This window comes from Nycticebus coucang, chromosome 7 (assembly GCF_027406575.1).
Source record: "Nycticebus coucang isolate mNycCou1 chromosome 7, mNycCou1.pri, whole genome shotgun sequence".
Classification (NCBI taxonomy): Eukaryota; Metazoa; Chordata; class Mammalia; order Primates; family Lorisidae; genus Nycticebus; species Nycticebus coucang.
The window spans coordinates 46,618,851-46,690,939 of NC_069786.1; the positions used below are offsets into that span (position 1 = coordinate 46,618,851).

The 72,089-nt window shown below is 39.8% G+C and overlaps 1 pseudogene across 1 annotated transcript; it reads right to left on the reverse strand.

Annotated features, from left to right (window-relative positions):
- Window positions 1-16,419: 16,419 nt before the first annotated feature.
- On the reverse strand, window positions 16,420-57,892 carry LOC128589699 (CAP-Gly domain-containing linker protein 1-like; annotated as a pseudogene). The gene is made up of 2 exons (XR_008381120.1): window positions 57,798-57,892; window positions 16,420-17,566 (listed from the first exon to the last, which is right to left on the reverse strand). The product of XR_008381120.1 is annotated as a CAP-Gly domain-containing linker protein 1-like (transcript).
- Between the last annotated feature and the right edge of the window lie 14,197 nt (window positions 57,893-72,089).

A 72,089-nucleotide genomic window follows, 5' to 3' on the forward strand; every position in this document is an offset into this window, starting at 1 on the left:
GGCAGCATCTGTGACTCAGAGAGTAGGGTGCCGGCCCCATATACCAATGGTGACAGGTTCAAACCCAGCCCCAGCCAAACTGCAACAAAAACATAGCCAAGTGTTGTGGCGGGCACCTGTAGTCCCAGCTACTTGGCAGGCTGAGGCAAGAGAATCACTTAAGCCCAGGCGTCGGAGGTTGCTGTGAGCTGTGATGCCATGGCACACTACTGAGGGCCATAGTTTGAGGCTCTGTCTCAAAAAAAAAAAAAAATGCCTTGCCCTGTCTACATGATTTTTTTTTTTTTTTTTTGGTTTCATATACAATCTGAAATATTCTCATCAAACTGTTCAACGTAGCCTTCATGGCATTTTCTTAGCTATTGTATGTAGACATTTGTATTCTGCATTTAGTAGGTTTCATCTGTATACACTCTAAGATGCACCGTAGGTGTGGCCCCACCCATTCCCCTCCCCTAACCTCCCCCCTCCCTTACCCTCCCTTGGCCCTTTCCCCATATTCTTGTGCTATTATTGGGTTATAGCCTTCATATGAAAGCTATAAATTAGCTTCATAGTAGGGCTGAGTACATTGGATACTTTTTCTTGAGATACTTTGCTAAGAAGAATATGTTCCAGCTCCATCCATGTAAACATGAAAGAAGTAAAGTCTCCATCTTTCTTTAAGGCTGCATATTATTCCATGGTATACATGTACCACAATTTGCTAGTCCATTCGTGGGTCAATGGACACTTGCGCTTCTTCCATGACTTAGCAATTATGAATTGGGCTGCAATAAACATTCTGGTACAGATGTCTTTTTCATATTGTGATTTTTGGTCTTCTGGGTATATACCTAGTAAAGGAATTATAGGATCGAATGACAGGTCTATTTTTAGATCTCTAAGTATTCTCCAAACATCCTTCCAGAAGGAACGTATTAATGTGCATTCCCACCAGCAGTGTAGAAGTGTGCCCTTTTCTCCACATCCGCGCCAACATCTCTGGTTGAAAAAGAAACAAAAGCAACTTTAAATCCACCATGAAGTTTCAGATACTTTTGGAAAAGTGACTTTAAACAACTTCTAAGCAAATTAATGGCTTCTTTTTGAGCCCTTAAGAATACTATAGGATCAGGGGCTGGTTCTGCTTCAATTGACAAATTTTATCTTTAGTCATTCTGGACAGAAGCTTCTAAATTCCAACTGTGAGAAGCATGTTAAGGACGTGTGTTATTGAGCTTTTAGAAGTGAAGCATGCTCTATTCTTTGGTGATACCAATCTTAGTAATACAGAAAAAGTTCAGCTAATGTGCTTGGAAAAGCTAGTGAGATTGGACAAAAAGGATGTTTATTATAAATTAGATGTATTTTCTCCTATAGTTAACAGCTTTAAAAAATAGTCATCCATCCTACTTTCTGACACTCATGTAAAAGTATCAATAAATGTCTCTCTTTATCTCAGCTTGCCTTTTAAGTTTTAAAATTAGTTGAACATCCTCACGGTGCTAACTTATAGGAAAGTGAGAAAGGCACATTATGACTTTCTTTAAAAGATAGTAGCAATCTCTATTCCGGACTGAATTATTTGAGCCTTATTTCAAAGACTAAGTAAATGGTACATAAACACACTGAGAGCCTTATGGCTGTAAATCATTTTCTTTCTCTAGAATCTAAAAAAAGAGGATGATAACAGTTCAGAAGAAAAGCACAAGAATTTGGGGGTGGGTAAAGGGGCAGTGGCAATAAAAATGTATGCCTGTTGAACTATTTTTTTTTTTTAATTGTTGGGGATTCATTGAGGGTACAATAAGCCAGGTTACACTGATTGCAATTGCCTGTTGAACTATTTTTTTTTTTTATTGTTGGGGATTCATTGAGGGTACAATAAGCCAGGTTACACTGATTGCAATTGCCTGTTGAACTATTTTTAAAACTATTTCCAGAAATAACTGGCAAAATAATGGCTTTAAATGTTTAAGCTGAATTAAATTGCTTATAAATGATCAATAAAATATGATTGCCATGGTTTCAGCTACACACAATGTGGTATGTGGACTAAATACTGCCTTGTAGGAAAAATGCCTGTGCATTAAATGTAAGCCACAAAAAAACAAAACCAATTATAGTGTTCTCAGGCATTCAAATTTTTCAAAAATAACAATAATAATGATTCATCATCATTTTTTAAAGTGTCAGCTAATCTTAAAATACCTGTTAACAATTGAAATCAGTGTAACCTGGCTTATTGTACCTTCAATGAATTCCCAACAATAAAAAAAAAAAAAAATACCTGTTAGCGTAATAGCCATCATTTGTCCCTGCTATGGGTCCTCAGACTTATCCCTGCAGTGAAGTCCAAACCCTCCACAAATTTCAGCAGAGAACTGAATGAGCTCTGATAATAATAAGGGAAGTCAGAACCAGCCTCTGATCCTACAGTATTCTTAAAGGCTCAATAAGAAGCCCTTAATTTGCTTAGAAGTTGTTTAAAAGTCACTTTTCCAAAAGTATCTGAAACTTCATGGTGGATTTAAAGTTGCTTTTGTTCCTTTTTTGTTTCATCAAAGAATATCCCTATTTTCTCTTCTTTGACCCCATATTTCTTCTATCCCACTTCAATAAGAAGCTCTTACGAACTTAGTTAGTAAACACTTATGGAGCAGTACTATGTCAGGCACTATTCAGACACTGAGGTTACAGAGATAAATAAGACATAGCCTCTTCCCTCATACAAGAGATTGGTTTGTCAGTCTTATGTTTTAGACCACTAAACAGCTATTTCTAATATACTGTAGTTAAAGCATTGGTAAAAATATGGGCAGGATGTTATGCACAGAAGAGAGAGCACAGGAGAGAGGTAAAAACTTTGGCCCAGGAATCTTCTTAGTTTACCCTTGACTTAGGTGTCCCTCAGTAGTAAGAATTAGCCAAGTATAAGAGCAGCTGGAAAAGATTTTAGTTAGAGGGAAGGCAGAGGTCTTGAGTTAGTGTATTCAGGAATTATGACACCATATGTCACAATGTGGCATAATGTCAGGTGAAAGGTGGCAGGAAATTGGAGAGATGGGCAAAAATGAAATCCATATATTTGTAGAATATTATTCTTCTCCTAGTTCCTTATAGAATCCTAGATTCTACTGTCTCTGTTTCCCTGGAGTACAGAGGAGAGGTTGAAGCTGTTTAGGAATGTGGACTTTATTCTAGAGTGACTGAATATTTGGAATACAAGAGTCATGTGGTCTTATTCATCTTTAAGAAGGATGACTTTGAAGAGCACATTTAAAAGGGGCAAAACCCTACTACATGAGCACAATGTAGGGGTGTATGGTACATCTTTTAGGTGCAGAACATAACTAAAAGAAGAACTCTACCTAACAAATTCAAATATCATGATTTGGTTGTTTGTACCCTCACATTAACCTGAAATTAAAAAAAAAAAAAAAAAAACAGTAAAATGGACAAAAATAAAAACAGAGAAATCACTTAGGAGACCTTCTGTAGTGGTTAGTTTTATATGTGAACTTGGCTGAGCAACAGGGTGCCCAGATAGTTGGTGAAACACTATTCTTGGTGTCTATGAGGGTGTATGGGATGAGATTAATATTTAAATCAGTGAATTTAAGTGAAACAGATTACTTTCCACAATGTGAATGGACCTCATCCAATCAGTTAAAAGCCTAAATAGAAACAAAGAGACTGTGAGAAGGAGAGAGTCCTCCAACTCACAGCCTTCAGATTTAGACTTCTTCTATAACACTGGTTCTCCATGACTGACACCTTCCAATTGGAAGCTCTGCTGTCCCTAGGTCTACTTCACCACTGCCCACCCTATAGTCTCTGTAATCACATAGCTCAACTCTTTATGGTTAATTAATTAATTAATTAATTTCCTATTGATTCTGTTTCTTGGAGAAATCTGACTGATACACTGTTGTTGTGGGCCAAGATATAGATGGTGAGAGCTTAAATTGAAGTAATGAAAATAAAGGTGGGAGTGGATATGATTTAAGAAGGAAAATCAGCAGTGCTAGTGATTAAAAAATAAAGAGGTGAGAGGGCAAGAGTCAAAGACCATCACTTAGCTGAAGTGCTTAGGTGAATCTCTGTACCACCATTTGAGGTAGAAACCCAGGAAGAGACAAGGTCCCATGCAGGGGTAGTCCCAGTCATTAGTTTGAGGCATGTTGAGTTTGGGGTACCCTTGGGGTACCCTGAGCATCAAAACTGAATATATGAGTGAGTCCAGAGCTCAGAGGAGAGGTTGAAGCTGTAAATGCAGATTTGGAGTTCATCCTCTATCATTTTGACTTGCACATGTGAAACTAAATACAATCACCCTGGTAAAGGATGAATGAAAAGAATAGCAATGAGTCAAAGGCAGAACTTTGAGAAACATCCAACCAAGTTCAGTGGGTGAGCAAATAAATTAGACCAAAGAGAGTCATATAACAAAGTGTCATGAACTGTTAAGAGTCAAATTTTACTCAACTTGTAGAAGACACGAGACTCCTGAGTTGGAGACAAAGGAATTTATTACTAACAATAGTAGCAATAGTCAGAACATCAGCATTTTCTTGCATTGATTTCCAAATGCAAATTCCCACAGTGTAGTATTTTACCGTGTCTCTTTCTTCTCTTTTAAAGAAAGTATTCACATTAGGAAGGGGCGTGGTAGACTTGTGAGGAAAAGTTATCACAGACAGTGGCACTAGAAAAAATTGGCCGAAGGGAATAAGGTCACTCCAAGGTGATTTCCCAGCACTTCCCAGCATGGACTAGAGCCACGACATGTACCAAGCAAAATAAATTTACTATGCCTTTTAGTCATTTATGCAGACTACCACTGCACCTAGATACTTGAGAACAAACAAAAATCAAACCATTATGGGAAGACACCCTGGATTTAGTTATAGCAACACCAAAGAATGATGAGGAAAATATTGCCATCATTTACTACAATAGCTCACAGGATCCCCAAGCCACAAGCTCAATAATATATTTTCCTCACAGGGAAACTAAAAACAAACTAACAAAGAATCAAATCTCTGTGTTGAAGAAAGCTAGTCATAAGAGCCTCTAAGCTCAGGGATGCAAATCATTATTGTGTTGAGACCTGGCATGACCTTTCTTAGGCAAGTAATTATCTGGGAAAGCATTTATGAATTTGGGAATTTCAAGCATGTTTTAAGTACCATAAGTACCTTTAATTACTTGAGCATATGTGTTTTATGTATTATAACATCCTTTTATGACTTTGAAGAAAATTAAAAGACCTTACCTCTTTACAAAATATGGTTCCTCTATGGTGACATAAATAGCAGTTTTATTTTGCAAATGAAGAGACCCAAATAACCAAAAAATATATGAAAAAATGCTCAACATCACTAATCATCAGGAAAATGCAAATTAAAACCACAGTGAGACCTAGACCTGTGGCTCACATCTATAATCCTAGCACTCTGAGAGGGTGCGGCAGGAGGGTTGCTTGAGGTCAGGAGTTTAAGACCAGCCTGAGCAAGAGCAAAATCCCATCTCTACCAAACAGAAAAACTAGCTGGGAGTCATGGCTGCAGTCCCAGCTATTTGGGAGGCTGAGGCAAAAGGATCACTTGAGCCAGGTGGCGCCTGTGGCTCAAAGGAGTAGGGCACTAGCCCCATATGCCAGAGGTGGTGGGTTCAAACTCAGCCCCAGCCAAAAACTGCAAAAAAAAAAAAAGGATCACTTGAGCCTAAGAGTTTGAAGTTTGAAGGTGCTATGAGTTATGATGACACCAGGGCACTCAACCCAGGGTGACAGAGTGAGACTCTGTCTCAAAAAAAAAAAAAAAAACTGAATAAGACTGCAGTGAGATACCACCTTACCCATATTAAAATGGCTGGTATTTTAAAAGCTAAAATACAGTAAATGCTGGAACAGATGCAATGAAAAGGAAACACTCATACACTGACAGTGGGAATGTAAATTAGTCCCACATATATGATTTCCCAAAGAACCAAAAGTAGATCTACCATTCAATCCAGCAATCCTACTACTAAGGATCTACCTAACGGCAAAGATGTCATTTTATTAAAAGGACCCCTATACCCATATATTTATTACAGCACAATTCGCAATTGCAAAGATACAGAACCAACCTGAGTGTCCACCAACTGATGAGTGGATAAAGAAAATGTAGTGTATATATATGCCACAGAACACTACTTGGCTGTTAAAAAGGATGAAATGTCTTTTGCAGTAACTTCGATGGACCCATAGGCCATCATCCTAAGGGATGCAACCTAGGAACAAAAAAAAAAATGCCACAGGTTCTCACTTATTACTGGGAGCTAAGCAGTGGATACATATAGTCACACAGAGACATAATGGACACTGAAGACTCAGAGGGGCAGGGTGGAAGGAGGGTGAAAAATTACCTATTGGGTACAATGTACACTATTCATGTGACAAGTATATTAACAGCCTAGACTTCTCCACTATGGAATTCATCCATGTAAATAAAAACATTATGTACTCATAAATATATTAAAATTACATATATATGAAGAATAAATAAATAAAAAGCTTTTATTTATTATTTATTTATTTATTTATTTATTTATTTATTTATTTATTTTTGGTAGTTTTTGGCCGGGGCTGAGTTTGAACCCACCACCTCCGGCATATGGGGCTGGCACCCTACTCAGTTGAGCCACAGGCACCGCCTTGAAATAATTTTTCTTTTTTTTTTGCAGTTTTTTGAACCTGCCACCTCCAGTATATGGGGCCAGCGCCCTACTCCTTTGAGCCACAGGCACCACATAAAATGTTTTTTTTAAATGAGAAAGAGAATCCAGTTGTAAGCAATAAAATGTATATTTTATATGGTTACATATGTGTACATTTTAATTATATGAATTATGTACTTGAATTATTTAAAATCTAAATATGTCCTATTAAATAACACTATAGTCATTAAGACAACAAAATTGAGGGGGGAGGAGGAAGATGGCCAACTGGAGCCAGCTTTCAACAGAAGCTCCTGTTCAGAGGGACAGATAATGGCCAGAAAGAACCCACTAAAGCTGAAGAACAGGAGCTGAGCTGACAGAGAAGATTGATAACTGCACATCATCTTTGTTGAGGCAAGCTGTGACTGCAAGGAAGCAAATTTCAGGTACAAAACCCATCCCAAAGTGGACAAGTGTCCATCCCCTCCCAAGAGAGTGGCTTGCTGTGGGATCTCTACAAGCAAATGATGAACTGAAGACCTCTTGTCTCATCCCATGGGAGAGAGTCACTGGAGGCTGGGACTGCTTTTCCAGAGAGGCCCTGCTATGAGCCTGGGCATTCTCTTGCCCAGCATGAAAGTTGAACAAATATTTCCCCTGCCATTTTGAACTCCAAGTCCACTCTTCCCCCCTCACCTGATGGTCTAGAAGACCAACCTCTGCAGAGACAGAAATGTCCGTGGTTCTTTGCTAGGACTGGGCATTGCATGGGCCGTGGCAACACAGCTGCACTGAAACACTGAATCCAGTAGCAGTGCAGAAAGGCACGGGGGGAGGGTGTCTGGCCTGGCTCTGTGAAAGTGCAAATCAGTGGTGGGCGGAGGTTCAGGTACCTGCACAGAGGCACCTCCCACGCAGCATCAGTGATAGTAGAGTGATTCCCCCAGGGTCAAATTTCAGAAAGAAACCTCAATTCTGTGGACTGCCAGAGGGAGCCTTACGGGGGTACCAGAGGAGCAGTGCAGCTGGGACAGAGGCTCAGTCTCTGAGTGAAAAAAAAACCTTTGCTGTTTTGTTAACCTCTGGTTTGGAACAAACTCAGAAAGAACACTCCCCAGAGATTCCATTGAGCACTCTAGGGAGTCAGGGTTCACGTCCCCCTGCCAGTTGGTGACAGAGTTCAGCAGCCTGGCCAACAAGGCATTGACTCCCCTTTGACTCTGGCAGGCACAAATGCCTGGCACATTTGCTCATTGGTGGGAACTGGACCACAACCCTACAGAGTTACCAGTGTCTGGGTGTGATGCAGGTGCAAGGTCGGGAAGGAGGCATCAGCCCCCCTAGACTAACTCTGGCTGGGTGGGGTGGGCCTTTCTGACTCCATGGAGCACCAGACTGAGTCACACTTGAGCTGCCAGTGGACCTCTGCTCTCTAGTTGCTAGAGACCTTTTGAATTCTCCCACTTGATCTGCATTTGTGCTGACCAGGACAATTGGTTTCAAACTCTTGACCTGGGCTGATCACCCAGGGATCCAAGGTTGTACCTCCAAGACTGTACCCTGGTTGTGTTGTAGTGGGAGGGTCTGATTTTCCTCTTCTAGTACTTGCCCATGGGGGAAGGTTGTCTTACAAATACAAGTTGCTTGTATTTCTCCACAGATTTCAGCCCAAAGCCACTGATACATTAGGATGGACAGAGACTAGCTGAATACAAGACAGAGCCACCTAGCCCCATCACACCAAGCAGGTCCCCACAATCTCAGGCTACAGTACTGAATGGGACCTTTGTAAAGCTGTAGGGGAAAAACTGAAGTCACAGTCCCAGTTCTTTGGTAAAGGGATGGTTAATTACAACTCCAGAAGCCCCCAAATCCAATTTCACCTTACCAGCTTCTCTAGCTAAAAATGGCAAAAAATAATCATGGGGTGGAATCAGTGGAAAAACTCTGGCAACATGAATAATAAGAGTACATCAACTCCCCCAAGGAAAAACAAAGGAGACACAACAGAAAATCCCATTTATAAACAAATGGTTGAGATGTCAGAAATCAAGTTCAAAATTTGGATGGCAAATAAGATTAACAGAATAGAAGTAAAGTTGGAATTAGAAATTCAAGGAGTAATTCAAAAGTTGTCTCAAGAATTCAATGAATCCAAAGACAAAATCTCCAAAGATTTATTCACACTAACAGAAGAAATTTCAGTCCTCAAAGATATGAGAAATACAGTAAAATCCCTCAATAACAGAATGGAACAGACAGAAGAAAGGATCTCTGACATTGAAGACAAACCTTTTGAACATTCCCAAATTCTCAGAGGCAGAGGAGTGGAGAGCAAAAATGGTCATTCCCTGAGAGAGTTGTGGGACCACTCCAAAAGAGCAAACATTCCCCTTACAGGAATTCCTGAAAAGAGTTTATTCCTAAAGGCATGGATGCTCTACTCCAAGATATAATCAAGGAGAACTTCCCAAGCATGGCAAGAGATACTGAAATTCAAATAGCAGACAATTTCAGAACCCCAGAAAGACTCAATCCAAAAAAAGCATCTCCTAGACATGTTGTAATTAACTTCTCCAAAGTTAATATGAAGGAGAAAATTCTGCAAGTAGCCAGACATAAGAAAATCATAACCTACAAAAGGAAGAATGTTAGAATGATGGCAGATCTCTCAGCTGAAATTTTCAAGCCAGAAGAGAATGGTCATTGACCTTTAATCTCCTAAAACAAAACAACTTTCAACCCAGAATCCTGTATCCTACTAAACTGAGTTTCATTTGGGATGGAGAAATCAAATACTTTAATAACATACCATACACATGTTGAAGAAATTTGCCATAACTAAACCAACCCTCCAGGATATTCTCAGACCCATCCTCCACAATGACCAGCACAATGCTCTATCACCAAAGTAAACTCACTCAGAAATTCTTGGCCAAAACCCAACTTCCACAGTGGCAAAGGGATTTAAAACATCCACTGGACTTTTGAAAAACTTGACACACAAAATATTACCAGCCTTATCAATTCTCTCAATTAATGTGAATGGTTTAAATTGTCCTGTAAAGAAACACAGGTTAGCTTACTGGATACATAAACTCAAACCAGAGATCTGCTGCATACAAGAATCTCATCTTACCTTAAAGGATAAAAATAGATTCAGGGTGAAGAGATGGACATTTATAATTCAGGCAAACAGAAATCAGAAAAAAGCAGGGGTTGCAATTTTATTTGCAGATACAATAGACTTTAAACCAACAAAGGAAAGGAAAGACAAGGATGGTCACTTCATATTTGTTAAAGGAAACACTCAACATGAAGAGATTTCAATTATGAACATATATGTGCCCAACCAGAACACTCCTCAATTTATAAGGGAGACCCTAACAGACATGAACAATTTGGTATCTTCTAGCACCATAATAGTCAGAGATTTTAACACCCCTTTGGCAGTGCTGGATACCCTGTTTTCCTGAAAATAAGACATCCTCCAAACATAAGACCTACTTACAGGAAAGATAAGATGTCCCCTGAAAATAAGACCTAGCGCATCTTTGGGAGCACACCTTAAAATAAGACACTGTCTTATTTTGGGGGAAACAGGGTAGATCCTCCAAAAAGAAACTAAGCAAAGACATTTTGGACTTAAACTTGACCCTTCAACAATGAACTTAACAGACATCTACAGAACATTTCATCCTAACAAAACGGAATACACATTCTTCTCATCAGCCCATGGAACATCCTCCAAAATTGATCACATCTTAGGTCACAAGTCTAACCTCAGCAAATTTAAAAGAATAGAAATTATTCCTTGTATTTTCTCAGACCATCATGGAATAAAAGTTGAAATACACAACAGGAATCTTCATACTCATATAAAGACGTGAAAACTAAATAATCTTATGCTGGATGATATCTGGGTCATAGATGAGATTAAGAAGAAAATTGCCAAATTTGGGAACAAAACGATAATGAAGACATGAATTATCAGAACCTGTGGGACAGTGCAAAGGCAGTCCTAAAAGGGAAATTTATAGTATTGCAAGCCTTCCTCAAGAGAACAGAAAGAGAGGAACTCAACAACTTAATGGGACATCTCAAGCAACTGGAAAAAGAAGAGCATTCCAACCCCAAACTCAGCAGAAGAAAAAAAATAACCAAAATTAGAGCAGAATTAAATGAAATTGAAAACAAAAGAATTATTCAAAAGATCAACAAATCAGAAAGTTGTTTTTTTGGAAAGATTAACAAAATTGATAAACCTTTGACTAACCTAACCAGAAACAGAAAAGTAAAAAATTAAAAAACAGAAATGACAAAGGCAAAATAACAACAGATACCTCAAAAATTCAAAAAAATCTTAATGAATACTACAAAAAACTCTATTCTCAGAAATATGAAAATCTAACGGGAATAGACCAATACTAGAAGCACGCCACCTGCCTAGACTCAACCAGAAAGAATTGAAAATGTTGAATAGACCTATATCATGTACTGAAATAGCAGCAACTATACGAAATCTCCTACAAAAGAAAAGTCTGGGACCATATAGCTTCACATCAGAATTCTACCAAACCTTTAAAGAGGAACTGGTACCTATCTTACATAACCTTTTCCAAAACATAGAAAAAGAAGGCATACCTCACAAGACATTCTATGAAGCAAATATCGCCCTGATCCCCAAATCAGGAAAAGACCCAACAAGAAAAGAAAATTATAGACCAATATCTTTAAAGAACATAGATGCAAAAATATTCAATAAGATCCTAGCAAACAGAATCCAGCAACACATCAAACAAGTTATACATCATGACCAACTTGGTTTCATCCTAGGGTCTCAAGGTTGGTTCAATATACGTAAATCTATAAATACAATACATCACATAAACAAAATAAAAAATAAATACCATATGATTCTCTCAATTGATGCAGAAAAAGCTTTTGATAATATACAGCATCTTTCATGATCAGAACACTTAGGGAAATTGCTATAGAAGGGACATTTCTTAAACTGATAGAGGCCATCTACATCAAATCCACAGCCAATATCATATTGAATGGAGTCAAATTGAAAACATGTCCACTCAGATCAGGAACCAGGCAAGGTTGCCCATTGTCTCCACTGCTTTTTAACATTGCAATGGAAGTCTTAGACATCAGAATCAGGCAAGAGAAGGTGATCAAGGGTATCCAAATAGGGTCAGAGGATATCAAACTGTCACTCTTCACTGATGATATGATTTTATACCTGTAAAACCCCAGGGGCTCAACTACAAAACTCTTACAAGTGATCAAGGAATACAGCAGTATTTCAGGATACAAAATCAATACTCACAAATCAGTAGCTTTCATATATATCAACAATAGTCAAGCTGAAAAAAAAAAAAAACAGTGAAGGACTCTATTCCTTTTACAGTAGTGCCAAAGAAAATGAAATATTTGAGAATTTACCTAACAAAGGATGTGAAAGATCTCTATAAAGAGAACTATGAAACTCTGAGAAAAGAAATAGCTGAAGATGTTAACAAATGGAAAAACATACCGTGCTCATGGCTGGGAAGAATCAACATTGTTAAAATGTCCATATTACCCAAAGCAATATATGCATTTAATGCAATCCCTATTAAAGCATCACTGTCACACTTTAAAAGATCTGGAAAAAATAGTACTTCATTTTAGATGGAATCAGAAAAACCCTCAAATAGCTAAGACATTACTCAGAAATAAAAACAAATCAGGAGGAATCATGCTACCAGACTTCAGACTATACTATAAATCTATAGTGATCAAAACAGCATGGTATGGACACAAAAAATAAAGAGGTAGATGTGTGGAACAGAATAGAGAACCAAGAGATGAACCTAGACGCTTATCATCATTTGATCTTTGATAAGCCTACCAAAAACATTCACTGGGGAAAGATTCTGTATTTAACAAATGGTGCTGGGTGAATTGGCTGGTGACTTGTAGAAGATGAAACTGGACCCAGACCTTTCACCATTTACAAAACTTGATTCTCACTGGATAAAAGATTTAAACTTAGGACATGAAACTATAAAGATTCTTGGAGAGAGTGCAGGGGAAACACGTGAAGAAATTGGCCTGGAAGAATACTTTATGAGAAGGACCCCTTGGGCACTTGAAGCAACAACAAATATACATTACTGGGATCTGATCAAACTAAAAAGCTTCTGTACAGCCAAGAACACAGTCTGCTTTAAAGCAAAGCAGACAGCCGTCAGAATGGGAGAAGATACTTACAGGTTATGTTTCTGACAAAGGTTTGATAACCAGAATCCACAGAGAACTCAAACTTTTTTTTGTTTGTTTGTTTGCTCAAATTTTAATACTGTTTTACATGTTTTCTGTTTGTGAAACTCCTATTATGTTTATAACCCAAAATTTCAATTGTTAACACATTAACTTAATATACACTTGTCAAACACAGTTGATAATCTTGAGGGGAAAATACATCAAATGCATATATACAATTATAGAAGTTCTTACTATACATGTAGCATGGAAGATACATTTTATTACTTTTTACATATTCTAAAACACATTCAAATGAAGATAAATAGATTCAAACTGGCTGACAAACTGTTCTGTTGGTTGAGGTCCTTCATTTTATATTTTGTGATAAGAAAATCCAAAATTATTAACATTGAATTTCTCATCATACATTTATCTAAAAACAGTTAAACTTGTAAAGGAAGATTGTAGATTGGTTAATTTAGGTGTTTTATAGTGGCTTATTATTAAATTAATTGACTGCTGGGGATATCTGCTAGAGAAGGAAAAATGTTTTGGAGAAACTTCTTCCAGTTATTAGAATTTGGAAAAGAAACAAAAGGAAAACATAATTGCAAAGCCTTATGATGCTATTTTTTGGACTAGTCTTCTATGTTCAGATGATTGTTTTAAGTGTTTTCTTTTTCATAAAGGTAAATACCTGAAAAGAAAGACACATTGTATATGTTTTTCCCAAAATATAGCTTTTAAAAATATATATACATATAATATCTATAAGCTAAAATTATGCAAAACCAATAAACAAAACACAGTATAGAAAGTGGATGCAGCATATAGATTATAAAATGTCCAGTTTGGGGGCTTCCCCCTCCCTTTACCTCTTTCATGATTTTATAATCACACCTAAGTATTATCAAGCCTGAAATAAAGGCACTACTGATAACAGGTAGTGCAAAAAAGCTCAGATATTTCTTTAAATAAAATAGTTCTAAATGAGTAGATAAAAATGCAAAATGGCACATTTTTTCTTTTTTTAAAATGCCATTATTATATTTTATTCTCATTTTCTTTTAATTTTATGTCATTTTTTTTTTATTGTTGAGGATTCATTGAGGGTACAATAAGCCAGGTTACACTGATTGCAATTGTTAGGTAAAGTCCCTCTTGCAATCATGTCTTACCCCCATAAAGTGTGAAAAACACTAAGGCCCCACCCCCCTCCCTCCATCCCTCTTTCTGCTTTTACTCACCCCCCCATAACCTTAATTGTCATTAATTGTCCTCATATCAAAATTGAGTACATAGGATTCATGCTTCTCCATTCTTGTGATGCTTTACTAAGAATAATGTCTTCCACTTCCATCCAGGTTAATACGAAGGATGTGAAGTCTCCATTTTTTTTTAATGGCTGAATAGTATTCAATGGTATACATATACCACAGCTTGTTCATCCATTCCTGGGTTGGTGGGCATTTAGGCTGTTTCCATATTTTGGCGATTGTAAATTGAGCTGCAATAAACAGTCTAGTACAAGTGTCCTTATGATAAAAGGATTTCTTTCCTTCTGGGTAGATGCCCAGTAATGGGATTGCAGGATCAAATGGGAGGTCTAGCTTGAGTGCTTTGAGGTTTCTCCATACTTCCTTCCAGAAAGGTTGTACTAGTTTGCAGTCCCACCAGCAGTGTAAAAGTGTTCCCTTCTCTCCACATCCACGCCAGCATCTGCAGTTTTGAGATTTGGGGATGTGGGCCATTCTCACTGGGGTTAGATGATATCTCAGGGTTGTTTTGATTTGCATTTCTCTAATATATAGAGATGATGAACATTTTTTCATGTGTTTGTTAGCCATTCCTCTGTCATCTTTAGAGAAAGTTCTATTCATGTCTCTTGCCCATTGATATATGGGATTGTTGGCTTTTTTTATGTGGATTAATTTGAGTTCTCTATAGATCCTAGTTATCAAGCTTTTGTCTGATTGAAAATATGCAAATATCCTTTCCCATTGTGTAGGTTGTCTCTTTGCTTTGGTTATTGTCTCCTTCGCTGTACAGAAGCTTTTCAGTTTAATGAAGTCCCATTTGTTTATTTTTGTTGTTGTTGTTGCAATTGCCATGGCAGTCTTCTTCATGAAGTCTTTCGCCAGGCCAATATCTTCCAGTGTTTTTCCTATGCTTTCTTGGAGGATTTTTATTGTTTCATGCCTTAAATTTAAGTCCTTTATCCATCTTGAGTCAATTTTTGTGAGTGGGGAAAGGTGTGGGTCCAGTTTCAGTCTTTTACATGTAGACATCCAGTTCTCCCAACACCATTTATTGAATAGGGAGTCTTTCCCCCAAGGTATGTTCTTGCTTGGTTTATCAAAGATTAGGTGGTTGTAAGATGTTAGCTTCATTTCTTGGTTTTCAATTCAATTCCAAGTTTCTATGTCTCTGTTTTTGTGCCACTACCATGCTGTCTTGTCCACTATGGCTTTGTAGTACAGACTAAAATCTGGTATGCTGATGCCCCCAGCTTTATTTTTATTACTAAGAACTGCCTTAGCTATACAGGGTTTTTTCTGGTTCCATACAAAATGCAGAATCATTTTTTCCAAATCTTGAAAGTACGATGTTGGTATTTTGATAGGAATGGCATTGAATAGGTAGATTGCTTTGGGAAGTATAGACATTTTAACAATGTTGATTCTTCCCATCCATGAGCATAGTATGTTCTTCCATTTGTTAATATCCTCTGCTATTTCCTTTCTGAGGATTTCATAATTGTATTTTTTGATGAGTTCTAGGAGTCTTGTGGTTGAGTCTTTGGGGTTCTCTAAGTATAAGATCATGTCGTCAGCAAAGAGAGAGAGTTTGACCTCCTCTGCTCCCATTTGGATTCACTTTATTTCCTTATCTTGCCTAATTGTATTGGCTAGAACTTCCAGCACTATGTTGAATAGTAAAGGTGACAGAGGACGACATTTTCTGGTTCCAGTTCTAAGAGGAAAAGCTTTCAGTTTTACTCCATTCAGTAAAATATTAGCTGTGGGTTTGTCATAGATAGCTTCAATCCGTTTTAGAAATGAAAATGGCACATTTTTTCAACTCATTCCAGTGTCAAAGCTTAACCAAAAACCTAAATATACAAATGCAGCCTGGAAACATTTTAGTGCAAATATGAAAAGTAATGGCATAATTTAGTTACTTTAAATAAGGTATTGTATGGGTAGGGATTTTTTATGAGGGACAAAGAATGTAATGGCATCTGGTACAATGTCTTCAAACTTAAGAAAACAAAAGAAGAGTTGAAAACTCACCTACTAATTATTTAATTTATCAATCTAACTTATAAGGGGAGACTAAAGTGTGATTTGTGAAGACCAAAATATTTTCTTAGATTTGTTGATGGCAGCAAAAAATAACATATGAGTTCTCCTGAAGTCTGTACACACAATGCTGGCGTTAAATTGCTTAAATGCTAGCACATCTGAAAAAGCCAAGTTCTTGACTTGAGGCTTCATCAGAAGGTCTCATCGTCATTGCAATTGGCTGCCCAGTGGCCAAACATCTCGCAGATCTCACAGTACGGGCGTTCCTCACTCCGACTGCCATGGTGTGTAGAGTGGGGAGGGTCATCAGACATCTGTGTCTGGGTAGGACAATCCTCTGTGTCATGCAGGTCAAAGCAGTCACATATGTCACAGAAGAGGTGAGGCTTCTTCTTAGACTGTTTCTCCTGGTCATCACTGTCATAATTGTTGAGATCATCCCCATTCCCATTGAGGGCTGCTTCTGACATCATCTCTACCTTCATCTTCAGATCTTGATTCTTCCTTCGAAGGTCCACTATTACTGAATTTAGGAAATCAATCTGATTCTCCTGGGCTCTTTCATCCTCTTCTGCCTGAGTATCAGTATTATCTGAGGAGCTGTTGAGCTGCCTCTTGTTTTTTTGAGTTGAAGCTCCAAGTTCTTTACCTTGAGCTCAAGCTTCACCTTATCAGACTCTAGAGACTGAACAACTGAATGCAAGGACTTGGCAGAGGCGTTTTCTCCCCTGAGCACTGTGACCTCATTTCTCAGTTTTTCCAGCTCTGCATCCTTTTCTGTGAGTAAGGCACTAGTTATACTGATGGATTTTTGCAAGGAGGCTTTTTTTTCTTCATCTGCATCTTTTATGTACTTGGATTCTCTTTTTTTCATTTCTAACAACTGATTACTGAGCACATATCTTTCCTCTTCCAGCTTTCGATGACTTGTGACTTCATCTCTGCTTCTCCCCAGCTCCTCGGCAAGTTTAATGTTCTCTTCTTGCAATGCTGAAAGCTGCTGGGACTTCTGAGCTGCTGCCTGCTTTAGGGTTTCTATTTCTTTCCTGAATTCTTCCATTTTCTGATTCTCTACAGTCAAGAGCTCCTTTGATTTGTTCAGCTCTTCCACATTTTTCAAGTTGTTTTCTTTAAGTGTGTCCAATTCATTCTGTAGTTTTGCATTTCTTTGCTTGGTGTCCTCCAAGGGGGCCAGCGTCTCAGACTTGTCTTTGGTCATCTGTTCCATTATCTGCATGGCATCTTCTGCTGTTTGAGCAGCTTGCTTCACTTGGGCTCTGCCTGTTACTTTTCTGTAAGATGGCTCTCCTAACCTTAGGGCAAGGTGGCAGTAAGTGAGAACTCAAACTTATTAATAAGAAAAGAACAAGTGATCCCATTTCACAGTGGGCAAGAGACTTGAACAGAAGCTTCTCTGAAGAAGACAGGTGCACAGCTTACAGACACATGAAAAAAATGCTCATCATCTTTAATCATCAGAGTGATGCAAATCAAAACCACTTTGAGATATCATCTAACTCCAGTAAGAGTAGCCCACATAAAAAAATCCCAAAACCACAGATGTTGGCATGGATGTGGAGAAAAGGGAACACTTCTACACTACTGGTGGGAACGCAAGTTAATACGTTCCTTTTCATCCTGCAATTCCTCTATTAGGTGTATATCCAAAAGACCAAAAATTGCTTTACAACAAAAATATTTGGAGAGGCAGAGGAAGATGGCGGCCGAGTAACAGCTTCCTTGCATCTGGGCATGGTGAGTCTGGGGAGATAGGACTCCAGGCATCTCTGGCTGCTGGGATCTGCCTAGCATCATCCCTGTGAGGATACAGGGAGTCAGCGAGAGACTTCTGGACCCCAAGAGAAGGACTAAAACAGTGGAAAACCTGCAAGTGGTCGCGTGTATTCAATCCATCTAAACCCGCCCGCAACTGTAAGTTCAGTAGCAGCGAGACTGCAAACCAGAAAGGCCTTACCTGTGAACAGTTTTGGTGTCTTTGGACTTGGCACTCAGTTGAACTGCCTTGGGGAGAGCCTGAGCGGGAGTGCAGAGAACTTTGGCCGTTGTCTGGGGCCCCAGTCTGAGCCGCTGAGCCAGACGGAGATAATAGTGTTTGGCTGTGGGGCACAGGGAGCCATCGTGAGCGATCTGCCCCAGCAAGCTCCGCCCTCAGGGTTGCAGAGCTACAATCAGGTGGGAGATGATAACCCAGTGACCAAGTAGCCTAAGGGTGGGATCTGAGCTGCCTTGCAGACCTAACCCCCAGGAGTAGAGTGAGACTGGTTTTGGCACACTAGGTAAGTGGATAGCCACTTCATCAGTGATTCCAGTGACAAGCATTTTACTGGGAAAGCTTCTGCTCAGCAAGTTTACAAGTTCAAAGGGCCTTTTAAGTGGGCTGAAGAGAGAATTAGGGTGTCTACCTGCTGGGGTTTGAGAAATTAGCAGAACTGTGATTAACATCTCATACCCCAGAAGACCACGTGTTGCCCAAACAATATTCAATGACATATACATACTGCTTTGTTTTTGGTTGTGTTTTTTTTCTTTTTTGGTTTGGTTGTTTTTTTTTTGTTTATTTTGATGTTGTTGATGTTGTTTTGTTTTTTAATTTCAAACTTTTCCATACAGATCTGTTTTCTTTCTAAATTTTTCTAGTTTAATTATACTTTCCCATTACTGCCTTTTTCAATAACTAGGACTTCATTTTTGCTAGTGTTTCTACCACTATTATTTGGTTTTTCACCCAATTTTATCCCGTAAAGTTTTCTGTTTGCTTGTTTTGGTTTAATTTATAGCATTTTTGTCCTTCCTCTCTACTTGGTGGAGGTGGGGTACTGTGTCTGATCAGGTTAGCAAAGAGCTGCTGACCTCAAGGGAACCACCCAATTGGGCACCCCCAGAAGGTGGGGTTATTTTAAGGTTGTGTCAAAGTACCCTACTGTACACCTATATTGCTCTGTCTCCCTCTTTCTGTGCCTCTCTTCCTTTTGTCAATATTCCTTTTACCCACCCCCTCTCCTTTCTCTATTTTTCTTTTTTTTTCTTATCACTTGGTCCTCCTTTCTTTCATCCCTTTTTTGCTCTTCATCCTTCTCACCCTTCTGGTCCTGTAACCCTTAGTCCACAGGCACGAGAACTTAAAGAGCAAGAGGAAGTGAAAGGAAAATTAGGGCAAGGAAACAGATAAAAGAAATCACCCATGAGGAAGAATCAGCAGAAAACTCCAGGCAACATGAAGAACCAGTCCAGAACAACCCCGCCAAGGGACCATGAGGTAGCTACTGCAGAGGATTCCACCTATACAGAAATGTTAGGAATGACAGAAAGGGAAATTAGAATACACATGTTGAAAACAATGAAAGAAATGATGGAAACAATGAAGGAAACTGCTAATAAAGTGGAAAATAACCAAAAGGAAATCCAAAAACAGAATCAAATCAGAGATGAACGATATGAAGGATATAAAAAGGATATAGCAGAGCTGAAGGAACTGAAACAGTCAATTAGGGAACTTAAAGATGCAATGGAAAGTATCAGCAACAGGTTAGACCATGCAGAAGAAAGAATTTCAGAGGTAGAAGACAAAGTTTTTGAGATAACTCAGATAGTAAAAGAGGCAGAAAAGAAGAGAGAGAAAGCAGAACGTTCACTGTCAGAATTATGGGACTTTATAAAGCGTTCCAACATACGAGTTATAGGAATTCCAGAAGGGGAAGAAGAATGCCCCAGAGGAATGGAAGCCATACTAGAGAATAGTGTAAAAGAAAATTTCCCAAATATCACCAAAGATTCTGACACACTGCTTTCAGAGGGATATCGGACCCCAGGTCACCTCAACTCTAACCGAGCTTCTCCAAGACACATTGTGATGAACCTATCCAAAGTCAAGACAAAAGAAAAGATTCTGCAAGCTGCCAGGAATAAGCGCCAGTTGACCTACAGGGGAAAATCCATCAGAGTGACCGCAGACTTCTCTAATGAAACTTTCCAAGCAAGAAGACAATGGTCATCTACCTTTAATCTACTTAAACAGAACAATTTCCAGCCCAGAATTCTGTACCTTGCTAAGCTAAGCTTAAAAATTGATGGAGAATTCAAGTCATTTACGGATATACAAACATTGAGGAAATTTGCCACAACAAGACCAGCTCTACAGGAAATACTTCAACCTGTTCTGCACACTGACCACCACAATGGATCAGCAGCAAAGTAAGAACTCAGAAATTAAAGGACAGTTGGTCTTTTGAAATAATAAATAAAACAGATAAACCATTGGCCAGACTAACAAGGAATAGAAAACTAAAATCTCTAGTAACCTCAATCAGAAATGATAAAGGGGAAATAACAACTGATCCCACAGAGATACAAGAGATCATCTCTGAATACTACCAGAAACTCTACGCCCAGATATTTGACAATGTGAAAGAAATGGATCAATATTTGGAATCACACCCTCTCCCTAGACTCAACCAGGAAGAAATAGAGCTCCTGAACAGACCAATTTCAAGCACTGAGATCAAAGAAACAATAAAAAATCTTCCAACCAAAAAATGCCCTGGTCCAGATGGCTTCACACCAGAATTCTATCAAAACTTCAAGGAAGAGCTTATTCCTGTACTGCAGAAATTATTCCAAAAAATTGAGGAAGAAGGAATCTTCCCCCAACACATTCTATGAAGCAAACATCAACCTGATACCAAAACCAGGAAAAGACCCAAACAAAAAGGAGAATTTCAGACTAATCTCGCTCATGAATATAAATGCAAAAATTCTCAACAAAATCCTAGCCAATAGATTACAGCTTATTATCAAAAAAGTCATTCATCATGATCAAGTAGGCTTCAACCCAGGGGTGCAAGGCTGGTTTAACATATGCAAGTCCATAAACGTTATCCACCATATTAACAGAGGCAAAAATAAAGATCACATGATCCTCTCAATAGATGCAGAAAAAGCATTTGATAAAATCCAGCATCCTCTTCTAATTAGAACACTGAAGAGTATAGGCATAGTTGGCACATTTCTAAAACTGATCGAAGCTATCTATGACAAACCCACAGCCAATATTTTACTGAATGGAGTAAAACTGAAAGCTTTTCCTCTTAGAACTGGAACCAGACAAGGTTGTCCTCTGTCACCTTTACTATTCAACATAGTGCTGGAAGTTCTAGCCAATACAATTAGGCAACACAAGGAAATAAAGGGAATCCAAATGGGAGCAGAGGAGGTCAAACTCTCCCTCTTTGCTGATGACATGATCTTATACTTAGAGAACCCCAAAGACTCAACCACAAGACTCCTAGAACTCATCAAAAAATACAGTAATGTTTTAGGATATAAAATCAATGTCCACAAGTCAATAGCCTTTGTATACACCAATAACAGTCAAGATGAGAACTTAATTAAGGACACAACTCCCTTCACCATAGTTTCAAAGAAAATTAAATACCTAGGAATATACCTAATAAAGGAGGTGAAGGACCTCTATAAAGAAAACTATGAAATCCTCAGAAAGGAAATAGCAGAGGATATTAACAAATGGAAGAACATACCATGCTCATGGATGGGAAGAATCAACATTGTTAAAATGTCTATACTTCCCAAAGCAATCTACCTATTCAATGCCATTCCTATCAAAATACCAACATTGTACTTTCAAGATTTGGAAAAAATGATTCTGCGTTTTGTATGGAACCAGAAAAAATCCCGTATAGCTAAGGCAGTTCTTAGTAATAAAAATAAAGCTGGGGGCATCAGCATACCAGATTTTAGTCTGTACTACAAAACCATAGTGGTCAAGACAGCATGGTACTGGCACAAAACAGACATAGAAACTTGGAATCGAATTGAAAACCAAGAAATGAAGCTAACATCTTACAACCACCTAATCTTCGATAAACCAAACAAGAACATACCTTGGAGGAAAGACTCCCTATTCAATAAATGGTGTTGGGAAAACTGGATGTCTACATGTAAAAGACGGAAACTGGACCCACACCTTTCTCCACTCACAAAAATTGACTCAAGATGGATAAAGGACTTAAATTTAAGGCATGAAACAATAAAAATCCTCCAAGAAAGCATAGGAAAAACACTGGAAGATATTGGCCTGGCGAAAGACTTCATGAAGAAGACTGCCATGGCAATTGCAACAACAACAACAAAAATAAACAAATGGGACTTCATTAAACTGAAAAGCTTCTGTACAGCGAAGGAGACAATAACCAAAGCAAAGAGACAACCTACACAATGGGAAAGGATATTTGCATATTTTCAATCAGACAAAAGCTTGATAACTAGGATCTATAGAGAACTCAAATTAATCCACATAAAAAAAGCCAACAATCCCATATATCAATGGGCAAGAGACATGAATAGAACTTTCTCTAAAGATGACAGAGGAATGGCTAACAAACATATGAAAAAATGTTCATCATCTCTATATATTAGAGAAATGCAAATCAAAACAACCCTGAGATATCATCTAACCCCAGTGAGAATGGCCCACATCCCCAAATCTCAAAACTGCAGATGCTGGCGTGGATGTGGAGAGAAGGGAACACTTTTACACTGCTGGTGGGACTGCAAACTAGTACAACCTTTCTGGAAGGAAGTATAGAGAAACCTCAAAGCACTCAAGCTAGACCTCCCATTTGATCCTGCAATCCCATTACTGGGCATCTACCCAGAAGGAAAGAAATCCTTTTATCATAAGGACACTTGTACTAGACTGTTTATTGCAGCTCAATTCACAATCGCCAAAATGTGGAAACAGCCTAAATGCCCACCAACCCAGGAATGGATGAACAAGCTGTGGTATATGTATACCATGGAATACTATTCAGCCATTAAAAAAAATGGAGACTTTACATCCTTCTTATTAACCTGGATGGAAGCGGAATACATTATTCTTAGTAAAGCATCACAGGAATGGAGAAGCATGAATCCTATGTACTCAATTTTGATATGAGGACAATTAATGACAATTAAGGTTATGGGGGGGAAGCAGAAAGAGGGAAGGAGGGAGGTGGGTGGGGCCTTGGTGTTTTTCACACTTTATGGGGGCAAGACATGATTGCACGAGGGACTTTACCTAACAATTGCAATCAGTGTAACCTGGCTTATTGTACCCTCAATGAATCCCCAACAATAAAAAAATAAAATAAAGTAAAATAATTGCACCAGATTGTTTATTACAACTCAATTTATAATTGCCAAGTCATGCAAGAAGCCCAAGTGCCCATCGACCCATGAATGGATTGATAAATTGTGGAAAATGTACACCATGGAGTATTATGCAGCCTTAAAAAAAAGATGGAGAAGTTACCTCTTTTATGTTTACATGGATGGAGCTGGAACATATTCTTCATAGTAAAGTATCTCAAGAATGGAAGAAAAAGTATCCAATGTACTCTGTACTATTATGAAACCAATTTATGATCACCCACACTTTCATATGAAAGATATGACACAACTATAGCCCAGGATGAAGAAGGGCAGAGGACAGAAATGGGAGGGGAGCAAGGAGGTTGGATGGAGGGAGCATAAACAAAGGGACCACACTATGGAACATATTACAAGGGTACATTTCAAATCTATTAAATATAGAGTTTAAATGCCTTAACACAATAATTAAGTAAGTGAGGTGAAGGCTATGTTAACAAGTTTCATGTTAGCATTCCCAATTGTATATAAAATAAGCATGTTGTGCCCCATAAGCACATTAATGTATACATGATTTGTGTATTTATGACTTAATAAAAAAAGAAAACAAAATCACTTGAATGCTATCTATATCCTTTGTGTCCGTTTTTTATACAAATGTGTGGTATATAAGAGCTTATAGGGTGGTACCTATGGCTCAGTAGGTAGGGCACTGGCCCCATATACCGAGGGTGGCAGGTTCTAACCTAGCCCCACACAAACTGCAACAACAACAAAAGTAGCCGGGTGTTGTGGTGTCCACCTGTAGTCCCAGCTACTCAGGAGGCTGAGGCAAGAGAATTGCTTAAGCCCAAGAGCTGGAGGTTGCTATGAGCTGTCATGCCACAGCACTCTACCGAGAGCAACAAGGTAAGACTCTGTCTCTGGAAAAAAAAAAAAAAAAAAAGAGCTCATCCATGGCTTCATACCTCCTTTGAAAAACTTAACCAGCCATACAAATCAACTGTAACTGCAGTTTCTCTCACCTCACACTTAAATTATGGGATGTTTTTTTCTTTCTTTTTTTTTTTTTTTTATTGTTCAGGATTCATTGAAGGTATAATAAGCCAGGTTACACTGATTGCAACTGTTAGGCAAAGTCCCTCTTGCAATCATGTCTTGCCCCCATAAAGTTTGACACACACCGAGGCCCCACCCCCCTCCCTCTGTCCCTCTTTCTACTTTTCCTCCCCCCAAATTATGGGATTTTTTAAAACTCATATGAGTCTTTTGTGATCCTTCTAGCCCCATGCTTCATAATGGAGTTTGTCTCTCAAAACTCCGATCAGACTGGATTTGCCCTAATGTCACACCCAGTTCACCACTCCCCCATAATAGAGCGTGTCATTCTCCCCAGGTTTGATCCTGCATCTGTCTATTATTGTTCTTACACTACTGGATGGTAATTTATCACTCAATCATTTGCCTCCCCAGCAGACTTCCTAGAGGGCTGGGCTTCTGTCTTGTATATCTTAGAAAGGGATGGGAGAACTAGTGTAGAATCATTTCCAAGCCTAATAAGGCGAGTAAAGAAATCCCAGTGAAAAAGAGCTCTGCCATCTCGAAGTAAACTTTTAATGAGATGTTTTCTCCAACAGTCGTCAGCTGCCTCTGGCCCTGCCTCCTTCAAAATCTGGGAGTTTTTGCTGTTGTTAGTTTGTTTGGAATTGAATCTCTCCTAAAGCAAGCAAACATTAGATACTATAACTACATCCCAAGAGAAAGAGATTAGAAATTCAGGAATATAACTAGACACTTTGAAAATATAGTGAGACTATCACTTGACTCAGTGGCACTGGTGGCTTAGACTTCTGGGCCACAGAATTAGACAGTCCAGACCTTCCAGAATCAGGGAGGGAAGCCTTCTATGTGCATCTCAATGCAATTTTAGAGGCTTTGTTAAAACACTGTAAAATGAACAATCCCCATAAATCACAGCTGGAAAGCTTCTCATAGTCTGGAGGGAGGGGCAAAAAAAACTTAGAAGTCATTTAGGCATTTGCTAATCAATCAATAAAGAAAGAGACATTCATTGAATCCTTACTATACACCTAGCATTCAGTTAGATTCTCCTGGAGATTTTTTTTTCCATTAAAGTTAAAATGAAGATGCTTCTTTACAAGTAACTGAGAGTTATAATGTGGAACAAAGGCCAAACATGATGGTTCATGCCTGTAATCCTAGCATTCTGAGAGACTGAGGTGGGAGGAGCCCTTGAGCTCAGGAGTTCGAGACCAGCGTAAGTAAGAGCAAGACTGAGTCTCTACAAAAAATAGAAAAGTTAGCCAGGATGGTTTCACATGCCTGTAGTCCCAGTTATTAGGAAGGCTGAGTCAGGAGTTTGAGGTTTCTATGAGCTATGGGTGACACCACCACACTCTAACCCAGGTTACAAAGCAAAACCCTATCTCAAAAACAAATAAAAAATAGAAAACAATGTGGAACAAAACATGAACTCACAGAATAACAATACCAGGCAGTACACCATCAATGGTACAATTGAATGGATGAGTACACCCTATAGGATATCCATATATCACAATTTATCCAGGATTGTTCTAGTTTATGCCTTTATCCCTGTTTAGATAACATAGTATACAGAACAGTGTTATTCAGAAGAAAGACTTTCCTCCTTTGGAGTAATGGCATGCATTGTTAAACCTTTACTAGGACAGAGGCTATTTTCTGCCCTTAGAAATGATATCTAGAAATCAGACATTATGGGAATTTTCCTGGGTTTGAGTTTGAATCCCTAAAGCTCAGAAGTTCAAGACCAACCAGCTCTACCAAAAATATTAAAAATTAGCTGGGCATCGTGACGTGGTCTGTAGTCCCAGCTAGCTGGGATGCTGAGGCAGGAGAATCACTTGAGCCCAGGAGTCTGAAGTTGCTACTCTGACACCAGGGCACTCTAGCCTGGAGCAAAAGAATGAGTCTCTATCCCAAAAAAGAGAAGGAAAGGGGGAGGGGAAAGAGAAAAGAAAGAAGAAAGGGAAGTGAAAAGAGACAGACAGCTCTCTTAGAGCAAAAGTGGAGATGAAGAACAGAATTTTACTTCTGTTCTTCATCTCCACTGAACAGAATACTGTAATATGTTAATTTTTTCTGTGTGAATGTATTATCTTTTGCATGATGGTATGATTCAAATGTATGATTTTTATTGTGACTTTATTGTCTTTGTAATAAAAAAATACTTGAAAAGCAAAAACAGAATGAAGAATATAATCCATACAAATGTTGACTTTCTGTTGACATTCCTTCTACATTCAACACAAAACAAAGAAAAGTCTGTAAGAAGGCCTGAAAAGCCTGACACACTTGGTACGTGTGTGTTAAGACTTTCAAAGGCCCTGACAAGCCTGCAGTCACAGCACGCACCATGCAACATGTGTTGCTACAGAGAAAATGTTTTTATAGACTCTGTTTGTTTTATTTTACATTGACTTTTAAAAGCTAAGGAAAGCAGTGGGGGTTTCGGGGAGATTAAAGGTTTGTAATAAATTATATAAGCCTAGGCAATGAAGAAAAACTCTGGAGTGTTATGAGGTGTTAAATAAATTGAATTGACTAAACTTTCTGCCCCGTTGTCATGATGGTCTTGACAGGTCTCACAATGTGGAGGCAATTAGCTGTTAGCCTGGTTTAGAAAGATAAATTTCAACTTCCAGACAAGAGCATTGATGTAGGATAGTTCATGTGAGCTACAGAACTCTTGTCTAGTCAATTCCGGCTTTAATATTTGCAAAACAAAGTGCGTATGAGGAAGGAGAAAGATAACAGAAAAATGATGGTAAAACTTATTCAAAGTGCAAATATTTTCATTTTCTCCCTCATAAGTCAAGTTTTTCTGCAGGCATAGTCATAAAAGGACTCTAGAGGCAGAATAGAATTGGTACAGCTATTTTAAAATATTACTGAGAAGCCAGTTTTCAATAGCATTTTAGGCGCAGACTCAAAACAGATACACAATTTTAGTGCAAACTCATTTATTTATTTTGTTATACAAATTGCTTTTGCAAAGGGGCTTCTTTTCTGTCCATTATGTAATGTTCTTATCTCTTCATCATATCATGCCTTAGGGAGAGGTCTACAGCAGTAACCAAACAGCAATTATTTTTTATTCATGGGATCATTTCGATTCTATCCAAGTCAGCTTGTTAAAGACAAAACACCATTGACATTTTCATGGGATACAGCCTAAGACCTTTGAAAATCTGAAAATCTGTGGATACCACGTGAGAATAAAGTTTCTTATCTCCTAAACAAGAAAAAAATACAAAAACTTAAGCAAGCCAAAACTTCTATTGGGGTAAGAAGAACTTGTTTCAGTTTCCCTTTCCACAGTGTTTCTAGCCAATTTTTTTTTCTACAAAGAATTACATTTTTTAAATGATTATTTGGCATTACTTTGTTTATTTTATTTAAAAAATAGAAATCAATAAACCAATCATGTAAACATAAAACTGAATATTAGACAAGACCAATAAAATGGGCAAACTTTGGTAAGTCTGATTAAAGAAAACACAAATAATGTCAGAATGAGATTAAGAAAGAAAATATAATGATATATACAAATTGTTGTTTTCAATTTTCAGATAATATGGTATATATAACTTTATACCAGTAAATTTGAAAATCTAAATAAAATGGAAAATATAAGTTAACAAAATGGACTCAAGAAGACTTAAAAAACCCAAATGGATCTATAAATATAGAAGACAGAAATAATAAAAAATAGTAAGAAAAAGAAAAGTTGTCCCATAGCAGAGATACTAGCTCAAGATGGTTTTGCAAGGAACAAATCATTCTCAAGGAAAAATTCATTTCTATGCCATGAACCACATAGTCTTTTTCCCAGTAATATGAGAATAGTCAATATTAGGAAATCTACCAATACAAATGACTACATTAAGAGATTTAAAGAAGAAAAAATATGAGTTTATTTCAAAGTATTTGATAAATTTAACAGTAATTTCCAATTTTTAAAGATCCTGTTAAGCAAGGAATAGAAGAAAATGGCTTAAATTCTAAATGGTTTCTACCAATCACCTACAGAAAACTTCATACTTAATGATGAAATTTAAGAAGGATTCACGTTCAAATTAGGAATAACACAAGTACCTCTATGAGCAATCCTCTTCTACATTGTTTCTGTTTCACTTGCCCAAGGTTAAGGATTAGTTATGAGCCTTTGTTTTATGTACTTAGTAATTTACGCAATGGAAAATATCCAGTCTAGGCTCAGCACCCATAGCACAGTGGTTACAGTACTGGCCACATGCACCAAGGGTGAGGGGTTCAAACCCAGCCTGGGCCAGCTAAAAAACAATGATAACTGCAACAAAAATATAGCCAGGTGTTGTGGTGGGTGCCTGTAGTCCCAGCTACTTGGGAGGCTGAGGCAAGAGAATCACTTAAGCCCAAGGGTTTGAGGTTGCTGTGAGCCATGATGCCATGGCACTCTACCAAGGATGACATAGTGAGACTCTGTCTCAAAAAAAAAAAAGAAAGAGGAGGGAGACAAGATGGCGGACTGAACCCAGCTTTCAACAGAGGCTCCCGTCCAGAAGGAGAGTTAAGCAACAGGAATTTAGTAAGTATCCTGGTGGACTTGAGCCTCACCAAGAGAGAAGGTTGAAGAACGCACATCAACACCGCTGAAGCAAGCTGTGATCACAAGGACGCAAACAAAAGATACAAAATCCACCACCAAGCGGACGGGAGTCCCCCTCCCCCATGGGACCGGCTCAAGAGCCCCACAATTAAACAAGCAGGCAGAAATTAAAGGCCCTCCCACTACACTCCATGGGAGAGACCTTCTAAAAACTGGACCTACCTCCCCTACTGGGGTGCCATGGCGTTCTCCTGCCAGGCATAAAACTGAATAAAACTTTAAAAATTGTTTGCCGGCAACCCTGAATCCCCAACAATCCCCTCCCGCCCACTGAGGTCTGGAGGCCTGTCCCCGAGGAGTTCGGATCCTTGAGTGATTTCTCAAGGGGAGTGGACAGTCCCCGAGTTGCGACTCGTCAGCATTGACTCTGAGGCACGCGAGTGAGGAGAGGGCACTGGGCTGAGGGGGAGTCATGCCTCGGCGGCACATCCCTGTGGTGCAGTGCAGCAGCCCTCCCCGTGCATCAATACAGCCAGACATAAAACTGAATGAAACTCTAGCTTCCCCCCCACTCTCACTTGGGGTCTGGGGACCTGTCCCCCAGGAGTTCGGATCCTTGGGTGATTTCTCAAGGGGAGCGCACAGTGCCCGAGACGCGACTGGTCAGCGCTGACTCTGAGACACGCGGGCGAGGAGAAAGCACTCTACTGAGGGGGAGTCATGCCTCGGTGGCACTTCCCTGCGGATTAGGTGCAGCAGCCCTCCCCGGGCAACATTACAGGGCCGGGCACAAAACTGAATAAACCTCTAGCTTCCCCGCTGAGAGCTGAGAGCCCCTACTCTCACTCGGGGTCTGGAGGCCTATCCCCCAGGAGTTCGGATCCTTGGGTGATTTCTCGAGGGGAGTGCAAGTGCCCGAGCTGCGTCAGGTCAGCACTGACTCTGAGACACGAGAGCAAGGAGAGGGCACTCTGCTGAGGGGAAATCAAGACTTGGCGGCACTTCCCTGTGGTGCAGTGCAACAGCCTCCCTGGGCAGGCGTAAAATTGAATGAAACTCTAGCTTCCCCCCCACTCCCAATCGGGGTCTAGGGGCCTATCCCCCAAGAGTTTGGATTCTTGGGGGATCTCTTGAGGGGTGTGGACCCAGCATAAACTGCGGCCACTCAGTGCTGACTCTGGGGCACGAGACAGAGGAGAAAAGGGTCGGCTTAGTGCCCACACCAGAGCAGCAGTTCCCTGGAGGTAGATCAACAGCCATTTTCCTTTAACGGAAGAATGCTCACTTCTGGATATTCTGAGGCCACACCCCCTGTCTCCCTGGGCAACCAGAGGAGGCCACCGGTGACCGGGGGATTTCCTGACACTGCTCACAAATCCGGGAAGCTTCCAGGGCAGGGCCGACCCAGAGAGGTGATCGGACGCAAACCTCCAGTAGCAAAGAGGACACAAACCTCCAGCAGCAAAGACGTTTGAACTCAGAACAGCCCGTCTTCTGTAGGTGATTTCGGCAGGAACAGAGACAGAACCCCACAAAGTTGTCTGTTCTGTTCTGTTCTGTTCTGTTAGCAGCATCCATCAGGGACGGGGCTAAGCCTGAGTGAACACCTCCTTCCCATCACCTGCATCAAACACTCAAAGATGTCAGGCCCCATCTCCTCCTGCTAGATAGCGGCAGTCTGCGGGGGCCTGGCAGACTTCCTTGGGATTCAGGCAGATGCAAACCCCTGGAGTGTCTGTTCACTGCAGGCAACTGGGTTAGCCATCTGCAGAGATACCAGTGACTGGGTCCGACGGAGGGGCAAAGTGGGGAAGGAGACGTCAACTTTCCGAGACTGCTCTGTTTGCTGCGTGGCTCCTCCTGACTCCACGCTGCACTGGGGTGAGCCATGTCAGAGGAGTCACCAGGCTCCTGTGATCCAGTTCCCAGAGACCTCTTGAACTCTCCCACCAGAGACAGGTGCCGATTGAGACACTTGATTTGGACCTTTTGAACTGGGCTAATAGACAGAGGACTTTTCAGGCGGTGCCCTGGGTGTGCGGTTGTAGGAAGGTTTGATTCTCCTTTTCCAACTGTGGCCAGAGGTGGGCAGGCAGGGTGACTTAATTGCTGATTTTTCCACACAGCTGAGACTTCAAGCCAGAGTAGAAGTTGCAATAGGATTGAACAGAAACCAGCTGAAAACAAGACAGAACCACTTTGCTCCACCACACCAGACAGGGCCCCAGTTTCTCAGGCCACAACACTGTAAGGCCCCTCGATAAAGCTCCAGGGGAAAAACCAAAGGGAGTAAAATAACCATGGGGCGGAATCAGCGGAAAAACGCTGGTAACATGAATAACCAGAATAGATCAACCCCCCCAAGAAAAGATACGGCAGGTGTGATTGAAGATCCCATTCATAAACAACTGGCTGAGATGTCAGAAATCGAATTCAGAATTTGGATTGCAGACAAGATTAATAAAATGGAATTAGGAATTTGAGGAGAAATTCAAAAGTTGTCTCAAGAATTTAACGAATTTAAAGACAAAACCACCAAAGACTTAGACACACTGAAGCAAGAATTTACAGCCCTCAAAGATATGAAAAATACAGTAGAATCCCTCAGCAACAGAATGGAGCAAGCAGAAGAAAGGATTTCTGACATTGAAGATAAAGTCTTCGAACGCTCCCAATCTTTCAAAGAGGAAGAGAAATGGAGAGCAAAATGGATCACTCACTCAAGGAGCTCTCAGATAATTCGAAAAAAAGCAATATAAGAATTATAGGGATCTCTGAGAACGATGAAGTGGCCTCCAAGGGCACAGAGGCCCTTCTGCATGAAATTATGAAAGAAAATTTTCCAGACATGCCTAGAGAATCTGAAATTCAGATAGCAGACAGCTTCAGAAACCCAGCACGATTCAACCCCAATAAGTCATCCCCCAGACATATCATAATTAGCTTCACTAAAGTTAACATGAAAGAGAAGATTCTCAAAGCAATTCGGTGAAAGAAAACTATTACGTACAAAGGTAAGAATATTAGAATAACTGCAGATCTCGCTGCTGAAACTTTTCAAGCCAGAAGAGGGTGGTCATCAACTTTTAATCTCCTAAAGCAAAATAACTTTCAACCCAGGATCTTGTATCCAGCCAAACTGAGTTTCATCTATGATGGAGAAATTAAATACTTCAATGACATTCATATGTTGAAAAAATTTGCCATAAGTAAACCAGCTCTTCAGGATATTCTCAGACCTATCCTCCACAATGACCAACCCAATCCTATACCACAAAAGTAAACTCACTCAGAAACTTCGGATCAAACTCCAACTCCCACACTGATGAAAGGATTAAAAGTGTCCACTGGACCTTTGAAAAACTCGATACCCAAAATTCCACCAGACTTATCAATACTCTCCATCAATGTGAATGGCTTAAACTGTCCTCTAAAGAGGCATAGGTTAGCTGACTGGATACAAAAACTCAAGCCAGATATTTGTTGCATACAAGAGTCACATCTCAACTTAAAAGACAAATACAGATTCAGGGTGAAAGGATGGTCATCCATATTTCAGGCAAATGGTAATCAGAAAAAAGCAGGTGTTGCAATTTTATTTGCAGATACAGTAGGCTTTAAATCATCAAAAGTGAGGAAGGACAAGAATGGTCACTTCATATTTGTTAAGGGCAATACTCAATATGATGAGATCTCAATTATTAATATCATTCACCCAACCAGAATGCACCTCAATTTATAAGAGAAACTCTAACAGACATGAGTAGCTTGATTTCCTCCAGCTCCATAATTGACGGAGATTTCAACACTACTTTGGCAGTGTTGGATCGATCCTCCAGCAAGAAGTTGAGCAAAGAAATCTTAGATTTAAACCTAACCATCCAATATTTAGATTTAGCAGACATCTACAGAACATTTCATCCCAACAAAACTGAATACACATACTTCTCACCAGCCCATGGAACTTACTCCAAAATTGACCACATTTTAGGTCACAAGTCTAACCTCAGTAAATTTAAAGGGATAGAAATTATTCCATGCATCTTCTCGGACCATCATGGAATAAAACGTGAATTGAGTAACAACAGGAATCTGCATACCCATACAAAAACATGGAAGTTAAATAACCTTATGCTGAATGATAGCTGGGTCAGAGATGAGATTAAGAAAGAAATCGCCAATTTTTTGGAACAAAACGACAATGAAGACACAAACTATCAGAACCTCTGGGACAGCGCAATCTTCCCAGTTCTAAGAGGGAAATTTATAGCACTGCAAGCCTTCCTCAAGAGAACGGAAAGAGAGGAAGTTAACAACTTAATGGGACATCTCACGCAACTGGAAAAGGAAGAACATTCCAACCCTAAACCCAGTAGAAGAAAAGAAATAACCAAAATTAGAGCAGAATTAAATGAAATTGAAAACAAAAGAATAATACAACAGATCAATAAATCAAAAAGCTGGTTTTTTGAAAAGGTCAATAAAATAGATAAACCTCTGGCCAACCTAATCAGGAAAAAAAGAGTAAAATCTCTAATGTCATCAATCAGAAACAACAAAGACGAAATAACAACAGACTCATCAGAAATCCAAAAAATCCTTAATGAATATTACAAGAAACTTTATTCTCAGAAATATGAAAATCTGAAGGAAATTGACCGATACTTGGAAGCACGCCACCTTCCAAGACTTAACCAGAATCAAGTGGAAATGTTGAACAGACCCATATCAAGTTCAGAAATAGCATCAACTATACAAAACCTCCCTAAAAAGAAAAGCCCGGGACCAGATGGTTTCATGTCAGAATTCTACCAAACCTTTAAAGAGGAATTAGTACCTATATTACTCAACCTGTTCCAAAATGTAGAAAAAGAAGGAAGACTACCCAACACGTTCTATGAAGCAAACATCACCCTGATCCCCAAATCAGGAAAAGACCCAACAAGAAAAGAAAATTATAGACCGATATCACTAATGAATATAGATGCAAAAATATTCAACAAGATTCTAACAAACAGAATCCAGCAACACATCAAACAAATTATACATCATGACCAGGTTGGTTTTATCCCAGGGTCTCAAGGCTGGTTCAATATACGTAAATCTATAAATGTAATTCAGCGCATAAACAAATTAAAAAACAAAGACCATATGATTCTCTCAATTGATGCAGAAAAAGCTTTTGATAATATCCAGCATCCCTTCATGATCAGAACACTCAAGAAAATTGGTCTAGAAGGGACTTTCCTTAAACTGATAGAGGCCATCTACAGCAAACCCACAGCCAATATCATATTGAATGGAGTTAAATTGGAATCATTTCCACTCAGATCAGGAACCAGACAAGGCTGCCCATTGTCTCCATTGCTTTTCAACATTGTAATGGAAGTTTTAGCCACCGCAATTAGGGAAGAAAAGGCGATCAAGGGTATCCATATAGGATCAGAAGAGATCAAACTTTCGCTCTTCACAGATGATATGATTGTGTATCTGGAAAACACTAGGGACTCTACTACAAAACTCCTAGAAGTGATCAAGGAATACAGCAGCGTCTCAGGTTACAAAATCAACATCCATAAATCGGTAGCCTTTATATACACCAACAACAGTCAAGTTGAAAAAGCAGTTAAGGACTCTATCCCATTCACAGTAGTGCCAAAGAAGATGAAATATTTGGGAATTTACCTAACAAAGGACGTGAAAGATCTCTATAAAGAGAACTATGAAACTCTAAGAAAAGAAATAGCTGAAAATGTTAACAAATGGAAAAACATACCATGCTCATGGCTGGGAAGAATCAACATTATCAAAATGTCCATACTACCCAAAGCAATATATAATTTCAATGCACTCCCTATTAAAGCTCCACTGTCATATTTTAAAGATCTTGAAAAAACATTACTTCGTTTTATATTGAATCAGAAAAAACTCAAATAGCCAAGACATTACTCAGAAATAAAAACAAAACAGGAGGAATCACACTACCAGACCTCAGACTTTACTACAAATTGATAGTGATCAAAACAGCATGGTATTGGCGCAAAAACAGAGAAGTAGATATCTGGAACAGAATAGAGAACCAAGAGATGAATCCAGCTACTTACCGTTATTTGATTTTTGACAAGCCAATTAAAAACATCCAGTGGGGAAAAGATTCCCTATTTAACAAATGGTGCTGGGTGAACTGGCTGGCAACCTGTAGAAGACTGAAATTGGACCCACACCTTTCACCATTAACTAAGATAGACTCTCACTGGATTAAAGATTTAAACTTAAAACGTGAAACTATAAAAATACTAGAGGAGAATGCCGGGAAAACCCTTGAAGAAATTGGTCTGGGTGAGTACTTCATGAGGAGAACCCCCCAGGCAATTGAAGCAGCTTCAAAAATACACTACTGGGACTTGATCAAACTAAAAAGCTTCTGCACAGCTAAGAACACAGTAAGCAAAGCAAGCAGACAGCCCGCAGAATGGGAGAAGATATTTGCAGGGTATATCTCTGACAAAGGTTTAATAACCAGAATCCACAGAGAACTCAAAACGCATTAGCAAGAAAAAAACAAGGGATCCCATTGCAGGCTGGGCAAGGGATTTGAAGAGAAACTTCTCTGAAGAAGACAGGCGCACGGCCTTCAGACATATGAAAAAATGCTCATCATCTTTAATCATCAGAGAAATGCAAATCAAAACTACTTTGAGATATCATCTAACTCCAATGAGACTAGCCTATATCACAAAATCTCAAGACCAGAGATGTTGGCGTGGATGCGGAGAAAAGGGAACACTTCTGCACTGCTAGTGGGAATGCAAATTAATACATTCCTTTTGGAAAGATATATGAACACTCAGAGATCTAAAAATAGATCTGCCATTCAATCCTGTAATTCCTCTGCTGGGCATACACCCAGAAGACCAAAAATCACACCATAACAAAGATATTTGTACCAGAATGTTTATTGCAGCCCAATTCATAATAGCTAAGTCATGGAAAAAGCCCAAGTGCCCATCGATCCATGAATGGATTAACAAATTGTGGTATATGTATACCATGGAATACTATGCAGCCTTAAAGAAAGATGGAGACTTTACCTCTTTCATGTTTACATGGATGGTTCTGGAACATATTCTTCTTAGTAAAGTATCTCAAGAATGGAAGAAAAAGTACCCAATGTACTCAGCCCTACTACGAAACTAATTTGGAGCTCTCACATGAAAGCTATAACCCAGTTACAACTTAACAATAGGGGGAAGTGGGAAAGGGGGGTGGGTAGAGGAAGGGGGATTGGTGGGTTCACACCTGTGGTGCATCTTACAGGGGTATTTGCGAAACTTGGTAGATGTAGAATGTAAAGGTTTTGGCACAGTAACTGAGATAACGCCGGAAAGGCTATGTTAACCACTGTGATAAAAATGTGTCAAATGGTCTATGAAGCGAGTGTATGATGCCCCATGATCATATCAATGTATACAGTTATGATTTAATAAAAAAAAAAAAAGAAAGAAAAAGAAGAAAATATACAGTCTACATTATGAGGGTCACAGATGGATGGAGAATTAGTTAGAAAGTGCAAATAGCAAATTTATTTTTAAAGAAATACTCAAAATTTAACATCTAAACATTTTGAGGATTGTTTTCATTTTTATAAGTCTGCTCAAGAAGCTCTGTCTACTCACAATATAATTTTTGTCTGTAAAGTCATTTAAAAATTAAATAAAGTATATTTCGTTACACATACTGCTTGGCAGGAATATGAGTCTAATGACAATGAGTACAGTAAGAAACATTTTAATGCCTCAGGTTCCATAGTGGCTCTGTTAACTACAACAGAAATTCATCTCTAAGACCCCATTTGGGAAAAATGTCATTATAGTAAGCGAACAGATCGTAAGCTCCACAGGCCCTGTGCTTTCCATGTAATGGATTTCAGTGCTAACAGAGAAGGCTGACTGCATTTATTTTAATAAAAGTCTCTGGCTTGTGTACAAGTAGAAGAGCATTTTATCACTACATTAATTTTATGTGTTTTAGGATCTAGACTAAAGGCTATAAATTGGAAGAAAGACAACCAGAATATTCAGGGTCTTTGGTACACAGCACCTCTGAAGTAAGTTTTATAAAAATCAAGCACAAAAAAATAAATATAGTAATATTGGATTATAAGAAGTCAATGCTGGTTTAAATAAATGATTGAATGAATAAATAAATAAATAAATAGACAGAAAAAAATCTACCATGCAGAAGAATTCCACCCTCTTTGAGGCTTAGTATAACTCCCCCCCTTTAAGTGTGGGCACACATAGTGACTTCCTTTCAATGAGCATAGTGAATAAAAGGGTGGAAGGAGTAATCCAATGGTGGAGAAACCTGATAAGCATTACCTCAGCCAAGGAGTCAAGGTAAACATCAGCCTAGAGAAGTCATGTGGCTAGCATGTACCCTCGATACAATGTGATGAGACCCCTCCCCAAAAAATTCATAACCCTTGTCTAATCATGAGGAAAACATCAGACAAGTCCTGCTTGAGAGACAGTCTATAAAATGTCTGACCAGTACTCCTCAAAACCGTCAAGTTCATCACAAAAAGAAAAGTTTGTGAAACCGTCAGAGCCAAGAAGAAACTAAGGAGATGAGATGACTAAGTGTACAGCTGTCTCCTGGATAGAATCCTGAAACAGGAAAAGGACTTTAGGTAAAACTAAGGAAATCTGAATAAAGTCTAGACTATAGTTAATAATAATGTACAGTGTTGGCAGGGAATGGGAATGGATAACTATTCAGTGGGTATAGAGTTTTAGTTTTGCAAGATAAAAAAGTTCTAGAGATTTGTTGCACAACGTTGAACAGTCTTAAATACTCATTGTTGCTGAACTCCACACATAAAAAATAGTTACAATGGGAAAATTTATATTATGTGTTTGTCACCACAATTTTAAAAATTTAAGTTTTTTTTAAAGGTGATTAGAAGGGCTAAAGCCCAAAGATGGGGCTTGTTCACCATGAGTTTCAATTCCAAGTGGTGAGGCAAACTATTGCTAAAGAATCCCTCATGTTAATGCCACTAGATCTTTCCTTTTGGAAAGCCCTGGGCTCCTCGGAATCCCCAGAGAATGATCATCTGAAGTCCTCTCCTGCAGGGTACGGGCCTGCAGCCAGATTTCTGGGAGGTGGGGAGAAGATAGTCTGCGATTTCAGACCTCAGTGACTGTAACTCACTCCTCTTACTTTCGGTAACACTCCCTGTCCTTAACTATGCTTGGGATCCTCTGATAACTTTCTACATTACCCTTTCCACTTTACATTGTCAGAATATACCTTCAATCTTCTTCCAAGATGAGGGAGCAGCAAGCCAGCGTATAACTCTGTGGAGACAGCTCGTGGATTGCCAAACCTAACTGCAGACTGCTTTCCTTGCACTCACAGAGGTATCTGCTCTTACTGAGCCTTGGGGGTTCAGTTGCATAAATCACTTTTCCACTGCTAGCTGGGAATTCAGTTATCTCTGGCCTGCTTAGTTCATTCCCACTTTTCCATCTACTTCTCAATTTCCCAATTTTTTTTATTCATTTCCCCTTCCATTCTCCTGTCCTCAAGTGTTTATGCCTTTAAAAAAAAAATCACTGAAAAAAAAAAAAAAGCACTGAGAGGGAGGAGACAAGATGGCTGAATGAAGCCAGCTTTCCACAGAGGCTCCCGTCCAGAAGGAGACTTAAAGGACAGAAATTTAGCAAGTAACCTGGTGGATTTGAGCTGCACTAAGAGAGAAGGTTGAAGAACACATGTCTGCACTAAGAGAGAAGGTTGAAGAACCACTGAGGTAAGCTGCGACCACAAGGATACAAACAAAAGGTACAAAATCCATCACCAAGCGGACGGGAGTCCCCTCCCCCATGAGAACAGCTCACAGTGCCCCACAATCAGGCAGAGTTCAAAGGTCCTCCCACTACACTCCACGGGAGAGACCCTCTAAAAACTGGACCTACCTCCCCTACTAGGGTGCCACGGCATTCTCCTGCCAGGCATAAAACTGTATATAGGCTCTACCTGGAATTCTGAGCTCCCAGCACTCCCCTCCACTCACACTGAGGTCTGGAGGCCAGTCCCCCAGGAGTTTAGAGTCTTGGGTGATTTCTCGAGGGGTGCAGACGGTGCCTGGACTGCAGCTGGTCAGCACCGGCTCTGTGGCATGGGAACGAGGAGAGGATGGTCAGCTGAGAGGGGACCGCACCAGAGCAGCGGTTCCCTGAGGCACAGTGTGACAGCCATCTTTTGGCGACAATACGGCCAGGCATAAAACTGTGTGTGTTCTCTGCCCCCAACCCTGGGCTCCCAGTGCTCCCCTCCGCTCTTGCTCTGAGATCTGGAGGCCTGTCCCCCAGGAGTCCAGACTCTTGGGCGATTGCTCGAGGGGTGTGGACAGTGCTGGGGCTGCAGCTGGTCCGTGCAGACTCTGGGAGCGGGAGTGGAGAGAGGACAGTTGGCTGGAAGCAGCGGTTCCCTGAGGCATAAAACAGCAGCCCTCTTTTGGTAGCAATATGGCTCACTACCGAATATTCTGTAGCCACACCCCCTGTCTCCCTGGGCAACCAGAGACTGTGAGTATAGGATTTGCCTGAGGCAACACCAACTTGCAAATCAGGGAAACTCCCAGGGTGGGGCTAAACCAGAGGTCCGCTTTACTGAGCCTAAGACGCACCTGGCCCTCAGGGGATCATCAGCCTACAGACAATACAAGAGCAAAGACAAGCTGATTTGGAACTCAATTCAGCTTCTCTTCTGCAGGGTAACCGCAAAGCTGTTCTGTTCTGTTCTGTCAGTAACATTAATCAGGGGTGAGAATGGACCTGAGTGAAAACCCCCCAACCTTCATCAAGCACCTGAGGTTGTCAGGCCTCACCTCTTCCTGCTAGAGAGAGGCAGAGCGCAGTGGCCTGACAGACTTCCTTATGATTCAGGCAGGTGCAAACTCCTGGAGTATCGGTTCACTACAGGCAACTGGGTCAGCCAACTGCAGGGCTATCAGTGACTGGGTGTGACAGTGGTGCAAGGTGGGTAAGGAGGCAGCAACCTTCCCAGACTGATCTACTGGCTGGGTAGCTCCTCCTGACTCCACGCAGCACTGGAGCAAGCCACACCAGAGTAGTCACCAGACCCCTGTGATCCAGTTCCCAGAGACCTCTTAAACTCTCTCACCTGAGACACGTGCAGACTGAGACAAGTGATTTGGACCTTTTAAACTGAACCAATCACCTGAGGACAAATCAGGTGGTTCCCTGGGTGCACGGTGGAAAGAAGGTTTGATTTTCCTTTTCCAATTGTTTGCCTGTATGGGGCTGGGTGACTTAATTGCTGATATTTCTTCACAGCTGAGACTTCAATCCAGAGTATCTGTTTCACTAGGGTGGAACAGAAACCAGCTGAAAACAAGACAGAACCACTTAGCCCCACCACACCAGACAGGGCCGCAGTTTCTCAGGCCAGAACACTGTACAGGCCCTCGACAAAGCCCCAGGGGAAAAAATCAAACGGAGTAAAACAACCATGGGGTAGAATCAGCGGAAAAACTCTGGTAACGTGAATAACCAGAATAGATCAACCCTCCCAAGGAAAGATATGGCAGATGTAATTGAAGATCCTATTCATAAACAACTGGCTGAGATGTCAGAAATCAAATTCAGAATTTGGATTGCAGACAATATTAACAAAGTGGAATTAGGAATTTGAGGAGAAATTCAAAAGTTGTCTCAAGAATTTAACGAATTTAAAGACAAAACCACCAAAGACTTAGACACAGCAAAGCAAGAATTTGCAGCCCTCAAGGATATGAAAAATACATTATAATCCCTCAGCAACAGAATGGAGCAAGCAGAAGAAAGGATTTCTGACATTGAAGATAAAGCCTTTGAATGCTCCCAAACTCTCAAAGAGGAAGAGAAATGGAGAGCAAAAATGGATCATTCTCTCAGAAAGCTCTGGGATAATTTGAAGAAGGTCAATATCTGAATCACTGGAGTTCCTGAAACCAATGAAGTGGCCTCGCTGGGCACAGAGGCCCTTATGCATGAAATTATAAAAGAGACTTTTCCAGACACGCTATTTCAGAGATTCTGAAATTCAGATAGCAGACAGTTTCAGAACCTCAGCATGACTCAATCTCAATAAGACATGCCCCAGGCATATCATAATTAACTTCATTGAAGTTAATATGGAGAAAATTCTCAAAGCTGCCAGGAGAAAGAAAACCATTAACTTCAAAGGGAAGAATATTAGAATGACTGCAAATCTCTCTGCTGAAACTTTTCAAGCCAGAAGAGGATGGTCATCGACTTTTAATCCCCTAAAGAAAAATAACTTTCAACCCAGGATCTTGAATCCAGCTAAACTGAGTTTCATTTATGATGGAGAAATTAAATATTTTAATGACATTCATATGTTGAAGAAATTTGCCATAACCAAACCAGCTCCTCAGGATATTCCCAGACCTATCCTCCCTAATGACCAACCCAATCGTATACCACCAAAGTAAACTCACTCAGAAACTTCGGATCAAACTCCAATTTCCACACTGGCAAAAGGATTAAAAATGTCCACTGGACTTTTGAAAAACTTGATACCCAAAATTTTACCAGACTTATCAATATTCTCCATTAATGTGAACAGCTTAAACTGTCCTCTAAAGAGGCACAGGTTAGCTGACTGGATACAAAAACTCAGGCCACATATTTGCTGAATACAAGAGTCACATCTTAAATTAAAAGACAAATACAGACTCAGGGTGAAAGGATATTCATCCATATTTCAGGCAACTGGTAATCAGAAAAAAGCAGGTGTTGCAATCCTATTTGCACACACAATAGGCTTTAAACCAACAAAAGTAAGGAAGGATAAGAATGGTCACTTCATATTTGTTAAGGGTAATACTTAATATGATGAGATTTCAATTATTAATATCTATGCACCCAACCAGAATGCACCTCAATTTATAAGAGAAACTCTAACAGACATGAGCAACTTGATTTCCTCCAGCTCCGTAATAGTCAGAGATTTCAACACTCCTTTGGCAGTGTTGGATTGATCCTCCAACAAGAAGCTGAGCAAAGAAATTTTAGATTTAAACCTAACCATCCAACATTTGGATTTAGCAGAAATCTACAGAACATTTCATCCCAACAAAATTGAATACACATAATTCTCATCAGCCCACGGAACTTACTCCAAAATTGATCACATCTTAGGTCACAAGTCTAACCTCAGTAAATTTAAAGGAATAGAAATTATTCCTTGCATCTTCTCGGACCACCATGGAATAAAACTTGAGCTGAGTAACAACAGGAATCTGCATACTCGTACAAAAACATGGAAGTTAAATAACCTTATGCTGAATGATAGCTGGGTCACAGATGAGATTAAGAAAGAAATTGCCAATTTTTTGGAACAAATTGACAATGAAGGCACAAACTATCAGAACCTCTGAGACACTGCAAAGGCAGTTCTAAGAGGGAAATTTATAGCACTGCAAGCCTTCCTCAAGAGAATGGAAAGAGAGGAAGTTAACAACTTAATGGGACATCTCAAGCAACTGGAAAAGGAATAACATTGCAACCTCAAACCCAGTAGAAGAAAAGAAATAACCAAAATTAGAGCAGAATTAAATGAAATTGAAAACAAAAGAATAATACAACAGATCAATAAATAAAAAAGCTGGTTTTTTGAAAAGGTCAATAAAATAGATAAACCTTTGGCAAACCTAATCAGGAAAAAAAGAGTAAAATCTCTAATCTCATCAATCAGAAATGACAAAGATGAAATAACAACAGACTCCTCAGAAATCCAAAAATTCCTTAATGAATATTACAAGAAACTTTATTCCCGGAGAGGCGGAGCCAGATGGCAGCCGAGTAACAGCTTCCTTGCATCTGGGCACCGTGAGTCCGGGGAGATAGGACTCCAGGCATCCCTGGCTGGTGGGATCTGCCTATCATCACCGCTGAGAGAATACAGGGAGTCAGCGAGAGACTTCTGGACCCCAAGAGGAGGACTAAAACAGTGGAAAACCAGCAAGTGGTCGCGTGTGTTCAATCGGTCTAAACTCGCCTGCAACTGTAAGTTCAGTAGCAGCGAGACTGCAAACCAGAAAGGCCTTACCTGTGAACTGTTTTGGTGTCTTTGGACTTGGTGCTCAGCTGAATTGCCTTAGGGAGAACCTGAGCGGGAGTGCGGAGAATTTTGGCCTTTCTCTAGGGCCCCAATCTGAGCCGCTGAGCCAGACGGAGCTAATAGTGTTTGGCTCTGGGTCACAGGCAGCCATTGTGAGTGATCTGTCACAGCAAGCTCCACCCTCACGGTCGCAGAGCTAGAAATGGTGGGAGCTGGCAACCCAGCGACCGAGTAGCCTAAGGGCAGGGTCTGAGCCGCCTTGCAGCCCTAGCCCATGGGGGCAGAGGGAGACCAGTTTTGGCACACAGGGTAAGTGGATAGCCACTTCAGCAGTCATTCCAGCGACAAGCACTTCCCTGGGAAAGCTTCTGCTCAGCAAGTGAACAAGTTCAAAGTGCCTTTTAAGTGGGCTGAAGAGAGATTTAGGGTGTCTACCTGCTGGGGTTTGAGAAACTAGCAGCCTCCAGTCGTATCAGAACTGTGATTAACATCTCATACCCCAGAAGACCACGTCTTGCCCAGACAATATTCAATAACATGTACATACAGCTTTGATTTTGGTTGTGGTTTTTTTTGTTTGCTTGGTTGTTTTTTTGTTTATTTTGATGTTGTTGATTGTTGTTTTGTTTTTTAAGTTCAACCTTTTCAATACAGATCCTTTTTCTTTCTCAATTTTTCTAGTTTAATTATAATTTCCCATTGCTGCCTATTTCAATAATTAGAACTTCATTTTTGTTAGTGTTTCTACCGCTATTATTTGGTTTTTCCAGCCAATTCTATCCCATGAAGTTTTCTGTTTGCTTGTTTTGGTTTGATTTATAGCATTTTTGTCTTTCCTCTCTACTTGGTGGAGGTGGGGTACTGTGTCTGATCAGGTTAGCAAAGAGCTGCTGACCTCAAGGGAACCACCCAACTGGGCACCCCCAGAAGGTCGTTTTTTTTAAGGTTGTATCAAAGTACCCTACTGTACACCTATATTGCTCTGTCTCCCTCTTTCTGTGCCTCTCTTCTTTTTGTCAATATTCCTTTTACCCACCTCCTCTCCTTTCCCTATTTTTCTTTTTTTTTCTTATCACTCGGTCCTCCTTTCTTTCATCCCTTTTTTGCTCTTCAACCTTCTCACCCTTCTGGTCCTGTAACCCTTAGTCCACAGGCACGAGAACTTAAAGAGCAAGAGGAAGTGAAAGGAAAATTAGGGCAAGGAAACAGATAAAAGAAATCACCCATGAGGAAGAATCAGCAGAAAACTCCAGGCAACATGAAGAACCAGTCCAGAACAACCCCGCCAAGGGACCATGAGGTAGCTACTGCAGAGGATTCCACCTATACAGAAATGTTAGGAATGACAGAAAGGGAAATTAGAATACACATGTTGAAAACAATGAAAGAAATGATGGAAACAATGAAGGAAACTGCTAATAAAGTGGAAAATAACCAAAAGGAAATTCAAAAACAGAATCAAATAAGAGATGAACGATATGAAGGATATAAAAAGGATATAGCAGAGCTGAAGGAACTGAAACAGTCAATTAGGGAACTTAAAGATGCAATGGAAAGTATCAGCAACAGGTTAGACCGTGCAGAAGAAAGAATTTCAGAGGTAGAAGACAAAGTTTTTGAGATAACTCAGATAGTAAAAGAGGCAGAAAAGAAGAGAGAGAAAGCAGAACGTTCACTGTCAGAATTATGGGACTTTATAAAGCGTTCCAACATACGAGTTATAGGAATTCCAGAAGGGGAAGAAGAATGCCCCAGAGGAATGGAAGCCATACTAGAGAATATTATAAAAGCAAATTTCCCAAATATCACCAAAGATTCTGACACACTGCTTCCAGAGGGATATCGGACCCCAGGTTGCCTCAACTCTAACCGAGCTTCTCCAAGACACATTGTGATGAACCTGTCCAAAGTCAAGACAAAAGAAAAGATTCTGCAAGCTGCCAGGAGTAAGCGCCAGTTGACCTACAGGGGCAAATCCATCAGAGTGACCACACACTTCTCTAATGAAACTTTCCAAGCAAGAAGACAATGGTCATCTACCTTTAATCTACTTAAACAGAACAATTTCCAGCCCAGAATTCTGTACCCTGCTAAGCTAAGCTTCAAAATTGATGGAGAAATCAAATCATTTACGGATATACAAACATTGAGGAAATTTGCCACAACAAGACCAGCTCTACAGGAAATACTTCAACCTGTTCTGCACACTGACCACCACAATAGATCAGCAGCAAAGTAAGAACTCAGAAATTAAAGGACAGAACCTAACCTCCACACTGATGCAAAAGATAAAAGTAAGCAATGGACTCTCACCAAATAAGACGAATAGAATACTACCACACTTATCAATTATCTCCATAAATGTTAATGGCTTGAATTCCCCACTGAAGAGACATAGATTGGTTGACTGGATTAAAAAACACAAGCCATCCATTTGCTGTCTGCAAGAAACACACCTGGCTTCAAAAGACAAATTAAAGCTCCGAGTCAAGGGTTGAAGACAATTTTTCAGGCAAATGGAATTCAGAAGAAAAGAGGAGTTGCAATCTTATTTTCAGATACATGTGGATTTAAAGCAACTAAAGTCAAAAAAGACAAAGATGGTCACTTTATATTGGTCAAGGGAAAAATACAACAAGAAGACATTTCAATTCTAAATATTTATGCACCCAATTTAAATGCTCCCAGATTCTTGAAGCAGACCTTACTCAGTCTGAGCAATATGATATCTTATAATACCATAATAACAGGGGACCTTAACACTCCTCTTACAGAGCTGGACTGATCCTATAAACAGAAATTAAACAAGGATATAAGAGATTTAAATGAGACCCTAGAACAACTGTGCTTGATAGACGCATATAGAACACTCCATCCCAAAGATAAAGAATATACATTCTTCTCATCACCCCATGGAACATTCTCCAAAATTGATCATATCCTGGGACACAAAACAAATATCAACAGAATCAAAAGAATTGAAATTTTACCTTGTATCTTCTCAGACCATAAGGCACTAAAGGTGGAACTCAACTCTAACAAAAATGCTCGACCCCACCCAAAGGCATGGAAACTAAACAATCTTCTGTTGAATAACAGATGGGTGAAGGAAGAAATAAAACAGGAAATCATTAACTTCCTTGAGCATAACAACAATGAAGACACAAGCTACCAAAACCTGTGGGTTTTGGAAAAGCAAAAGCAGTTTGGAGAGGAAAAGTCATCGCTTTAGATGCCTACATTCGAAAAACAGAAAGAGAGCACATCAACAGTCTCACAAGAGATCTTATGGAATTGGAAAAAGAAGAACAATCTAAGCCTAAACTCAGTAGAAGAAAAGAAATATCCAAAATCAAATTAGAGATCAATGAAATTGAAAACAAAAGAATCATTCAGAAAATTAATGGTAAATGTAGAATGTAAATGTTTTGGCACAGTAACTGAGATAACGCCGGAAAGGCTATGTTAACCACTGTGATAAAAATGTGTCAAATGGTTTATGAAGCGAGTGTATGTTACCCCATGATCATATCAATGTATACAGTTATGATTTAATAAAAAAAAAGAAAAAAAAAGAAAATTAATGAAACAAGGAGTTGGTTTTTTGAAAAAATAAATAAAATAGATAAACCACTGGCCAGACTAACAAGGAATAGAAAACTAAAATCTCTAGTAACCTCAATCAGAAATGATAAAGGGGAAATAACAACTGATCCCACAGAGATACAAGAAATCATCTCTGAATACTACCAGAAACTCTATGCCCAGAAATTTGACAATGTGAAAGAAATGGATCAATATTTGGACTCACACCCTCACCCTAGACTCAGCCAGGAAGAAATAGAGCTCCCGAACAGACCAATTTCAAGCACTGAGATCAAAGAAACAATAAAAAACCTTCCAACCCAAAAATGCCCTGGTCCAGATGGCTTCACTCCAGAATTCTATCAAACCTTCAAGGAAGAGCTTATTCCTGTACTGCAGAAATTATTCCAAAAAATTGAGGAAGAAGGAATCTTCCCCAACACATTCTATGAAGCAAACATCACCCTGATACCAAAACCAGGAAAAGACCCAAACAAAAAGGAGAATTTCAGACCAATCTCACTCATGAACATAGACGCAAAAATTCTCAACAAAATCCTAGCCAATAGATTACAGCTTATCATCAAAAAAGTCATTCATCATGATCAAGTAGGCTTCATCCCAGGGATGCAAGGCTGGTTTAACATACGCAAGTCTATAAACGTTAAACACCATATTAACAGAGGCAAAAATAAAGATCACATGATCCTCTCAATAGATGCAGAAAAAGCATTTGATAAAATCCAGCATCCTTTTCTAATTAGAACACTGAAGAGTATAGGCATAGGTGGCACATTTCTAAAACTGATTGAAGCTATCTATGACAAACCCACAGCCAATATTCTACTGAATGGAGTAAAACTGAAAGCTTTTCCTCTTAGAACTGGAACCAGACAAGGTTGTCCTCTGTCACCTTTACTATTCAACGTAGTGCTGGAAGTTCTAGCCAATACAATTAGGCAACACAAGAAAATAAAGGGAATCCAAATGGGAGCAGAGGAGGTCAAACTCTTCCCTCTTTGCTGACGACATGATCTTATACTTAGAGAACCCCAAAGACTCAACCACAAGACTCCTAGAACTCATCAAAAAATATAGTAATGTTTCAGGATATAAAAATCAATGTCCACAAGTCAGTAGCCTTTGTGTACACCAATAACAGTCAAGATGAGAAGCTAATTAAGGACACAACTCCCTTCACCATAGTCTCAAAGAAAATGAAATACCTAGGAATATACCTAACGAAGGAGGTGAAGGACCTCTATAAAGAAAACTATGAAATCCTCAGAAAGGAAATAGCAGAGGATATTAACAAATGGAAGAACATACCATGCTCATGGATGGGAAGAATCAACATTGTTAAAATGTCTATACTTCCCAAAGCAATCTACCTATTCAATGCCATTCCTATCAAAATACCAACATCGTACTTTCAAGATTTGGAAAAAATGATTCTGTGTTTTGTATGGAACCGGAAAAAAACCCCGTATAGCTAAGGCAGTTCTCTGTAACAAAAATAAAGCTGGGGGCATCAGCATACCAGATTTTAGTCTGTACTACAAAGCCATAGTGCTCAAGACAGCATGGTACTGGCACAAAAACAGAGACATAGACACTTGGAATCGAATTGAACACCAAGAAATGAAACTAACATTTCACAACCACCTAATCTTTGATAAACCAAACAAGAACATACCTTAGGGGAAAGACTCCCTATTCAATAAATGGTGTTGGGAGAACTGGATGTCTACATGTAAAAGACTGAAACTGGACCCACACCTTTCCCCACTCACAAAAATTGATTCAAGATGGATAAAGGACTTAAATTTAAGGCATGAAACAATAAAAATCCTCCAAGAAAGCATAGGAAAAACACTGGAAGATATTGGCCTGGGGAAAGACTTTGTGAAGAAGACTGCCACGGCAATTGCAACAACAACAAAAATAAACAAATGGGACTTCATTAAACTGAAAAGCTTCTGTACAGCTAAGGAGACAATAACCAAAGCAAAGAGACAACCTACACAATGGGAAAGGATATTTGCATATTTTCAATCAGACAAAAGCTTGATAACTAGGATTTATAGAGAACTCAAATTAATCCACATGAAAAAAGCCAACAATCCCTTATAACAATGGGCAAGAGACATGAATAGAACTTTCTCTAAAGACGACAGACGAATGGCTAACAAACACATGAAAAAATGTTCATCATCTCTATATATTAGAGAAATGCAAATCAAAACAACCCTGAGATATCATCTAACCCCAGTGAGAATGGCCCACATCACAAAATCTCAAAACTGCAGATGCTGGCATGGATGTGGAGAGAAGGGAACACTTTTACACTGCTGGTGGGACTGCAAACTAGTACAACCTTTCTGGAAGGAAGTATGGAGAAACCTCAAAGCACTCAAGCTAGACCTCCCATTTGATCCTGCAATCCCATTACTGGGCATCTACCCAGAAGGAAAGAAATCCTTTTATCATAAGGACACTTGTACTAGACTGTTTATTGCAGCTCAATTTACAATTACCAAAATGTGGAAACAGCCTAAATGCCCACCAACCCAGGAATGGATTAACAAGCTGTGTTATGGGCGGCTCCTGTGGCTCAGCGGGTAGGGCGCCGGTCCCATATGCCGGAGGTGGCGGGTTCAAACCCAGCCCCGGCCAAAAAAAAAAAAAAAAAAAAACAAGCTGTGTTATATGTATACCATGGAATACTATTCAGCCATTAAAAAAAATGGAGACTTTACATCCTTCGTATTAACCTGGATGGACGTGGAAGACATTATTCTTAGTGAAGCATCACAAGAATGGAGAAGCATGAATCCTATGTACTCAATTTTGATATGAGGACAATTATGGTTATGGGGGGAACAGAAAGAGGGAAGGAGGGAGGTGGGTGGGGCCTTGGTGTGTGTCACACTTTATGGGGGCAAGACATGATTGCAAGAGGGACTTTACCTAACAATTGCAATCAGTGTAACCTGGCTTATTGTACCCTCAATGAATCCCCAACAATAAAAAAAAAAAAAAATGAAAAAAAATAAATTAATTAATTAATTAAAAAGAAAAAAAAATGAAATGGTCTTTGGTTAGATATCAAGATCTGGAAGATCATATAAAACTTTAACCAATCTGAGCCCAGAGTTTAGCTCATTTCCTTGGAGGTGGAGAGCAGCTGGTTACCATCCTCCATGTAATTACATTTCCTCCAACTCACATGGTGACAACACACCAAACCAGCTGCAGCAAAAACATGCCAAGGTTTTACTGAACTGAGCACTAAGAGTTGTGCCATATAGACAATCAAAAGATCAAAAATTGGTGGCTAAAAACTTTATAAATTAAATTCACACACATTTCTTGAGTGTCTACTACATTTCAGGAATTTTCCTAGGTGTCTAGAACACATGCTCAAAGAAACAAGGTTTGGGTTTGTTTGTTTGTTTTGGGGGGGGTGGTCTTTTTAAGAAATGAACAATTTAGGGCCGGGCACAGTGACTAACACATATAATCCTAGCACTGTTGGAGGCCGAGGCATGTGGATTGCCTGAGCTCATGGGTTTGAGACCAGCCTGAGCAAGAGCCAGACCCTATCTCTAAAAAAAACCCAGGCATTGTGGACAGTGCCTATACTCCCAGCTACCTGGGAGGCTGAGGCAAGAGAATCACTTAAACTCAAGAGTTTTAGGTTTCTGTGATTTATGATGCTACAGCACTCTACTGAGGGTGACAAAATGAAACTCTGTCTCAAAAAAAAAAAAAGAAAGAAAGAAAAGAAAAGAAATGAACAAGTTCTTCTAGTGACATGGGCCAAAAGGAAGGAGCTTGTCTTCTATGCTTTCAGAATCAATGTTTCTTTCTTTTTTTTTTTTTGGTGAGGGTGCAAACTAGGTTATGATACTTGCAAATGTTAGGTAGAGTCTCCCTTGAAGTTGTGTGAGGCACCCAAAAGGTGTACCAATATCGTTACATTGTGTCCACTAAATGGGAGCACACCAATCACCTCCCCACTTTCTGATTCCCCCTCCACAACTTGGATTGAATTGAGTTTTTCTCTTATGTGGCCATGTGTTAGATCTACTGGCTTCATATTAGTATTGAATACATTGGATATTTGCTTTTCCATTCTTGTGATACTTTACCAAGAAGAATGTGAAATAAACATTTAAATAAAGAGTCTTTGCCTTCATAAAGCTTATATTCTAGAGAACTGGGTAAGCGATAAAAACAAGTAAATTATAAAGTGGTTTTTTTGTTTGTTTAAATTGAGCAAAGAAAGGAGGATCAGAACTGATGGAAGAGGTATTACAATTTAAATAGATTGGACATTTCTTCTTCTTTTTTTTGAGACAGTCACTCTGTTGTCCAGGCTAAAGTGCCATGGCATCAGCTTAGCTCATAGTAACTCAAATTACTGGGTTCAAGAGATCCTCTGGCTTCAGCCTCCTGGGCTGGACTGAGTATCTGGGACTATGGGCGCCTGCCACCACATTGAGCTAATTTTTCTATGTTTTAGTAGAGAAATTCCTGAGCACAAGGAATCCTCACCCCTGGGCCTCTAAGAGTGCTAGGATTACAGCCATTGCACCTGGCCTAGACATTTCTTTCTACTCTGCAGATTACCATTGAATAAGTGATGGTTACTAATTATAAGCAACAACAACAAAAAAAAAAATCCAAACAGAAGATAAGTGTATGTGTATTAGGCAGATATCAGGGAGCATGTAGAATTGACATGAAGACTAGACAAACAAGCTAGAAAAAGGTCAAGAATCAGGGTAGCTCCAAAACAAGTAGAATTAATCCACATTCTCAACATGCACCATCCCTGAAATGGATGGTTTCCTATCGTCTTGTACGCTTTCTGCATTGTTCCAATAATGATTGGAAGTTCCAGGAAAATCTGATTATTCAAGCTGGAGTCCCTGCCTACTTAGGGGGTAATCTCCAAAAAGTAGAAAATTTCCGCAAAGAGAATTAAGTCTTCAAAAGGAAATTGATGTGTTTGTGCCCAAGTAGGAGAAATGGCGGATGGATAATGAAAACCCAAGACATATTTGCTGTCACCATGCCAGAATACCTACAAACTCATAGGAGGGGTTCAGAGGTGACCATCTGATTGAAAGGAGCCAATAGGGTACTTTTCTTAATGCTGTGTTCCCATAGAAATAACACTATTTTGACTTAAATTGTTTCTTTATTTGAATAGTTTTGAAGAGTTGCTTAAGATTATTGGCTAGAGTACAGCTCTCCAGATCATGCCTTGGTCCCTCTGCTGACCACACCCCAGAGACAGACCCTGACTGCTATTGCAGTTTGATGGACCTTATTCCTGAATCGCCAATAGGATTAGCCTGGAGATACCACCACATAGATTCATTTTCCTTCAATAGCCTTCAGTAACAAACCACAAAGCACATCCAAGACCAAACTAAGTAGTGACCTGCCAGTTAGGCTACTTTTTGTACATCTTTAATTATCTATGATTTCAGAACTTTCCAAAAGGGGGATTTGTAGTCAGCATGTGCTGCTAGGAGAGCAGCAGCATGGATTTAAATCTCCCCAAATCTTCCTATGAAAACCAAAAAAGAAAAGGTATAGACACAGACAGTATTTACAACTGTCAGTTTTTTCTGTAATCATATTGGAAATGTTTTAATATTATTGCTATTCTAAGGTGATTCTCTACGTAAAAGAAAATAAAGCAAATTAGTAATAATAGAATAGTCTGATTTTCTTATCTCTCATGCCCTTAACATGATTTCCAATATTAAAGAACACACAGATTTAATATATAACAACATAACTAAAAATCTTATGTTTTCTAAGCTGAGCATGGTGGCTCTTGCCAGTACTTTGGGAAGCCGAGGTAGGAGTATTGCTTGAAGTCAGGAGTTCAAAACTAGCCTGGGTAACATAGTGAAGCCCCATCTCTACAAAAAGGTTTTTAAAAAATTAGCTAGGATGGGCGGCGCCTGTGGCTCAAGGAGTAGGGCGCCGGTCCCATATGCCGGAGGTGGCGGGTTCAAACCCAGCCCTGGCCAAAAACCACAAAAAAAAAAAAAAAAGAAAGAAAAAGAAAAATTAGCTAGGCATGGTAATGTGTGTGCCTGTAATCCCAGCTACTTGGGAGGCTGAGGCAGAAGATCACTTGAACCCAGGCTATAGTGAGCCACTGCACTCCAGCCTGAGCAATAGAGTAAGAATTTATCTCTTTAAAAAAAAAAAAAGTTTTAGAATTTGAATTGCAATGTCCTTATGAAGTCATGGGGTCTTTCTTTCTCTCTTTCTCCATATATAACATACACACACACGTTTAACTATATGTAATATATATACACTTTATATGTATTTAAATATATGTATGTGTTTGCATGTGTCTGCATATGTATAGATACATATATACATATAAAATATGCATTTAATTTTTTAGCTCTATTAAAAGTCTAGAAACAATCACCAACCCAGAAGCAAAGACCACTCCTAATACAGAGATTGTGACCTGGAAATTCCATTTCCCAGAAGAGAAATCACAAGTTCTTGAGAAAATGATTAATTATATGTTAAAAGCAAGAAATGTACCAGATGAGTCAGGAAAATTTTGTCATACCAATATTAAGTTGTCAATAACTAGTAGGATCATGTCAAAGGAACCTGGAAGACAATTTAAAGACGCCACCACTAAGAAAAAAGAGAGAGCTTAATAATTATTACGTCTCTATATTAACGTGGGATATGTTCCTGGACCTTCCAAAGGTCTAGCTATCTCTGCACTAATAGTACCTGTTTTAATTACTGTACACTTTTACATTTTTAATTACTATATTTAATAGTATATGTAAAGTAAACAACTCTTCTTTTTTTTTTGTAGAGACAGAGTCTCACTTTACCGCCTTTAGTAGAGTGCCATGATGTCACAGGACTCACAGCAACCGCTAGCTCTTGGGCTTATGCGATTCTCCTGCCTCAGCCTCCCGAGCAGCTGGGACTACAGGCGCCCGCCACAACACCCAGCTATTTTTTGGTTGCAGTTCAGCGGGGGCTGGGTTTGAACCCACCACCCTTGGCATATGGGGCCAGCGCCCTACTCACTGAGCCACAGGCGCCACCCAAAACAACTCTTCTTGATACTTGGTAGCAGGACTACTACCCTTGTTCTTAGAATTTTTCTTATCTAAGAATCTCAAGTTTAATTTTTAAAAAACCCGATTGATGGGGCGGCGCCTGTGGCTCAGTGAATAGGGCGCCAGCTCCATATGCCGAGGGTGGTGGGTTCAAACCCAGCCCCGGCCAAACTGCAACAAAAAAATAGCCGGGCTTTGTGGCGGGAGCCTGTAGTCCCAGCTGCTCGGGAGGCCGAGGCAAGAGAATCGTGTAAGCCCAGGAGTTAGAGGTTGCTGTGAGCTGTGTGACGCCACGGCACTCTACCCGAGGGCGGTACAGTGAGACTCTGTCTCTCCAAAAAAAAAAAAAAAAAAAACCCTATTGATAGGTTTTTCATAATTCCATTGTTTATAAATTAATTTATGGACAGTTGCTATATGGTATAGGTTAACCTCACTCATAAACAGAGTACTTCTCATTTATTTAGACTAAAAGATCTTCATTTATATTTCTTAATAAAGTCGTATAATTTCAGAAATAAGGTCTTGCAGATCTTATTTTTTTATTCCTAGCCTCCTTATAATTTTTCTTGCAATTGTAAGCAAAATCTCTAGTCTATTATAACTACCTTTTCTAGTTGCTTTTTGTCTCTAAATAAAATGTCATTATCTGCTTTGTAATTATACTGTATCTAGTAACTTACTGGATTTTCTTATTAGTTCCAATTCTCTTGGATTGTCTACATAACCATATCATCTATGAATACAAGCCATTTTGTTTCTTGATTTCGATCCTTGTGCCTTTTTTATTTTTCTTATAGCATACAATAGCAGCAGCTTCAGTATAATATTTTTATAGTAGTCATTGTTATCATAGGACAATTTAATGGCAATGTCTCTATCACGAATGTTTCCAGTGACTTTGTGTTTTATTTACATATGGGTAAGATCTTGTACGAAATGTATGTACAATTAGATTTAGGAAGAGTTTAAACTGGAACTCAAGCAGTCTGTCTTTGTCTAAATGTCAAAACCAAACATCTACCACTGATATCTGGAAGTGCTTGAATGAACTGCTTGACACATAAGAATAAACTATGTGTAGCTCATAGATTTTCTGACATGAACTGCACTTTATCACTCAGCATAAAAGTTTTCAAATACAAAGTTCTTTGAGATACAAAAAAGAACATTCACCAGTCATTCTAAATAAAACCCAAACAGACAACATGTCTACCGAGCAAGTGCACTGTTTTCTTTACAAATGTTTTACCACTAAGTGTTAAGTTTGCTGTGGATTTAACAGATAACCCCTTTTCAGCTTAAGGAGGAATTCCTGGTTTGCAAATACATTTACATTTGACTAGTGTTATTGTCTTTTACTCTAGTGTAAAATCAACTTAGACATGAAGCACTTGATCATGATAAGCAGATGAAAATTTCATTGGTGGCACCTGTGGTTTAGTGGGTGGGGCACCAGCCTCATATACTGAGAGTGGCAGGTTCAAACCTGGCCCCGGCCAAAGTGCAACATAAAAATAGCTGGGCATTGTGGCAGACTCCTGTAGTCCCAGCTACTCAGGAGGCTGAAGCAAGAGAATTGCTTGAGCCCAGAAATTGGAGGTTGCTGCGAGCTGTGTGATGCCACGGCACTTTACCAAGGACAATAGAGTGAGACAGAGTCTCTACAAAAAAAAAAAAAAGAAAGAAAATTTTGTTTGCTGATTTTTATTTAGTCAATGTGTTCATAATTTCTTGTATAGTCCTTTATACATTTTGTTGTTTATGAAATTATATAGCATCATTAAATGAGTGTGGGAATAGAAAATTCTTTTTTTAGGCCAGGCATAGTGGCTCATGTCTATAATCGTCGCACTCTGGGAGGCTGAAGCAGGAGGACCACTTGAGCTCAGGAGTCTGAGGCTGCTATGATCTAGGCTGAGACTAAGGCCCAGTGACAGAGTAACACTCTGTCTCAAAAAAAAAGAAAGAAAGAAAAAGAAAATTCTTTTTCATTCAATAAAATAAGTTATATACAGTCACCCCTCTAGTATCCAGGTCCACAGATTCAACCAACCTCTAATAGAAAATATTTCAGATGTCAAAACATATTACAAAACTATGGAAATTAAAGTACTGTTACTGGCACAGGAATAGACAAATAGATCAATGGGGAAAAACAGAGTCCATGTAGTCCCAGCTACTTGGAAGGCTGATGAAACAGTATGGCTTGAGCCCAGGAGTTTGAGGTTGCTGTGAGCTGTGATGCCATTGACACTCTACCAAAGGCAAGAAAGTTGAGAGTCTGTCTCAAAAACAAACAACAACAACAACAAAAAAAAAAAACAGGAGCCACCAAGTAAAAGTAACAAAGTTACACTGTACAACTAATACAGAATTAGTTGTAATACAGCTGCTTCTCATGTGAGCAACCCTATGTATTATGCTGCAAGATGATTAACAGCAGGGATTTATTTATTTGATGATGATTAAAGATGTTCCCTAGTTGAGTTAGTTACTAGTACTAACTAGTAAGACAAATTTAAGATAAGCATTTTGTATTACTGTACTTTTTCTTTTTTTTCTTTTTTGAGATAGAGCCTCAAGCTGTCGCCCTGAGTAGAGTGTGGTGGTATCACAGCTCACAGCAACCTCCAACTTCTGAGCTCAAGCGATTCTCCTGCCTCAGCCTCCCAAGTAGCTGGAACTACAGGCACCCACAGCGCCCAGCTATTTTTTGGTTCTAGTTGTCACTGTTGTTTGGCAGGCCCGGGCTGGATTCAAACACGCCAGCTCTGGTGTATGTGGCTGGCACCTTAGCCACTTGAGCTACAGGCACTAAGCCTACTATACTTTTTCTAAAATGTAATTCTTTATGGCTCTAACCTTCCATAATTTATAGTGATGCAGATGGTTGTATCATATTTTGTTCACAGATCATAAAATCAGACATCAGTAGTTACCCCCAAGAGACCAACTCTTCCATTTTGCTATTGAAGTGTTTTACAAATTTTCCTAAAAATGATAACTTAATATGAATAGCTCTGGTTTAAACTAATTATCATTTAATATCTATAAAAATTAATATGAATGTAAAAACAACAGTAACATTTCATTATAGCCAATATTTATATTCTTTGAAGGCTTGGGTTTTTCTGGCTAAAGAAATATAATATGGAAACAGTTCCATAATTTGATACATCAAGATAGAGAAAAATGAAATGGTTGAAATGAATCAAAATGGCTTTATAAAATATCTGTGTGCATGTGCATGTAGTCAGGAATCAAATGCTATGCAAACAACTATGCCCCACAGGCCAACACCTCCTATGCCCTTGTGATCTCATGGTCAATAATGGCCTCTTACCTTGGGATATTTGGGCACTAAAATCCCTTTCAGGTAAAATTCCACTCCTAAGTGTGCTTTAGAGGAAATCAATAAGTTCCTTCCTACTTATATCTTCTCTTCCATAGCAACAGGAGCAAGAAACAAAATAGGCCTACATGTGCAAAATTATGTGCCTGGCTTCTAAATGCTACTAATGCAAAGAAATCATTTTTATTTCAGCTCTTTCAATTCTTTTAACATTTTCTTGCCCTATTTTACATGGCAGTTTATATTCTTCATATGTGAGGATTTTGCCTATTATCTAGAGTGTATATAACAGAACTCAATTGCTTAGCATAAAGATAAAGAGCAAATACTTTCAAATGTCTTTGATAGCTTGGATTCAAATCCTCATCACTAAACAGGTATTCAGTTTTATGTGCCTTAGTATAGCCAGCTAAGTACATTAGATATGCACATAAAATAAAGGCAATAATAACAGTAAGACCTTTCTCCTGGGCACATTATTGTAAACTGACCTCAGTTCAATTGGCCATTCAGCAATTGTCAGGTTCTTTTCGTAAATATCAAAAGCCTCCCTGGTAGACTCACAGTCAGAAGTAGGTGGGGGCATCTTTCCCAACTCCACAATTTCCTTCTTGGTGGCATATTGTAATGAAAACAAGTCTTAGACAAAATTTGACCAAATGCACAAATAATTAATAGCAAGCAAGCACACAGAAAAGCCACATGGTGGGCTTATAGATCAGGGATTTAAAAAAAAAAGCCACATGGTCCCTTCTTGTAAGCTTGAGAAAGGCCCTCACTATTCAGGCCATCCAAAACTCAGTTTGCATGAAAGGCTCCTCACAAAGGCTTTTCTTTTTTTAATGGATTTTCAATTTGCTTTTTTTTATTATTATTATTAAATCATAGCTGTGTACATCATTAATACAATCATGGGGTACAATGTGCTGGTTTTATATAACATTTAAAATACTTTCATCAAACTGGTTAACATAGCCTTCATGGTATTTTCTTAGTTATTGTGTTAAGACACTTATATTCTACACTTAGTGAATTTCCCATGTACTTTTGTAAGATGCACCATAGATGTGGTCCCACCAATTACCCTCCCTGCACCCATCCTCCTCCCTCCCCTCCCCTCCCTCTTCCCTTTCGCTTCTTCTTTGGCTATAATTGGGTCATAGCTATAAATTGGTTTCATAGTAGGGCTGAGTATATTGGATACTTTTTCTCCCATTCTTGAGATACTTTGCTAAGGAGAATATGTTCCAGCTCCATCCATGTAAACATGTAAGAGGTAAAGTCTCCATCTTTCTTTTTTTTTTTTTTTACAAAGGTCTTCTTTTTAAGTACCTAGTCATGCGAAGGCCTGGCTGGAGAGGTCCCTGTGGAAGGTATCAGTGAGTATATTCTTTGACTTATCCACCCATTTGCATGGGTCATGGAAGAGACTTTAAGCAGGTGACCTAAAAATTTAAGTCCTAAATTAGAAAATGAGAGAATTTAATTTGTCTTTACCAGATACTGTGCCATAGTCAGAAAAGAGCCAAAATGTTAGATTCAAAAAACTAAGAATGGAACGGATTTTCTTTTCTTTTTTTTTTATTTGTTCATCATTTCTTCTTCGTTTAAAGTACTCTTTTTTGTTGTTGTTGTTCATTTTCTTTCTTCTTTTTTTCAATGCTTCCTCTGGCGATGCTCTGTCCCGTTGCCTCCCCAGTAGCTGGGATTATAGACGCCCACCATAACGTCTGTTTTTGATGTTAGTAGAGATGGGGTCTTACTCTGGCTCACTGCTGGTCATACTAGTCTCGAACCTCTGAGCTCAGTCAATCCACCCGCCTCAGCCTCCCACAGCACTGGGACTACAGGTGTGAGCCACCACACCCGGCCTGGAACAGATTTTCATAGCTAAACCCAATTCAGAAAGACACCACAGCATACACAAAATTCTGACTTCTTTTGAGATAGTGGGCATGTTTGCAATTATCTTAATATATGATGTATCAGATAATAATCTGTTTTTCAGATCACCATAACTACCAAACGTAGAAAAAAACACAGAAATTCATAGTATCAGAGAGAATTGGGGATGTTGCTTTTGGTTATATCTACTAGACTGGTAGTCTTAGCTATCACACTCAATTTGTAATAGATTTTAATGTTACGAATAGCATGCCAAATCTCTCCTCCTCTCTGACCCCAAACCTACCTGGAAAGAGGCTGAAATCTAAGTTTTAAAAGGATGAGAATATTCAGCACCCTCTAGAGAATACTGGAATTTGCTGGAGTATAGTCGGTTGTTTGAAGGGCAAGACAACTGAGTGATCTAGAACTCAAAGAACTGATCTCACTGACCCCCAGGCTGTGACATGTCAAGCCTTGGGTCAAAGTGAATGCAGTCCAGAAGAAAGTCTATTGTTGCTAAGCTGTGACGTGACATCTCAAGAAGAATCGCTGGGTGTAGAATGGAACATTTTTATGCTCCTTTACTTAACCCATACCTACTCCCTGACCTATTACCAAGCATATTGACATGATTAAATGAGATGTTACATGTAAAACACTTAGCACAGTGGTTGATACAGAGTAAGTGCTCAATAAGCAATAGCAATGCTGAATTTTGTGATAATGATGATGAGTATTGCCATGAAGATAAAAGTTCATGACTAGGCCTTGAATAAATTAGACTTCCCCCCGATAACCTACCCCCAGCAAGAATGAACTAAACCTAGCATGAAACTTCCATGATGGCTATTGGTCCCTGAAACCGAACTGAGCTCAGTGGAGACAATAGGGTTCATCATAAGTTGGAAAGGACATAGGACCAAACTAAGTGCCAGATCTCAAAGAGAAGTCACTTGGGATAATGAATGCGCTAGATGTGAGTCAGCTCTGATCACAATGCTGAGAAAGTTTGGCTATGAAGATTGTCAACCTGAGATTTTAAAATGCAAATGAAGAATAGGTTTGCAGTGGATTATAGAACAGCTATGTGAAGAATCCCCATTCTAATGAAGAATCTTCATTAGATGGCAAGTCGGGCTCTGTTTTCTTACACCCTATGTGAAAGTCTCTGAAAACCATGTACCTCCCCAGACAGGGGCCAAAGGAGTCACTGAGCAAATAGTTTGACATTATCATGTGCTTGGCATCATGTTAAGCGTGATTCAAAATGCAAAAGAAATGTGCCATTTTTTTCTACTTTCCAAGAGTCCATAATCAAAATGAGGATGCAAAGACACAACAGTGAAATAATAACAAAAGGCCAATATTTCATGTAAATACATAAGTATAATACATCTTGTAAAAAAAAAAAAAGCCCATTGGCTCAGCACCTGTGGCTCAGTCAGCTAGGGCGCCAGCCACATACACCAGAGCTGGCAGGTTCAAATCCAGCCCAGGCCTGCCAAACAACAATGACAACTACAACAACAACAAAAAATAAAAATAAAAAAAATAGCCGGGCATTGTGGTCGGCGCCTGTAGTCCCAGCTACTTGGGAGGCAGAGGCCAGAGAATCGCTTAAGCCCAAGAGTCTGAGGTTGCTGTGAGCTGTAACACCACAGCACTTTACCAAGGGTGACATAGTAAGACTCTGTCTCAAAAAAAAAGCCCATGAATGCATTAGAGCAGCGGTTCTCAACCTGTGGGTTGCGACCCACAGGAACTGTATTAAAGGGCCGCAGCATTAGGAAGGTTGAGAACCACTGCACTAGAGGATTATGAAGAGAGAAACCAAAGCAGGAAGAGCTTTCAGGGGAAGTCTCAGCTCAGAGGCAAGATTTGAGCATGAACTTTGAATTATGAATAGGATTCACATGGATGGAAGAGTGGGCTCCGTGGGCTAGACCCAACACAAAAAAGGCACAGAAGTTTAACTAAGTACACAAAGACTAGTCTATCATGACAGAGGTTAAATGCAAGAAAGAAGTGAGGGCTAAAATTCAAAAAAAAAGGGGGAGTGGGTTGATTCCACATATAAAAGCTTTTTTTTTTTTTTTAGAGAGAGAGGGAGAGACTCACTATGTCGCTCTCGGTAGAGGGCCGTGGTGTTGTAGCTCACAAGAACCTCAAACTCTTGGGCTCAAGCAATTATCTTGCCTCAGCCTCCCAAGTAGCTGGGACTACAGGTGCCCACCACATCACCTGGCTATTTTTTTTTATTGTTGAGAATTCATTGAGGGTACAAGAAACCAGATTACACTGATTGCATTTGTTAGGTAAAGTCCCTCGTACAATCGTGTCTTGCCCCAAAAAGGTATGGCACACACCAAGATCCCCCTCCCTCCTTCCCTCTCTCTGCTCTCCCCTTCCCCCAACCCCACTGCATCCTTAATTGTCATCAATTGTCCTCATATCAAAATTGAGTACATAGGATTCATGCTTCTCCATTCCTGTGATGCTTTACTAAGAATAATGTCTTCCACTTCCATCCAGGTTAATACAAAGGCTGTAAAGTCTCCATGTTTTTTAATAGCTGAATAGTATTCCATGGTATACATATACCACAGCTTGTTAATCCATTCCTGGCTTGGTGGGCATTTAGGCTGTTTCCACATTTTGGCGATTGTAAATTGAGCTGCAATAAACAGTCTAGTGTAAATGTCTTTATGATAAAAGGATTTTTTTCCTTCTGGGTAGATGCCCAGTAAAGGGATTGCAGGATCAAATGGGAGGTCTAGCTTGAGTGCTTTGAGGTTTCTCCATACTTCCTTCCAGAAAGGTTGTATTAGTTTTCAGTCCCACCAGCAGAGTAAAAGTGTTCCCTTCTCTCCACATCCACGCCAGCATCTGCAGTTTTGAGATTTTGCGATGTGGGCCATTCTTGCTGGGCTTAGATGGTATTTCAAGGTGGTTTTAATTTGCATTTCTCTAATATATAGGGATGATGAGCATTTTTTTATATGTTTGTTAGCCATTTGTCTGTCTTCTTAAGAGAAGGTTCTATTCATGTCTCTTGCCCATTGATATATGAGATTGTTGGCTTTTTTTCATGTGGATTAATTTGAGTTCTCTATAGATCCTGGTTATCAAGCTTTTGTCTGATTCAAAATATGCAAATATCCTTTCCCATTGTGTAGGTTGTCTATTTACTTTGGTCGTTGTTTCCTTAGCTGTACAGAAGCTTTTCAGTTTAATGAAGTCCCATTTGTTTATTGTTGTTGTTGTTGCAATTGCCACAGCAGTCTTATTCATAAAGTCTTTCCCCAGGCCAATATCTTCCAGTGTTCGCCTGGTTATTTTTTAGAGATGGGGTCCGGCTCTTACTTAGGCTGATCTTGAACCCATGAGCTCAGACAATCCACCTGCCTCAGCCTCCCAGAGTGCTGGGATTACAGGCATGAGCCAAGGCATCTAGCCATATAAAAACATTTCTTAAGCATTAAAATAAATATGGACTTGATGGGAGCGCCACTGAAGATGTCTATAAGAAGCAAATTTAGTTGGGAAGCACAACATGAATGGGTATGTGGCAATCTTAAAAACAGCTCACTAAAGAAGTCTGTGTCCCAGCCCCTGAAACTTGTGAATATGTTACCTCTCTTTGCTACCAAAAGAGCAAAATATGTGTGATTATGTTAAGGATCTGCATGTGTGATTATATTAAGGCTCCCGAGATGGTGGAGTTTTCCTGGATTATCCAGGAGTGTCCTTACATGAGGGAAACAAGAGTGAGAATCAGAGAAAGAGATGTGACAAAAGAAGCAGAGGTCAGAGTGATGTGCAGCCCTGGGCCAAGGAATGCTGCAGCCTACAGTAGCTGAAGATGCCAGGGCCTGAGTTCTCTCCTAGACTTTCTTAAAGGAACCAGTCCTATCAACACTTTAGCCCCATAAGCCGCATTTTGAGTTTCTGACCTCCAGAACTATAATACATCTGTGTTACTTTAAGCCACTATGCTTGTGGCAGTTACAAAAAGAAATAGAAAACTGTCCAAATGAAGTGGCTCACGCCTATAATCCTAGCATTCTGGCAGGCCAGGGTGGGTGGATTTTGCTTGAGCTCAGGAGTTTCAGACCAGCCTGAGCAAGAGTGAGACCCCGTCTCTACTGAAAATAGAAAAACTAACTAGGAGTGGTGTCACACGCCTGTAGTCTCAGCTACTCAGGAGGCTGAGGTATGAGGATTGCTTGAGCCCAAAATTTAAGGTTGCTGAGAGCTACAATGATGCTAAGGCACTTTCCCCAGGAAGACAGTGAGACTCTGTCTAAAAAAAGAAAAAAAGAAAAAATTAGCTGGGCATGCTGGCGGGTACCTAGAGTTGCAGCTACTTGGGAGGCTGAGGCAAGAGGATCACTTCAGCCCAGGAGTCTGAGGTTGCTATGTACTAGGCTGATGCCATGGTACCCTACCTGGGCAACAGAGTGAAATTATTCCCCCACTCCCAAAAAAATATATACAGGCAAGAAACAGACTGATAAGAAAAGGAACAGAAACAGACTGATAAAACTACCCATCTGCAAATACATGCAATGCTCCATGAAGAAGGAAAGACGACTCCAAGGAGAGCCTCAGGCCAGAGGGCAGAGCTGCAAAGCACAGAGGATTATCCCCAAGCCTTGTAACCTAATGCTATTTTCCCAGCTGCATTTCAGATTTTCCTGGGGCTGGTAACTCCTTGATTCCCTCCATTTTCTCCCCTTTTGAACTAGGATATCTGTATCTGTTATCTACCACCGTATTTAGGGAGCAGACAACTTTCCTCTTAAGTTTCCCAGGTTCGCAGATGGAGATAAATTGTGTGAGGCTATGCCCAGAGCCTCACCCAAAACAGATGATACGTGGGACCATTGAGCTGGTGAAATTCATAGATTTGGGACTTTGAGTTGACACTGCACTGCATGGAGATTTTCAGAGATGGGACAGGGTGAATATATTTTATATCTGTGTAAAAGTAAAGCTTTGAGGGACAGAGGTAGATCTTAGCAGGTAGAATAACAGTCCCTAAAGATGTCCATAACCTAATCCCCAACACCTGTGAATATGTTAGCTTATACACATATGGCAAAGTGACTCTGCAGACTTGCTTATGTTAGGGATTATTTGCATTATTTCTCAGTGGACCCAATGTAATAGGGCTCTAGAAGTAACAGGAAACTAATACAGGTGCCCATCAAGGACACTTTTGGTTTTTTGCAGTTTTTGGCCGGGGCTGGGTTTGAACCCACCACCTCCAGCATATGGAGCCGGCACCCTACCCCTTTGAGCCACAGGTACCACCCCCCACCAAGAACACTTTTTAAAAATATTACAGTCTGAGAGGTTTGTGTTAAATAGCGTTATGACATCAATTGATTTCTCAAAAAGTGTCACTTTTTTTTCACAGAACCTACTTTAAGCACTAAAGCATTAAAACCTAATGTAACACAAGGGTACGTGTGAAACTTAGTAAATGTAGAATATAAATGTCTTAACACAATAACTAAGAAAATGCCAGGAAGACTATGTTAACCAGTGTGATGAAAATATGTCAAATGGTCTATAAAACCAGTGTATGGTGCCCCATGATCGCATTAATGTACACAGCTATGATTTAATAATAAAAATAATAATAATAATAAAGAACCACACACTTTGCAAACTAAAAAAAAAAAACCTAATGTAACACTCTGGGTGCATAAGATTAATTAATAGATTGCATCTGGATAGGAAGCCTGCAGAGCTCTGAGACTACAGTTATGTGCTCCAAACCAATTCTTGGTAACTTACCAGCACCACACTGCTTCTAGAAGGAGGCTAATTACAAGGCTGGACATTTCTACCCAGGTGTTTGGAATCTAACATCCAAGAGCAAAAAGGAGTGAGAAACCAGTTCAGCATGGAATTATTGTCAGGTTCTCCCAGGAAAATACACAGCAACTTTTTTTTTTTTTTTTGGCCAGGGCTAGGTTTGAACCCACCACCCCCGGCATATGGGACCGGCGCCCTACTCCTTGAGCCACAGCCGCCGCCCAAAAATACACAGCAATTTATCTTCCTCTCCTGGTCAAAATACCAAAACCATCCAAAGGGGAAAGAGGAGCGTCTGGGTAAAGTAACTTTGTTTTTTCTTACAAGTGTGAGAGGAATATGGCATTTGATTTTCTTTTCACTCTGAGCAGCAGACTCTGGCAATAAGCATCCAGAAGCTTGTCCGCTACAAATTGTTTGGTTTCTTTTCTCCTGTTTCATGGTCATGGTGATACTGTATTCTGTAATCCCTCTTTCTTCTACATCCTTCCTATTTCCTTATGAACTAGTTCATAAAGGATGGGCCTCACTGGGGATGAAAGTGAAGCATTCGTTTAACATATCATGGGAATTGGGCTCTATATACCTCAGAGTGGATACCAAAGAGAGAATTTCCTAAGTTCAGCACCTGGAGCTTCACTCAAGTTCCCATGTGGTCCTTTAAGACCTGAGCTAATAACTAGGAAGTCAAAAGAGAAAGGTTCAATAACCAGATGCAAAAATTGCATGAGGGATTCTTCTTGCTTTTGTTATTCTTAATAGAAAAATGATTGCCATTTACAGGTTTTATACAAAGGGCCAGACTCTCTGAGTGCACTTTGTATTTACTTGTTTAACCTTCCCCAAAACACTGCATGGTAGATAATATTGTGTCTGCTTTATAAATAAAATTGTTATTTAAAACTTTAATTAATTGTGCATGATCCCTACTAAAAAGACACAAAGGCAGAATTAGAACACTGGTCTCTGTAAGCCCAGGGCTTTTTATTCAAAATCAGTATTTACAGGCAGTGCCTGTAGTTCAGTGGGTGGGGCGCCAGCCACAAACAACAAGGCTGGCGGGTTCGAACCCAGCCTGGGCCGGCTAAAACAACATGACAAGTGCAACAAAAAAATAGGCGTGCATTGTGGCAGGCACCTGTAGTCCCAGCCTCTTGGGAGGCTGAGGCAAGAGAATCACTTAAGCCCAAGGGTTTGAGGTTGCTGTGAGCTGTGATGCCACAGTGCTCTACTGAGAGGGACATAGTGAGACTCTGTCTCAAAGAAAAAAAAAAATCACTATTTACTACTGCTTCTCAGTTTATTTATGTATAAGAAGCAAATGTTAAGTTATGAATTAAAATGATTCAAAAGGACATTTTACTATGTTAATTGAAGAAAATATTAAGATTCCTATGAACCCAGGACTTTACTCTGTATACACAGCTTTGAAGGACTTTGGGCATGTTTAAGACATAAGCAATAATTATAAAAGATTAGGGGCTAGGCCTGCCCACAGGGCCAGACACAGACACCACAGGCTTCAGAGAAAGATACTGGACACTGAAGTATTTGCTTAAGAAGGTGGCCTGTGTACATCCCTCTCCTCTGAGGACTGAACTCCAGAGTTCAGAAAGTAGGAAGCCCTGTACCTTTGTTTGCAAACCTGAAGAAGGGACAGATACACTAAGAGAAGTCCTCCAGGGTCTTCCACGACAAGCATGCACAGAAGTAGAGTGGAAATGGCTAACAGGCAGAGCCAGACTGAACGGACGTTTCCCCATCCCCAGAGAGGTCTGGCGAAACTAGGGAGAGGCCGTGTGGATGGTCACCAGAGTCATGTGCAAGGACAGAGTGACCCAGGAAAGGATCACAGTCATCTTAATGGGTTTCCAACTCTAGAGAGGACCCCAGGAACCAGCCCTGACTCGCTGCCACCACCTCCCACTCCCTTGCTTCCACTCAGCAACTCTGTTGACGGATGAGGTGGGAAAATCCAGCATTGACTATAATTATCTTGGATTAAGTTTTTGACTCCAAGCAATGTGAGATTACACTGAATTAAATGATATTTAGTGTCTGACAACTGATAGAAAAGCAGCTCAGGCTAGAAATTAAATTCAATTAGGGGGAAAGGTGCTATTTTCTTGCACAATTAAATTTATAAATTAAGAAATACGCATCAGCCATAAATTAAAAGTGATATCATAAATATATTGTAAGACTACAATATCTATACTTTTATTTTCAATTTTAATGGCACACTTAAAAGACAAAAGTAGAACAAATAATGCAATGAACTCCAGTTCCAACAATTACCAAGGTATTTTTGTCAATTTTGTTTCTTTTTTTTTTTTTTTTTTTTGTAGAGACAGAGTCTCACTTTATGGCCCTCGGTAGAGTGCCATGGCATCACACAGCTCACAGCAACCTCCAACTCCTGGGCCTAAGCGATTCTCTTGCCTCAGCCTCCCGAGTAGCTGGGACTACAGGCGCCCGCCACAACGCCCAGCTATTTTTTGGTTGCAGTTCAGCCGGGGCCAGGTTTGAACCCGCCACCCTCAGTATATGGGGCCAGCGCCCTACCGACTGAGCCACAGGTGCCGCCCCAATTTTGTTTCTATTATTCCTCTCTCTTCCCCACACACATGTGCTTATTTATTAGAATATTTTATAATGAAATATAGGTATCATGTAATTTCATGCAGAAATTCTTTCATGTGTACCTTTATAAGAAAATTTTAACATCACCAAGATATTATCACACCTAATAAAATTAACAATGATTCCATAACATAGCATTTAGTTCCTCTTCAAATTTCTAGTTATCTTACAAACATCTTTTTGAGGCTAGTTTGTTTGACTCGTGATGCAAATGTGGTCCATTTAGGCCTATTAAGGTCCCTTTTGACCTAAAGCATAACATTTTATTCTCTGCCTATGGTTTGAGGCTTGGAGTCCATTTTATTTTTTTTATTTTTTTATTATTATTATTTTTTGTTTTTTTGAGACAGTCTTATCATGTCACCCCTTAGCAGAGTGTTGTGGAGTCATAGCTCGCAGCAACCTCAAACTCTTGGGCTCAAACAATTCTCTTGCCTCAGCCTCCAAAGTAGCTGGGTCTACAGGTGCCCGCCACAACACCTAGCTGTTTTTGTTGTTGTAGTTGTCATTGTTGTTTAGCAGGCCCCACACTGGGTTCGAACCCAGTGGCCCTCGTATATGTGGCTGATGCCCTAACCACTGAGCTACAGGCGCCAAGCCGGCCCATTTTAAATATCTAACACATATTAGATATTTACACATAATTCTGGGAACTAAGGCTGAGCACTAAATTTACAAGTCTACAATCTGACCCAAAGGTAGGCTTAGAGCTGCTGTAAAGAGCTATTGAACAAAGAAGAAATCATAAGAAAGGAATCTGGCTCCCTCTAGTGCTGTATAGTTGTTATTGCCTCTGATTCTCAAACTAATTTAGAAAATAATCCTGATGTAAATAGTCCCTTGCTGTATGTGACCTTTTAGCTGTGTATCTCTTACATTACACTACTCAAAAATGAGAAAGAAATTACTTTAACCTCTTTAATAATGAAAGATATCAACTAGTGAATGCTATGATCAGAGTCAGAAGCTAAATGCTTGTTTTCTGTCTGGATTCTTCATTCTATGGTGGAGGTTGTCATATGCCATCGCTCAAAGTAACATCATTATTGTTTAACATCTAAATATCTTGTTGCTGTTCCCCCATTGTTTTAATCCCTCTTTTATTTCAAATTGTAAGTGTTTCATTTTATTCATTACCATATTGGGGTTAGGAAACAGGACTGGATAGACAGGGGTTTCTCTAAAATAAATTGTCTTAAGATTGTTTCTGACATTAGCACAGAATGATTAAAAATAAAGATCAGCCCACAGCATGGGTGGCAATAAGAGGGAAGAATAAATAATTGGCATGTACTAAATTAATATGTTTTAATATATAATTGATTATATAAAGCAGCGGTTCTCAACCCACAGGAACGGTATTAAAGGCTCATGGCATTAGGAAGGTTGAGAATCACTGATATAAAGTGTTATAACTAGTATTTTAAAAAAGAGAAAGCAAGGGCAAAAAAGGATACACCTAATCAGATGAGATTTGTTTACCTTGGGAAACTTCCACATCTCTGAGTATAATGAAAATGCATGCACTTTCTGTCAAAATGTAAAGTTGTTTTAAAGATAGTTTTGTCTTAAAGTCATTTTTTTTTTTTTTTAGGGCAGCCCTGTGGCTCAGTGAGTAGGCGCCAGCCCCATATACTACGGGTGGCTGGTTCAAACATGGCCCCGGCCAAACTACAACAAAAAAATACCCGGGCATTGTGGTGGGCGCCTGTAGTCCCAGCTGCTCGGGAGGCTGAGGCAAGAGAATCGTCTAAGCCCAAGAGCTGGAGGTTGCTGTGAGCTGTGATAGCACTGCACTCTACTGAAGACAACAAAGTGACACTCTGTCTCTAAAAAAAAAAGAAAAGAAGTCATTTCTTTTAAAAAGGCACACATCTGAAAGGAGAAATAAAGCTGGACTGAAGTCAAGAGAGAGGCAAGGTGTAAGTTGAGTGCCATCTCTTACATATCTATGAAAACACCCAAAGTCCCTTATATAGGAATTCCCAGGGCAGCAATCGCATAGCTCTTCAAGACTGGTCTCTTGCACACGTAAGAAATCTGTTCAACTGTGTCAAGAGAATGCAAATTCAGAACACTGCCACCATTGAATTCTTCACTGAAAGGTAAGATTCAGCAGCAAAATTCATTATAGTCTTGATTGAATGTGAATTCAATCTCCAGCCCAGCTCAAACCTGACTTGACCGTGCTGATATACTCCTCACTCACCAGTGTGTCCCAAGATTTTACCCTCGGAGTGACGCAAACAGGACCCAGATATAACTGTACTGTTTACATCACTCTCTATCACAGTGTCCTTGGCTACGACTGGACAGCTCAGATCTGGGAGAATGTAGAAGCGTCAGATTGTTTTATTTCTACAATTATATGTTGGGAGATGAAAGCAAGATGGCAAATATTCCCACTACAAATCAGTGTGAGGCCAGAATGAGGAATTTTATTCGTATCTGGGCCCAAAAGAGAGACTCCAGAAGTAGGGCTGGAAGAAGAAAGGCTGAGGTGGGCCAGGGTGAGTGGCACAGTCACATTTCTGGCGCCCTCCTCCTTGTGCCACACCCCCAGCCCACCCCAGCTTCCTGGCAGTAACAAAGAGGACAGAGTGTCTGTCTAGGGAGTACATGTGTGTATGTACCAGCCTACTAGATGACAGCCAGAGGGAGAGGGATGACTCTTTGGAAACTAGGAGAGTTCAGTCCTTCCACAAGTTTTTACCCGATAGTTTCTGACTTATCCTCCTGACATTATGGCCACATCTTAGGGAAGTTGCTGTATGCCCCGCTGATTGTTGGCACTTACGTCCTGTGACGACTTCAAGACCAATGAGTTAGCAAACACTGAACTGTCACTCCTGGGAGAAACACAGGCTTAGGTTCCTATAAGCCTCTGGTCCCATATCTGTCGACATTACAGACTGAGAAACAATACATTACCTTGTTTTACGTTTGTTTCTATTCAAAAACATCTTCTTTAATATATGTTGTTGACCAGGTATGGTAAAGTGCTGAGACTACAGGTGTAATCTTTGGGAGGCTGAAGCAGGACGATTGCTTGAGACCAGGAGTTTGAGGTCATGATGAGCCTGGGCAGGAGAACTGGACCATCTCTCTCTCTCTCATTCTCTCTCTCTCTCTCTCTATATATATATATATATGAGTAATGAATCATATGAGTAATGTAATGAATCAACATTATGTATATGTCACATAATGTCACATATACATAATGTTGATTCATTACAATGAACTCACAGCCAACAGCACTAAAACTCATATCTGGATGAAGCTTGTCTACCACATGTATTTCTCCATAGGCACATCACATTCTTCTTGATTTAAATCACCAAGAAAAAGCACAAAAATGTGGAAAACATGGTGTTAAATAGACCTGAAAAAGGACACATGTTTGCAATAAGAGAGATGAAACAAGAAGGAAGAGAGTCACCTTGTTCACCCCTAGTTGGGAACATGCAGGTCAGACAAGTTTTGTCATTTTGTGCAAATCTGCAAATGGGGGTTAAAAATAAGTGTCAGCAAGTGGATAAATTCACAAATATGGAATCTGTGAATAATGAGAACTGACTCTGTGTAAGAGGGCAGAGCTCTTTCCCCAAGGATGCATGTCTCTGAGAGCTGGCTTACCTTGGTATATAATAAACACTGCTGAAGAAGTTTAACTGGGGAAGAGCCGTCTGCACTCATAGAAACTACCTACCAGATAAGCAATGGCCACAAGACTAGATAACCCTGATGGCAAGGACTGTACTAACACAGTAGACCATAAAGCAGAATGGCAGACTGGGCAGGTTTACAGATTTTATTTTCCTACAGGCCTGAACCTCTCCGACTGAGTAAGTATCCCAGGGACTTTACAGGGATACCTCAAAAAAAAAAAGAGGCCAGCCAGGTGCGGCAGCTCACAATCCTAGCAGTCTAATCCCAGCACTCAGGGGGGCCAAGGCAGGTGGATTGCCCGAGCTCACAGGTTCAAGACCAGTCTAAGCCAGAGTGAGACCTCATCTCTAAAAATAGCCGGGTGTTGTAGTGGGTGCCTGTAGTCCCAGCTACACAGGAGGCTGAGGCAAGAGAACCACTTAAGCCCAAGAGTTTGAAGTTGCTGTGAGCTATGATGCCACAGCACTCTACCACAAGTGACAAAGTGAGACTCTGTCTCTAAAAATAAACAAATAAAAAAAATAAAATAAAATATAGCAGGAAGTTGTAGCACGTGCCTGTAATCCCGCAACTCAAGAGGCTGAGGCAAGAGGATCACTTGAGCCCAGGATTTTCAGATTGCTGTGAGCTATGACTCCATGGCACTCCACCCAGGGTGACAAAGTAAAACTCTGTCTCAAAAAAAAAAAAGAGACCACACATGGTGGCTCATGCCTATAATCCTAGCACTCTGGGAGGCCCAGGCGGAAGGATCT